The sequence below is a fragment of the Hordeum vulgare genome, chromosome 2H (assembly GCF_904849725.1).
Source record: "Hordeum vulgare subsp. vulgare chromosome 2H, MorexV3_pseudomolecules_assembly, whole genome shotgun sequence".
NCBI classification, from domain to species: Eukaryota; Viridiplantae; Streptophyta; class Magnoliopsida; order Poales; family Poaceae; genus Hordeum; species Hordeum vulgare.
In genome coordinates this window covers 597,425,983-597,498,071 of record NC_058519.1, presented here as the reverse complement: position 1 = coordinate 597,498,071, position 72,089 = coordinate 597,425,983, and the positions used below count along the sequence as shown (strand labels likewise).

Sequence of the window (72,089 nt, the reverse complement as noted above, 5' to 3'; positions counted from 1 at the left end):
AGCCTTTATAGCTTGGAGGCAGTGATTGAAGGATTCTGTCAGTGATAGCTTCTTGCGGGAGTTCAATCCCCAGTTCAGCTAGACGGTTTGAGTACCCAGACATTTTGAGCACATGTTCACTGACAGACGAGTTTTCCTCCATCTTGCAAGCATAGAATTTATCGGAGGTCTCATACCTCTCGATCCGGGCGTTCTTCTGAAAGATAAACTTCAACTCCTGGAACATCTCAAATGCTCCATGACGCTCAAAGCGACGTTGAAGTCCCGGTTCTAAGCCATACAAGACTGCACATTGAACTATTGAGTAGTCCTCCTTACGTGCTAACCAAGCGTTCTTAACATCCTGATCAGCCGTAGCGGGTGGTTCATCTCCTAGCGCAGCATTAAGGACATAATCCTTCTTTCCAGCTTGTCAGATTAGCTTAAGATTACGAGCCCAGTCTACAAAGTTGCTTCCATCATCTTTCAACTTAGCTTTCTCTAGGAACGTATTAAAATTCAGGATGACACTTGCGTGAGCCATGATCTACAACACAAATATATTCAAAGTGGACTTAGACTATGTTCAAGATAATTAGAGTTCAACTTAATCAAATTATATGCTAAACTCCCACTCAAAAAGTACATCTCTCTAGTCATTTGAGTGGTTCATGATCCACTTACACTATCCCAAGTCCGATCATCACGTGAGTTGAGTATAGTTTCAGTGGTAAGCATCCCTATGCTAATCATATCAACTATATGATTCATGATCGACCTTTCGGTCTCATGTGTTCCGAGGCCATGTCTGCACATGCTAGGCTCGTCAAGCTTAACCCGAGTGTTCCGCGTGCGCAACTGTTTTGCACCCGTTGTATGTGAACGTTGAGTCTATCACACCCGATCATCACGTGGTGTCTCGAAATGACGAACTGTAGCAACGGTGCACAGTCGGGGAGAACACAATTTCGTCTTGAAATTTTAGTGAGAGATCACCTTATAATGCTACCGTCGTTCTAAGCAAAATAAGGTGCATAAAAGGATTAACATCACATGCAATTCATAAGTGACATGATATGGCCATCATCACGTGCTTCTTGATCTCCATCACCAAAGCACCGGCACGATCTTCTTGTCACCGGCGCCACACCATGATCATCCATCAACGTGTTGCCATCGTGGTTGTCGTGCTACTTATGCTATTACTACTATAGCTACATCCTAGCAAAATAGTAAACGCATCTGCAAGCACATATGCTAGTATAAAGACAACCCTATGGCTCCTACCGGTTGCCGTACCATCGACGTGCAAGTCGATATTTCTATTACAACATGATCATCTCATACATCCAATATATCATATCACATCGTTGGCCATATCACATCACAATCATACCCTGCAAAAACAAGTTAGACGTCCTCTAATTTTGTTGTTGCAAGTTTTACGTGGTGACCAAGGGTATCTAGTAGGATCGCATCTTACTTACGCAAACACCACAACGGAGATATATGAGTTGCTATTTAACCTTATCCAAGGACCTCCTCGGTCAAATCCGATTCAACTAAAGTTGGAGAAACCGACACTTGCCAGTCATCTTTGAGCAAAGGGGGTTACTCGTAACAATGAAACCAGTCTCTCGTAAGCGTACGAGTAATGTCGGTCCAAGCCGCTTCAATCCAACAATACCGCGGAATCAAGAAAAGACTAAGGAGGGCAGCAAAACGCACATCACCGCCCACAAAACCTTTTGTGTTCTACTCGAGAAGACATCTACGCATGAACCTAGCTCATGATGCCACTGTTGGGGAACGTCGCATGGGAAACAAAAAATTTCCTACGCGCACGAAGACCTATCATGGTGATGTCCATCTACGAGAGGGGATGAGTGATCTACGTACCCTTGTAGATCGTACAGCAGAAGCGTTAGAGAACGCGGTTGATGTAGTGGAACGTCCTCACGTCCCTCGATCCGCCCCGCGAACAATCCCGCGATCAGTCCCACGATCTAGTACCGAACGGACGGCACCTCCGCGTTCAGCACACGTACAGCTCGACGATGATCTCGGCCTTCTTGATCCAGCAAGAGAGACGGAGAGGTAGAAGAGTTCTCCGGCAGTGTGACGGCGCTCCGGAGGTTGGTGATGATCTCATCTCAGCAGGGCTCCGCCCGAGCTCCGCAGAAACGCGATCTAGAGGAAAAACTATGGAGGTATGTGGTCGGGCAGCCGTGAGAAAGTCGTCTCAAATCTGCCCTAAAAGCCCCATATATATAGGAGGAGGGAGGGGAACCTTGCCTTGGGGTCCAAGGGACTCCCAAGGGGTCGGCCGAGCCAAGGGGGGAGGACTCCCCCCCCAAACCGAGTTGGACTTGGTTTGGTGGGAGGAGTCCCCCTCCCTTCCCACTTCTTCCCTCTTTTTTTTTCCTTTTCCTTTGATTTCTTTCTCTTGGCGCATAGGCCCCCTTGGGGCTGTCCCACCAGCCCACTAAGGGCTGGTGTGTCTCCCCAAAGCCTATGGGCTTCCCCGGGGTGGGTTGCCCCCCCCCCCCTGAACTCCCGGAACCCATTCGTCATTCCCGGTACATTCCCGGTAACTCCGAAAACCTTCCGGTAATCAAATGAGGTCATCCTATATATCAATCTTCGTTTCCGGACCATTCCGGAAACCCTCGTGACATCTGTGATCTCATCCGGGACTCCGAACAACATTCGGTAACCAACCATATAACTCAAATACGCATAAAACAACGTCGAACCTTAAGTGTGCAGACCCTGCGGGTTCGAGAACTATGTAGACATGACCCGAGAGACTCCTCAGTCAATATCCAATAGCGGGACCTGGATGCCCATATTGGATCCTACATATTCTACGAAGATCTTATCGATTGAACCTCAGTGCCAAGGATTCGTATAATCCCGTATGTCATTCCCTTTGTCCTTCGGTATGTTACTTGCCCGAGATTCGATCGTCAGTATCCGCATACCTATTTCAATCTCGTTTACCGGCAAGTCTCTTCACTCGTTCCGTAACACAAGATCCCGCAACTTACACTAAGTTACATTGCTTGCAAGGCTTGTGTGTGATGTTGTATTACCGAGTGGGCCCCGAGATACCTCTCCGTCACACGGAGTGACAAATCCCAGTCTTGATCCATACTAACTCAACTAACACCTTCGGAGATACCTGTAGAGCATCTTTATAGTCACCCAGTAACGTTGCGACGTTTGATACACCCAAAGCATTCCTCCGGTGTCAGTGAGTTATATGATCTCATGGTCATAGGAATAAATACTTGACACGCAGAAAACAGTAGCAACAAAATGACACGATCAACATGCTACGTCTATTAGTTTGGGTCTAGTCCATCACGTGATTCTCCCAATGACGTGATCCAGTTATCAAGCAACAACACCTTGTTCATAATCAGAAGACACTGACTATCATCGATCAACTGGCTAGCCAACTAGAGGCATGCTAGGGACGGTGTTTTGTCTATGTATCCACACATGTAAATGAGTCTTCATTCAATACAATTATAGCATGGATAATAAACTATTATCTTGATACAGGAATTATAATAATAACTATACATTTATTATTGCCTCTAGGGCATAATTCCAACATCAGGTGGCTCATCATCTCTTCATTCTCATGTATCTCCATTAATTCTTGGTATCCCCATTCAATTGTGAATTCTTACCGGTGCTTCCTTAATTTTACTTCAAGTGGTGCTTACCTCTCTGTCTCTTCAAGATCATTTCAAGAAGAATAAGTGGTATGGTAAATCCGTTGCTTGTCATCAATTAAACTTGATGAAGGATAAGCTTAATATAATTCTTATTCTTGCTCGTAGTATTTTGAATTCTTCTTCCGGAGTGGCTCATGATATCAATTCCTTTTTCTCAAGTGTTCTTATCTTTTCTTTTTCGGAGTTCCAAGTTTTCTCAAGTATCTCTTTGTGAAGCTTCATCTAAATCATTGCAAGGCCTTTAATATTATTCTTTTCTACCTTCATATCTTTGCATCATTTATTTGTATACGGAGGTCCTTCTTGGTGGTTCATCATCATATCAATCCATTCTTAAGTATTCTTCAAGATTCTTGTTGGAGAACCTCAAGTATCCTTTCTCTTGCATTTATATGTGCAATTGTTCTTCCTTTATCCTTTGAGGTGGTATTATAGCATTCTTGTTAGTGTAGGAGCCTCGAAGAGTTTGCCTTTCAAGAATGAGATAATTAAACCCACCGATTCTATGATCATGAGATATTTTCAACCCATGATTTCTTCATTGAGCTATCTTGGTTGGATTTCACCTAAAGCTTTTCCTATGGATTGTGCTATCATGGTGCTTGTCATTAATCCAAGTTCTCAATGTATCCTCTTGGTGTAAGAAATTGTCCATATCTTGTTTCTCCCAAACAATCCTTGTTCGGTTAGTGGCTGGTTGTCACTTCATTAGTTTGAAAAGGTTTCCATAAGCCCACTATTGTCTTGTTCTTTTCGTTGGTGTTTTCCAAAAACTTTGTTCAATTCTTCTTGCAAGGATGCTTGCCAACTTCATTTGAGGTAGTAGTTGTCATTCTCTCTTCATTCTCTTCTTCCGTATGAGCTAGTTCCTATTCTATTGTTCCGGACGCATTGTGATGTTGCTCTTTTGGGTCAATCATGTTGTTCTATCAAGATCATGGTGTTCCCTTGCTCTAGTTAGTTGTTTGTTATGTATATTGTCTAATTCTCTCTTCTTATCGAATTTTTTGTCCCATTTTTCTACCGAAGTGCTGCCGAAATTTTCCGTGAATTCTTGCTTCTTTCTCTTTTCATTCCTCATCGCCTTGCAACTTTCAAGGATCATTGGTTTCACTCGTTTGTCAAAGAAGCGACTAAGTTTTTACCTCTTGTTCTTTCTCATCCTCTCCCCCTTTCATTCTTGGATCTCGGGGCGAGATCCTCTTGTAGTGTAGGAGAGTTGTGACAGCCCGATGCCGACGTTCCAGAAGATTCCCCCTCCTTTCCGTTTTCGGCGTGTGGTTATTTTCTTTTGTTGCATCATCATCGCATCATTCACATCATCTGCATTGCATCGGCATCTCCGTTGCCGCCAGTTTTCAAAAGTTGCTTCCGTTGTTAGTTGCCGGTTCCCGTCGTTGTCCGTTCTGAGCCCGACCGCACACGCACGCGCCTGCGGCATTGTCGTAACCCTGTTTTAAAAGTGTGCGTAAAACTTTCTATGATCGGGGTGAAACTTGGCATGCGGTCGTAATTTGTTTTAGTTAGGCCGCCTGTCGAATTTCGTCGCGATCGGGGTTCGTCTGGTACCCGAACGGTCGACCGTAGCAGCACCGTATCCGGTCTATCGTCGGACGTTTGTCGGTGTTTTCAAATTCGTTGCCGCGCCGCCCGTTTTCCCTCTCGTATCCGGTAAACCACCCTACACGGCCACTTACCCATTCCTGCGTTCGGAATCGTCCGAATCCGACCCCGCGGTTGGATCCGGAACGCGATTCCGGTTAAACCTAGCCCCTCTTTTCTCTATAAATACCCCTCCATCATATTTTTTAGACAACCCCCTCTCCCCTGCCTCGAAAACCGTGCCAACCCTAGCCTCCCGCACCCTCTCTCTCCTCCCCTCGGTCCCTCAGCCGCCGCCAGGGCCCGCCGAGCCCAGATCGGGCCCGGGTATGCCCGAAACCGCCGCCGCCCGTACTGCTCCCATGCCCGTGCCTCTGGTGGCGAGCCGCCGGGCTGCCCGCGCCGCCCCAGGCTTCCCCCGTGCCCCGCCGCCGGCTGCACTCGCCGGAGAGCCAAGCCCGCGGCTCCTCGCCGCCTTCCTGTCCCGTCCTGCACCATCCTCTGCCTGCAGCGCCGCCCTGAGACAGATCCACGCCGCTGCAGCCCCTCGCGCCGCCGCCTCCCTGTAGCGTCGCCACCTCAGGACGGATCCGGCCAGACCCTGACAGTGGGGGTCCATCCCCTGCCGCGTCCCTCGCCGGAGGCCGCCGGACCTCGCCGTCGAGATGGCCTGCACCGCCTCCAGACCTCCTGGCCGAGGAGGACGACAGCTCGAGCAGCAACACAGCGCCCGCCTGGGCCCCCCTCGCCCGCCTTGGCCTTCCACCGATGCGGCCCAGCCGGCTCAGGCCTCCCGCTGCAGCCGAGGCCCAGCTGGCGAGCAGCTCCCCCGGCCCATGTGCTCCTCCCTCCAACCGGCCCAACGCCTACCCCAAGGTAGCCCCTATTCCCTTGCCCTGAGCGCATTCTTGCTATGTAGCGCCACTGTTCGGCCCATTAGAGCTTTAGGTTGTTTTAGGAATTATCTAAATTCCAGAAATATACGTATATATAAACCCCGTAACTTTTAAACCGTAAATCGGATCAAGGCGTATTTTATACGGTTTTGGTGTAGAACTTCGCGTAGTATCCGTTTTTGCAACTTGCATAAATGTTTGGTGTGGTTTGACCCACTGTTTGCCTAGAAATGTGTGCTGTCTCAATAGGATAGTGCCCGCATTTATTTTTAGCGCGTGTTCGAATAGCCCGAACCCCGTAGATAAAATGCCCATGTTTTAGGAACCATTTTTCCATGCATTTTAGAGCGGTCATTTGTATTTTTGCGTGTAGGGATTTGCCGCTAGTTTATTTTCCCGTGTATAGGTTATTTTCTCACATTTTCGTGTGGCATTATATTGTTGTGCAACCCCACATATTTTATATGTTTTTCTTGCAATTAGTTTTAGCTTTTGAGTAAGTTAGTTCGCGCGATATTTTGTCGTGATGCCCTTTTGTTTAATTTGAAGGATTTATTCCGTGCTTCGTTTGAAGGAGTTGTCAACTAGGGAGTTGTTGTTGGGTGTTTAGACTAGCCCCTGGTATTTTTGGTTGCAATAGAATTGCATGTTTAGGTGTGGTTTGATAGCCCTCAAGTTGCTAGAAATAGTGCTGATTTGGAGGAGCTGAAATATTTCTAAGTCTGGAATCTGTTATATTTTGTTGCTGTCTTGTCTTCCTTGTATCTTTTGTTCTGTAGCTCTTTTGAGGTTGGTCCAATGGAGTAAGTTGTAGTCCTTGTGTTTCTCTAGCATGCTATGAATTTTCTTGCCATTTGGAGCCCTGTAGCTATTTGCTGCTTTCAATATCGCTTCAGATTGAAAACAGCACTTTCATGAGGTGTAATTTTCACTAAGTCTGAAATAGTGTGTGGGATGCCATTTTGTGACTTCTTTTCCTAGTGTTCCTTGCTGCCATGCTAGTTGTTGTTAGTTGTTTGTAGTAGTGCTTCTTGCCCTCTTCCGTGTCATGCCTTTCTTGAGTTTATCGGAGTAGTGTAGCCCATAGTTGTGGGGAGTAGAAGATGCTATGTGGCTGTTTTTGGCAGATTGTAGTGATATCTTGTTTTGCTCGTATTTGTTGAACCGTAGCTCCGATTTGATCGTGTCCTACATGAAACTTGCTTAGAATCTCGTGTAGTTTAATTTTCTCTTGCTGTTTGTTTGTTCTGAAGTGCTCGTAGCCGTCGTTGCACACATATTGCATTCATGCCATCATATCTTGCGGTGCTTGTAACTTTTGACCCGTAGCTCCGTTGGAGATGATCTCGAGGTGTAAATTACTTGTCTTGACGCGTATAATCACGTGAACCTATTTGTTTTGCTGTTTAACAACTAATTAAATGTGTTAATTCAGATCTGGACCGAATTGTAAATTAACATGTGAGGTCGTCTCGGAGATGCTATATGTCATTTCCGACCTCATTTAAAATGTCTAGATAGGTAGTTTACTTTCCGCTTCACCTCTTGCATGTTTGACAACATTAATATTACCGTGTAAATAACCGGGAGTGAACTAAATAATTCATATGTGGAGTTTTGTCAATACGCAACTCGTTGCATATTGAACTTCACTTAATGTGTAGTGTTTGATTGTGTGATTTGCTATGCCGTGACTTGCATGTATACAGCTGCTCATGCATCATTTGTGTTGTGCATCGTGTGGTGAATTTCGTGTGTTGATTTGTGTTTCCGGTTTGCTTCGTCTCGATAGAGTTCCGCAGCGTGTCGGATGTGAGGACCCGTTCGACTACGTCGGTTCGTCTGCTTCACGGAGTCATTCTTCTTCCACGCGGGATCTCAGGCAAGATGACCATTTCCCCACATACCATTACTATCATTGAAATGCTAGTTTTATCGCTTCTATCGATTATGTCTCATTGCCTACCATATGTTAAATATCAGCCTCTCAATAATGCCATGATAACCTTCAACCTGTTCACCTAGCAAACCACTCATTGGCTATGTAACCACTTGCTTAACCCTGTGTAGCGTTGCTAGTTGCAGGTGCTGTTGCTTCCATGTGATTACATGGGTCCCTTGTCATATCACCATATTAAATGCTATTTAATTTAATGCACCTATATACTTGGTAAAAGGTGGAAGGCTCGGCCTTTCTAGCCTGGTGTTTTGTTCCACCTTTGCCCCCTTAGTTTCGGCTACCGGTGTTATGTTCCATAAACGAGCGCTCCTAACACGATCGGGGTTGTTATGGGGACCCCCTTGATAATTCGTTTTAGATTAAAGCTGGTCTGGCAAGGCCCAACTTTGGTTCTACATTTGCCCAACATAATAATTTTGTTAATACTGAAATGCATAGGGAGTTAGCCTACCCGAGGAGTAATTCTACATAATACAGGGAGGGCCAGTGCTGATGGTGCTGGTCCAAAACAGAGCAGCTTACTAACGCTACCCGAGGCAACTCGGCGTTTGGCGTGGTAACCATCGCTCATCCCTCGTGTCCTGAGAACGAGATACGCGGCTCCTATCGGGATCGTCGACACGCCGGGCGGCCTTGCTAGATTAGTTTTACCTTTGACGAGATATCTTGTGCATCGGGATTCCGGTGATGCTTTGGGTATTCTCAGAGTTGAGGTTTTCCACTAAGGAATCCGACGAGATCGCGAGTGTCGTGATCGAGGATTTCTATGCGGCTTGTGGTAATTTGTGATGGACTAGTTGGAGCACCCCTCCAGGGTTAAATATTTCGGAAAGCCGTGCCCGCGGTTATGTGGCAACGTGGAAACTTTGTTTAACACTGGTTCTAGATAACTTGAAGTTAACTTAATTAAAATATGCCAACTGTGTGCGTAACCGTGACTGTCTCTTTCGTGAGTTCCTTCTCCGATCGAGGACACGGTGGGGTTATGTGTGACGTAGGTAGGTGTGGAGGATCATTCATTTGATCATCAGTAGTTCACGTCCATTATGCGTAGACCTTCCCCCTCTTATTTCTTGTACTCGTAAGTTAGCCACCAAATATATGCTTAGTCGCTGCTGCAACCTCACCACTTAACCATGCCTCACCTAATAAGCTTTGCTAGTCTTGATACCTTTCGAAATGAGATTGCTGAGTCCCCTGTGGCTCACAGATTACTACAACACCAGTTGCAGGTACATGTAAAGGTTACTTGACGCGAGCGCGTTGCTTGTTCATTTGGAGTTGCTTCTTCTTCTTCTTCATCGATCTAGGATGGGTTCCAGGCCGGCAGCCTGGGATAGCAAGGATGGACGTAGTTCTTATTTTCTTGTTTGTTTTCGTCCGTAGTCGGACCCTGCTCTTACTCTTGATGAATATGTAATGTACTGATGTGACTCTGATGTAGCTTGTGGCGAGTGTAAGCCAACTCTGTTATATACCTCTTCTTTTCAGTACATGTACTTGTAACGATATCCATTCTTGCGACATGACGAGATGCGCTTCTATCCCTGACGATGCCTTCATGCCAAATTGAGGATAGGGTCGCATCTTGGGCGTGACATCCCCTCACCCCGACAGTTCCAAGTTAGGAGATTAATTAGGCCAGGTGGTCCTCCCCGACGGAGGCCGCCTTAATTAGAAGCCATAACAGTATCATCGTCTGCACCTGCATCAACACCCGCCTCATCACTCTGCCTCCTTATCTTTACTATAGGTACCTTCCCCTGGGTCATAGAGGATGCACTCCCTGTCCCTAAAGAGCTAACATTCTCGAGCAGTAACACCGTGTTTGAGACTTTACCAACTAAGTTAGGGACTGCCTGTCGCCTAACATTCAGTGTGCCATCTGCACCGATGAGCCTCTTACGGATATTCTTCACACCATCACCCCAACTTTCCTCTTGCTGGTTAGATTGAAACAAATGTTCCTTGTGCGCTCCAGCGCCTCGGCCCCCCGAGTCAAATGAATTACCTTCTCTCCCTCCTCTGCCAATACCATCACCTCGCCCAGCCGACCCCCTTCCTGCATCAACACCACCCCCTTCCAGCGTACCGCCATCCACCTCCATGCCCAACCCCAGCGCTGCCCCCATTGGGGTCATTGTTCCATAGCAGATAGTCCCCCCACTCGCATAGTTTGGGATCATGAATCCCATCACCACATTCCTCCACCACATGTGCCATGCATCCACAGTAGTAGCAAAACTCTGGTAGTTTCTCGTAGCTAACCGGGTACCTCTTCCTCTCCTTTAGAGTGATGGGAACAAATCTGACCAAGGTTTATTAACATTAACAAAAACTCTCACCCGAAGGTGATTAGAGGGGCTGATCTTTCCTTCATTGATAATGGTAGTGAATGGGGGCTCTCCTACCTTCTTAGCAACCTTCTCCACAAGCTCCTTCTTCCTCGTCAAACCATCAGGCAAGCCCTTGATTCTGGCCTAGAAAGGGTACATGTCGAGTGCATACTCCTCAACATTTGTGAATCCATCATACTCCACAAGAGCAACTGGGTCACGCCTAAATGGCCATGGGCCTCCCTCCATTACCCTCTTCCAATCCCCTCAGCAATGACATTGTGCTAGGAATTGGTTTGGACCCTTGATGTTGAAGATGACTCCTTGCGAACACGCCCACGCGTTCCTCGTGGAATTTAGAAGAGTCGCGTGGATAAAGGGGCGTAGGGTATGAACCCTAAACAAAGCCAACCAGCGAACCTCCTTGATCAGTCCCTCCACCTCCCTACAGAGATAAAGGCCCTCCTCTTCTTCTCCTTGCAACTTCATCCCTTCAAAAGCATCTTCTAGGGTTGGATCGGGTCTAAAGTGGTCCCAATCGTCCCCATCTTCCTTTGCCATCTCCTCATCCCGCACTTCTGGTAACTCCTTCGCTCTCTTCTCTTGCTGCGATGCTTGAGGAGGCTCCACACCCGCCTCGCCCTGCGAGTATTTTTTCATCGTCGTCTGCACTTCCTTCTCCGCCAACCTCGCTTCCCCACCTGGTCGATATCCAACGTTTACCTCCATGCAGACCCTTGTAGTAGTCGCGCAAACTTAGCTAATGTCGGCCGATCAATTCCCAAAGTGATCGACGGTGAAATCACGTAGACTCCGGCTACGGCGCCGTGGGAGGATGAGAGGACTTTAGGGAAACCCTAAAGGAACATTTTTTTTCTTTTCTAATGTTTGTACAATTACCATTGACCCCCACCGTTCTTCCACAAAATTCTCACTTCGGACTCCTCTTGTTCCAAACCCTAGCTCACTCTCTCTCGCTCCTTCCCCACCTCTCCCTCTCTGAATCCGAATCCATTGACTTCAATGTCGAGCTCTCGTAGCCGCTCTGGATCCGACGACTCGGACGTCGACTCCGAGGAGCTGGCCCTCTGCATCTCCTTGGAGCAGTCCAATGTGGAGACCATCGACGGCTTTGGATATGGAATTAAGCCGCAGCTCCCGCGTCGACGGAGCAGGATGCCGGAGTTGGACCCTCCCGGCCCACGCGCAGCTCTGTCAGGACTGCGCAGTCCGCACCTGCCCCACGCGAAGTACTTTCCCCGTCGGTCGGTCCTCCACGCAGGCAGCGTTGGGTCCTAGTGTCAGCGCCTCCGGCCCGCACGCGCACTCCAAAATTGGAGGCGTGCGCAGCCCACTGTGAGAGGCAGCGGGCAAGGGAGAGGGAAGCGGAGCAGTCTGCGCGCCACCGCCGTGGGATGCTGGTGGAGCCCGGCGAGGACGAACGCCTCCTCGCATGGGTGTACCGTCTCTCCCTCATAATGGCGGAGACGAACGCTCGGCGCCTCCCAGGGAAGAACGCCAAGGCACTTCGGCTTGCTATTGAGCAATCGGAGCGCGAGGAGAAGGAGATAACGGAGGAGAAGGCAGGGCTCGCGAAGATGAAGCAGGAGCGGGATAGGACGGTCCGTCGGATGAATGGTCTCATCGTCCTCTTCGACTTCGACTCTGATGACGGCGACAGCGACACCTCGTCCTCCGACGACCAAGACCCTCCGCCATCCGCAAACGGATACACCGGCGCCAACGACCCAAGGGGCAAAGGCCGGCGAGGAAGTGGTGATCTCTTTCCCCACCCCCATACGCATTGTTTATATAGTTTTCAGTTGTATAAATTTAGGAACTATGTTTGATGAATTGAAGATGATCTTTTGGCTGATGTTTGATATCCGTTTGCAGCCGATCTTGTATTAGTGTGCTTCTAATTTTGTTGTTCGATGTTTTATCGCGTAGAGTAGCTCAAAGTTCCATGTGTAGTATGGATATAGAGCACCGTATATGCGGTACGCGGATCTGAAGAGGGAAATATGAGACGCGCCCGGCAAGTACGTGCGGTTGTAGATGCTCTTATTACATTATTAAGTAGTTATTCTCAATTCTTTTAATATGAAAAGTGTCCACCTCGACGTTCAACTAAGCAATGTATTTAAGTCTTCTCTTTTACTAAGCCTACATGCAAACCATCCATGTCAACATGATGCCACATCAGCGTTTCAGTTTTCCCTACCACTAGTTATCCCAACATGCAACATTCCAAATCACCTACATTCTTAGGAAGTTTGTCCCAATTTTTTCAACATGAAAAGTGTTCACCTTAATGTCTCACAAAGCAATGCATTTAAGTCTTCTCTTTCACTAAGCCTACATGCATACCGTCCACGTCAACATGATGCCACATCAGCGTTTCAGTTTTCACTACCAGTAATTATCAACATTCGACATCACCAAATGTGCATGTCAGCCAAAAGACAGTTAATTAATTTTGCAGTTCCTATTTATGTGGCCACCTTGACTTGATTATTTTTTATTAGTATGCATTGGTTCCTCTTCCCACGGTCATGGTTTCCTCTTCTCTTTTTTCATTCCAATTTACTAACTGTGATTCCATTATTTACTACTGCAAACATTGCTTACTTATATGTTTTTACACTTTCTTTCTTACTTTGTGCCCCTTTCTTCTAAGCTCTCTCTAACATCCCGCCTTAATGCGCGGGGTATTGTCTAGTTTCTCAAATTCTCGAAAGACTCAAAATGTTTTCGCGACACAGGCTCCAGGCGAACGACTAAACCCTAGTCATCACTCCATCACCTTCCCTCTCACCGCTGCCAGGGTAGGCTATTGATCGTGGGGCCTGCTATGGAGGGTTCGGTGGACTGTTGTGGGTCAGCAACGGAGATGTGTGGCCAAGTTGCATTCTTAGCAGGCAATGCTCAACGACGGTGTTGGTGTTGCAGTGCAATGATCTTCAACAAAGACCTGTCCTAGCTAGATTGTCAGAGAAAAGAGCGTCAGTGCGTAGTCCTGGACAGCGGCAATCTCAACATGGATCTTTGACTTGGCATGCAACCATATGGGTGATTATTATTTTGTTATGTTTTAGTAATCGTGTTTGGTTTGGGGCAACGATGCGAGGACTTTGCCCTAGTGTAGGAATAATGTTCTCCCCACCCTTTCCAAGTAATGTTGTTGTGTTTATCGCCGACGAAGAGTGTGTGGAGTACCCGTCCTCCGGGATCCGGTCGGCTTAGCTTTCTGGTGTATCCATGTGAATTCGACCGACTTTAATGGTCTTTGGGGTTTCTATCGATCTTATCGGCATTCTCTTCTTTATGACAGAGATTTTCTTCGCACATTATAGCAGGTCGAGTCTCTACATCGACGACTTCCCGTCCATTGATTCTACAAGTTCCTGAATTTAAAAACTTTTGACCCATCGAGGTGAAGGCCGAGGGGCAATTGCATTGCATATAATACTCGAAAATATAATGCCTTCGAAGTGCCCAAATCTTAAGTCATCGAACAATTGCAAAGCAAACCTGGAGAACAACAAAAGCTTACTCAACATCCTTTCTCACTCGTTTTTGTAAAAAAAAGGTCAATGTTCTCTTGTGTATTGGTAATTGTCTTCGGAAAAAGTGAAACAAGAAGGATATATGCCATCGAGAAGGTAGTATCCCATGTTATATATGTGATAGTCGGAACGTAGTACACGTTTCATTTTGAAGCTTAATTGCATATGTTCATGTTATTTGATGAATTATTTTAAATTTTGAGGACTATCCTGCTACTCCCTCCTCGAAATTACTCGTCGAATAAATGGATATATCTAGACGTATTTTAGTTCTTGATACATCATTTTTTTATGACAAATAATTTCGAAAGGAGGAAGTATTATACTAGAAAAGTGTATATTTGTGAAGTACACTTCAGGAACTTTCTAAAAGAATCCGGAAAAATTCAAGATCGTCTTTCCAAGCAAATCACGAGGGTGTGCAAAAAGAACAGCCCTAGGAGGGGGGGGGGATCCTACCAGGGGGCCCGACTAGGCCGGCCCAGTTTAGTTTTTTTTCTCTGTTACTTTTTTACTTCTTTGTTCTTTGTTTATTTTCTTATTTTGGTTCGTTTTTCCTTTTTTTATTTGAAAAAATATATTTTTTGAATTTGAAGAACAATTTTACAGAAACATGAACAAATCTGGAAGCGCGAACAATTTTTTCAAACAAGAACATTCTTAAAATCTTGAGAACAAAATTTTAAAAAGGAGAACAATTTTGAAAACCATGAAACAAATTGAAAGCGCGAACAAAATTTTAAAACACGAACATTTTTTGAATTTTTAGAATAAATGTTGAAACCGAGAACAACTTTCAAAAAAACGTGAACAAATTTGGAAGCGCGGACATTTTTTGTATATTGATAACAAAATTTTGATAAAGAGAATTTTTTTAAATAACCCCGAACAAATTTGAAATCACGAACAAATTTTTTAAACACGAACATTTTTGATTTTTTTAGAACAAATTTTGAAACCGAGAACAATTTTAAAAAATGAGAACAAATTTGGAAGCGAGAACAGTTTTTTTAATCTTGAGAAAAAATTTTAAAAGGAGAACAATTTCGAAAAACCTCGAATAAATTTGAAAGCGCGAAGAAAATTTTAAAGCAAGAACTTTTTTTGAATTTTGGGAACAAATTTTGAAACCGAGAACAATTTAAAAAAAGGGAACAAATTTGGAAGCACGAGCATTTTTTGAATCTTGAGATTTTTTTTAAAGGAGAACAATTTTTAAAACCACGAAAAAATTTGAAAGCGCGAACATTTTTTCAATTTGATTAAAAAAACTAAACCGAGTACAATTTTCAAAAAATGTTAACAAATTTAGAAGCGTGAACAATTTTTTAAAGCATGAACATTTTTTGAATCTTGGGAACAAAATTATAAAAAGAAAAAAAAATATAAAGCACGAACACGTTTTTGAAGCACGGACATTTTTTGAATTATGAGAACAAATTTTTATATCGAGAACAATTTTGAAAAATTCTAAACAAATTTGGAAGCACGAACATTTTTTGAATCTTAAGAATTGTTTTCGAAACTGAGAACAAATTTGAATCTTAAGGACAAATTTTGAAACCGAGAACAATTTATAGAAAATACAGAACATTTTTCAAAAAATCCAGATTTTTTTTTGAAAATACAGAACATTTTTTGAAATAGAAACAGAAATGAATAAAAATAAACTAAAAAGTGTAAATAAAAATGAAAAAGAAAAAAAATGGTTCAAGGAACCTTCTACAAGTTTCCCAAAACCGGAAAAAACCGACTGGAAACCTCTAGAAGGTTCCAAAACCGGGCACTGCAGCCCCGCTCCCGGGCCAGCCCGATCCCCCTACCGCTTTGTGCGAAGCCTCGACACCGCTTCGCACAGAGCGACAAATAGGGTTTTCCTAGGAGGGGTGCCAGGTTCGACGCACTCTACCACCTAGGGTGAGCGTGGTTCTCGGCCTTCTCACAAGGTGCATGCGTGCATGGTGTTAAATCTAAGAATAGTTTCATATTTTAACCATATTCATGCATGTATCTCTTTAAAAGCCATACTTGAATCATACATGTTTAATGTCATTTTCAGCCTAATCAAAATTGAACCCATTATTTTTTCACCCAAACCAACTTAAACCCAAAACATAACCATGGGTTGAAACTCAATATATAACTATGGGTTTGCTTCAATGTACAAATGATCGCACAAATTGACATGTTAAGATGAAAATGAGATAGAGAAGCCACAAGTGCATCTACAACAGTTTGGAAACAAAGTTATCCTTTAGATACATTCAGCACAAAGCAAGAGGCAAAAGACAATGTCCACGGCTGAAAAGCTCACTCACAAGTGTATTAAAGCCAATTGCTTAGCCAAAGCACAAGCACACACTTCCGATTTGCATGTGTTATTTCCCCATAATACAAAATTGCGTACTGCATCGCAACATGCACGTGGATCAAAGATACTCGTCGTCGGTGCGTCATAGGTTATTGCACATAACCAATGCCCAGAAACTGGTTTGGACCCATAATTTATAGCCGCTAGTGACCAAGTTGTTTAAACCCGTAACCAACTATACCCAAACTAGTTTCTCCACATACCCAAACCAAAAACGAACTAAAAAAGTCTCTGCCCAATAAACCTCAACCAATCAAACCCAAAGTAAGAACCATACTGTTTCATCCTTTTTCTAATAACCATTCTCAGGTTTACATGGTGTGGTTATGACACCCAGGTGCTGCCAGCCAGGACAAAGACGACCACGTCAGTTTCAAGTGCACCAAGTCACCCCACTCCGGCGATGCTAATGCTCTCAGAACAAGGACAGTTTTTTGAGATGTGTGTGGATCTGGTTGACCGAATCAAGATGGGCTCATCAACTTTCATGTCTCCATCTTTACATCAGGTCATGTTCTCTTATAAGAGCATCTCTCGGCGTGCCCCCCAACAGGCCCCCAAGCCTTTTTTTTATCGCCGGTGCTGAAAAATGACCTAGTCGCGTCTCAAGGACGCCGAATTACTTCGGCTCGGCTCATTTTTTGGCCCGGCGATCCCAGGCGGAATACAACGCACTTGGGGCACACGAGGGCTCCGGCGGAAGGAAAAGTGACTCATGGGCCACCACTTATTAGGCGAGAAACGCCTTTTCCCCGTCCAGATTCGACCCACGAGCGGCAGGACGACACTTCCCCTTTCATCGCCATGTCGATCCCGGCGCCACCCACCTGCCCACAACCACTGCTTCGCCGCTAGAAAGGTCATTCCCCCGCCGGAAAGAAAGTGTTTCGCCGCTATCCCGCTCCTGGGCGAGCTCTTCAGGACTCCGACCACGCAGGCATGGATACCAGCGAATGCCCACCCAACACGCCCCGAGGTGTTCGGCGATGGACTCCGACGACAAGGAAGTGTTCGCGGCTATGATGAAGGCGGAAGCCGAGGTCAACACTGATGACGAAGAGCACCTCATGATCCTCGCCGCTTTGGCCGGCCTGTTCACGAAGAATGCAAAGCCGCGGCGAGGTGGCTCAGCGTCAGGCCTCCACAAGAGCAAGCAGAGGCATCGAATGGAGGACTATTGCTTGCTCTATGCCGACTACTTCACCGACGCTCCATTGCATGACGAGAAAGTATTACGGCGCCATTATCGGATGGGCCGAAAGCTCTTACTCAAGATTGTGAATGCCATCCCGGAGTTCGTCAACTATTTCATTTGCAAGAAGGACTATATCGGCATAGTTGGATTCTCCTCACTTTAGAAGTGCACAACAGCTATGAGGATGCTTGGATATGGAGTTCCCGGTGATATACATGAAGACTATGGACGCATGGCTGAGTCCACCACCATTGAGTGTTTGTCCAAATTTTACAGGGCAGTGGTGGCGGCGTTTGGACCACAATACTTGTGTAAGGACGTGGATGTCACCTAGAGGGGGGGTGAATAGGCGCTTTAAAATAATTAAGGTTTAGGCTTGAACAAATGCGGAATAAAACTAACGTTTAATAATTCAAGCACAAAACCTACAAACAACTAGGCTCACCTATGTCCACCAACAACTTATGCTAAGCAAGATAAACAACTAAGTGATAGCAAGATATATTACAATAAACAATATGTCTATCACAAAGTAAAGTGCATAAGTAAAGGGTTCGGGTAAGAGATAACCGAGGCACGGGGAGATGATGATGTATCCCGAAGTTCACACCCTTGCGGATGCTAATCTCCGTTAGAGTGGTGTGGAGGCACAATGCTCCCCAAGATGCCACTAAGGCCACCGTAATCTTCTCACGCCCTCGCACAATGCAAGATGTCGTGATTCCACTAAGGGACCCTTGAGGGCGGTCACCGAACCCGTACAAATGGCAAACCTTGGGGGCGGTCACCGAACCCGTACAAATGGCAAACCTTGGGGGCGGTCACCGAACCCGTACACGTGGCAACCCTTGGGGGCGGTTACCGGTACCCGTACAAATTGCTCAGGGCAATCTCCACAACCTAATTGGAGACCCCGACGCTTGCCCGGAGCTTCACACCACAATGATTGAGCTCCGAGACACCACCAAGCTTCTAGGACGCCAAAGCATCCGCGAAGAACAATATCTAGGGTACTAAGTACCAAAGGTAATAAGCTTCTCAAACTTCACTTCCACGTATCACCGTGGAGAACTCAAACCGATGCAACTAATGCAATGGCAAGAACACACGAAGTGGTCAAGTCCCTCACACTCAAATCCCTCCACAACAACAAAAGCTATGGAGAAATATGAGAGGAAGAGCAAGGAGCTCACAAAGAACTGTTGGGGAATGTCGCATGGGAAACAAAAAATTTCCTACGCGCGCGAAGACCTATCATGGTGATGTCCATCTACGAGAGGGGATGAGTGATCTACGTACCCCTGTAGACCGTACAGCAGAAGCGTTAGAGAACGCGGTTGATGTAGTGGAACGTCCTCACGTCTCTCGATCCGCCCCGCGAACAATCCCGCGATTAGTCCCACGATCTAGTACCGAACGGACGACACCTCCGCGTTCAGCACACGTACAGCTCGACGATGATCTCGGCCTTCTTGATCCAGCAAGAGACACGGAGAGGTAGAAGAGTTCTCCGGCAGCGTGACGGCGCTCCGGAGGCTGGTGATGACCTTGTCTCAGCAGGGCTCCGCCCGAGCTCCGCAGAAACGCGATCTAGAGGAAAAACCGTGGAGGTATGTGGTCGGGCTGCCGTGGAAAAGTCGTCTCAAATCAGCCCTAAAACCTCTGTATATATAGGTGGGAGGGAGGGGGCCTTGCCTTGGGGCTCAAGGAGCCCCAAGGGGGTCGGCCGAGTCCAAGGGGGAGGACTCTCCCCCCCCTCCAAACCGAGTTGGACTAGGTTTGGTGGGAGGGAGTCCCCCTTCCTTCCCACCTCCTCCTTTTTTTTTCTCTCTTGATTTTCTTCTCCTTGGCGCATAGGGCACTTGTGGGCTGTCCCACCAGCCCCCTAAGGGCTGGTGTGTCTCCCCCAAGGCCTATGGGCTTCCCCGGGGTGGGTTGCCCCCCCGGTGAACTCCCGGAACCCATTCGTCATTCCCGGTACATTCCCGGTAACTCCGAAAAACCTTCCGGTAATCAAATGAGGTCATCCTATATATCAATCTTCGTTTCCGGACCATTCCGGAAACCCTCGTGACGTCCGTGATCTCATCTGGGACTCCGAACAACATTCGGTAACCAACCATATAACTCAAATACGCATAAAACAACGTCGAACCTTAAGTGTGCAGACCCTGCGGGTTCGAGAACTATGTAGACATGACCCGAGAGACTCCTCGGTCAATATCCAATAGCGGGACCTGGATGCCCATATTGGATCCTACATATTCTACAATGATCTTATCGTTTGAACCTCAGTGCCAAGGATTCGTATAATCCCGGATGTCATTCCCTTTGTCCTTCGGTATGTTACTTGCCCGAGATTCGATCGTCAGTATCCACATACCTATTTCAATCTCGTTTACCGGCAAGTCTCTTTACTCGTTCCGTAATACAAGATCCCGCAACTTACACTAAGTTACATTGCTTGCAAGGCTTGTGTGTGATGTTGTATTACCGAGTGGGCCCCGAGATACCTCTCCGTCACACGGAGTGACAAATCCCAGTCTTGATCCATACTAACTCAACCAACACCTTCGGAGATACCTGTAGAGCATCTTTATAGTCACCCAGTTACGTTGCGACATTTGATACACACAAAGCATTCCTCCGGTGTCAGTGAGTTATATGATCTCATGGTCATAGGAATAAATACTTGACACGCAGAAAACAGTAGCAACAAAATGACACGATCAACATGCTACGTCTATTAGTTTGGGTCTAGTCCATCACGTGATTCTCCCAATGACGTGATCCAGTTATCAAGCAACAACACCTTGTTCATAATCAGAAGACACTGACTATCATCGATCAACTGGCTAGCCAACTAGAGGCATGCTAGGGATGGTGTTTTGTCTATGTATCCACACATGTAAATGAGTCTTCATTCAATACAATTATAGCATGGATAATAAACTATTATCTTGATACAGGAATTATAATAATAACTATATTTATTATTGCCTCTAGGGCATAATTCCAACAAGAACTCCAAGATCAAGATCCAAGGGGTTCCCCTCACATAGAGGAGAAAGTGATTGGTGGAGATGTGGATCTAGATCTCCTCTCTCTTTTCCCTCAAGAACAAGCAAGAATCATTGGAGGGATTGAGAGTAAGCAAGCTCTAAGAATGTCAACAATGGAGGTAAAACAAGAGCTCAACGGATAGGATAAGACCAAGGGGGAAGAAGACCCCCTTTATATAGTGGGGGAAGGAATCAGACCGTTACCCCCACTTATAGCCCGAGCCCAGCGGTACTACCGCTGGCTGCAGTGGTACTACCGCTGACCCTTCGGTGGTACTATCGCTGGCTGCAGCGGTACTACCGCTGACCCTCCAGCGGTACTACCGCTGGCTGCAGCGGTACTACCGCTGAGCCCATGGTAGCGCAAAGATACTACCGGTCCAACCACCGCCAAGAAAGTCTTCGCAAAAAATTCTGACGCAGTACAACCGCAAAGATGACGGTACTAAGAACTTGGAGCGGTACTACCGCTGGCCAGGGGCGGTACTACCGCTGGGATAGCGGTACTACCGCCAGCTCTAGCGGTACTACCGCTAGGTCCAGCGGTACTACCGCTCGCCACTGAAACAGCCATAACTTTCGCATACGAGCTCCGAATCGAGCAAACCCAAGCTTGTTGGATTCAGGACGACAAGAGCTATCCAAACAGCGATATAGAGATGTGAGTCCTCTATGAATGAAGAACCGGCAAAAACTCTAACATCGAAAACATCATAGTAGATGCATATGGACTCCGTTTTCGATGAACTCGAGCTTGTCACGAAGATGACCATAAGCTCTAAAACTCACAAAGAGAAACACCAAACAAGAACCAAGAAGTATGATGCAAGGATGCAAATGGTTTGAGCTCTCAACGAACGATACGATCAAGCTACTCACTTGAGAGCCCCCCTTGATAGTACAGCAATCTATCCTAAACAGAAAACCTATCAAGGGCAAACCTATACCTTGCACCTCGTCCTCTTGAGCTAGATGATGATGATCTTGGCTTCCTCAAGATGGACCACCTTTCTTGATTGCGTTGACTTGATGAAGACTAGTTGATTGCTCCCCCATACTCACTATGGGTGAGCCACTCTTCAGCATATCTTCACAAGTCCATTGCCACCACAATGGACGGCAAGCTTCAAGCATGATATCTTCGTGCTGATCCACTTGAACTTGCACATTGCAATCTTGATGACGATCACAACTTGACGTCATACTTCATGGGTTGTATGAGATCTTCCCTTTGACGCAAGCCCATGGAAACACACCTAACCCCCACATAGAACTCTCACGAAGACCATGGGTTAGTACACAAACACGTAATGGACAATGCTTACCATACCATGGGATCACTTGATCCCTCTCGGTACATCTTGTACGCTTTGTGTGTTGATCATCTTGATTTACTCTTTGTCTAAGATCTTAATCAACCATGTGTCTCTATGACCATTCTTTGGATAATACCTTGAATACCATCTTGGTCATCATATAAACTCCTTGAACCCAACAGATGGACTTCAAGAAGTGCCTATGGACAAATCCTATAAATGTAACTTAAGGCAACCATTAGTCCATAGGAATTGTCATTAATTACCAAAACCACATATGGAGATATATTCTCTAACAACTTGCGATCACCAAATGCTGAAGACACTGCTCGGATCCTAGCACAGAATGCGGCAAGATGATTTCCTGGGATGCTTAGAAGCATCGGCTGCATGCATTGGACATGGAAAAACTGTCCATTTGCTTGGAAGGGGATGTATAAAGGTGTGAAAGGAACTTGTAGTGTGGTACTTGAGGCATAGGCCACATAGGACCTGTGGATTTGGCACTCCTTCTTTGGTATGTGAGGAACTCACAATGACATCAACATAATGCAGTGCTCGAATGTCTTTCCCAAGGTTCTTGAAGGTCATGCTCCTTCGATGAACTTTGAGGTCAATGAGTGCCACTACAATAAGGGATACTACCTAGCAGACGACATCTATCCAAGATGGTCCATATTTGTGAAGACTATCTCAAACCTTGTGCCAGGAGGCAAGAACTCCTACTTTGCTAGTTGACACAAGGCTTGCAGGAAGGATGTCGAGCGGGCATTTGGTGTGCTCCAATCACAATTTGTTGTTGTCTGGTACCCTGCTCTGACTTGGTTGAAATCTCAAATGTGGGAGGTGATGAATTGCTATGTCATCTTGCACAACATGATCATTGAGAGCGATCACGAGGAGCCAGTGTTTGACACTAAAACATATTTCAGGCAGGGTCCTCTTGCATATGTTGATCACCGTGTACCGACAACATGGGTTGCCCTCCTCAATTTGTGTCGGGAGATCCGAGATCCACAAACGCATCAAGAACTGCAGCACAATCTGGTGGAGCACCTATGGAGGCTCAAGGGCAATGCCTAGTTCAATGTGTTTTAATTGTTGTTTGAATTATCAGCTTGCTTCGTTGAACTGTTTGATTTCTATTGATTTTTGTGATGAACTATGTGATAAAAAATAGTTTTTGTTGAATTTGTGTTGAAGTGTGCCGAATTGGGGCCGAATTTAGGTCAAATTTGACGGCTGGGGGAGAAGTTGGGGGTCGGCTGGGAACCCGAGCCCCTCCCCCCTCCTCATGCCGAATATATCGCTAATTAGCCCCCAAGCGACGCTATTTCAAGACCTGGGGGGACTGGAGATGCTCTAAGGCTCTTTTCGGTTCATCGTCAATATGTAAGGGGAATCTATTCCTTGCCGTCTTCTTCCCCAAGGGATAGGTCTATCGCTTGGAGTGCAAGTATTTCGTCGCCGAAGACTATGGTGAGCTGCACCACTGTGAAGAACCACTCAACAACGTGCTAGGCTTGGCACCCGTCCCACCGCCAATGGTGAGTCTTGAGAGATAATCCCACTCATAGCAAGTATAATAGTGTGCTTATAGCCCACCTACATGGCATTTTTGTCTGTGTAAACGAGAGAGAGAAGAAAAAGTAAGGAGAGTGGGCTCTCATGCAAGAGCCTAGCTATATGCGTACTTCTAGTTAAATGCAACAAATACGAAGAAATAGATAGATATGAGGAGAAAAAAAGTAGTACTTTTATAGCCAACCTTATAGCTAACCTTACTGTATGTGTGGTTATAAATGTTGACTATATGTGACATGGCAACATCATATAGCTAGTAGTTGGCTATATTATTAACCATGCTCTTAGTGACATGCCACTCAACACCTAGGTTGAGAGCCAAGGGTCACCGAGCACGTTGATGACACCACAAACATGTGAATTGGCGCCCCCTCGAAGAGAAGTCTCATTATAGGTACGCATCCTTCACGACCCGCAACACCGACATAGCACGAGCGAATGTCACTTTCTTCACGGGCGCGCCACTGGAGACACACCACGAAGATTCGGGTTAGGGATGCCGTTGACCCGGATGTCCCTCCAGGGGAAGTGCACGAGGCCATGAGTGTCTACCTGGTCTATGACGGCTTCAGCAACCATGAAGATCAAAGTCGCACCAAGCTCACGACATATGATGTTTGTGTGGGGAAAATAGATGCACCTAAGTTCCTGAAGTACTCCGAGTCCCGACCGTTTTTGGGTCGGCCAATCACCCGAGGCAAGTTCTCCAATCGGCAAGTATCTGTTGTTCCTTGACCCCCTAGTTCGGCTCACCAAGGCTTGATGAATTGGGGAAGCAGGTTCAACATCCTCTTTGTCGACACCCTAAGCAGGGTGGAGATCCCTCGCTCTCAATTTCGGCCAATCGATACCTTTGTAGGGGATCTTACTTGGGCCCCATGCCATGTCACTCAGTAAGATTGACCTAGTTGTCAGTTTCAGCACCATCGATACCTATAAGGCTAAAACTCTCGTTCCATGGTCAACGATTTGTCATGTTCCTTCCATGCCTTCCTAGGATGCCCTTAATACGCCAAGTTCATGGAGATGCCTCACTAGGCCTACCTCCAGCTCAAGATGACAGACCCTAGCAAAGTCATCACACTGCAGGGCGATGTTCAACACACGTGTTGGTGCGATCAAGAAAGCATCCAACATGTCGATGTGTTGGTTGTGGCGGCGGAATTTAAAGTCGAAGGGTCACCCAACAAGCACCACCATCAAATAAGACACGAGTTTGTCATCCTTCCAAGCTATGTGGGGCCTAAGAAGATCATGATCGGTCTGGTGAATCCTACTGAGGTCGTGTACATCCACCCTAAACTTCGTCCCGAGCACGAGAAAGCGCTCGTCCTTTTTTCCTTTGGGGAAACCGAGATGTGTTCACATGGATGGTCTCTCGTATTCCAGGGGGCCCTAGAGACGTCATAGAGCACTCCTTACAAGCTTTGGTGAAGACTGACAGAAAGTCGTTGAGGAGATATCGCACTTTTATCGACATGACCTATCATGGAAGTGTACCACCCCAAATGATTAGCTAACTCGATACTCGTCCTCAAGGAAAGAATAGGAAGGGGAAGATGTGGACCGACTACAGTAGTATGAACAAGGCCAGCCTGAAGGATCCTTGTACCCTTTCGCACGTAGACTAGGTGATCGACTCATTCACATGACGTGAGACACTATTTTTGGACGCCTAGTCGGACTATCACCACATCAAGATGAAAGTAGAAGAAGGGATGAAGACACCATTACACCTTTGAACGCCTTATGCTATATATGCATGCCCTTCGGCTTGAGAACGCAGACGTCACGTACCAATGGCGCACTTAAAAGGCAAATAAAGTAGAAGGTGTGTTTGGTTTGAGGACCGAAAGTCATGGAATGTCATGGTTCCATTCCAAAGTCATGGTTCCATTCCAAAGTCATGGGTTGGTTCCATCCTTGTGTTCAGTTGATGATAAAAAAAGTCATGGGTTGGTTCCGTCCCGATGTTTAGTTGGCGAGATGAAATGAGAAGAATTTGATGCCACTCACCTCTTCGATATAAATGGTGAGATTACATATCTGAACAAATAGAGTTATTTGCATTTGACAAGCCTATAATTTAAATTTTCAGCAACATTTTCTTTCTATTTTCAACACATGCAAATAAAAATATATGATCATGAGTACATACCAAATATTTACGACAAATAATCATGAAAATGAAAAAATAACCACGAAAAAAAATCACGAAAACGAGAAAAAATAACACAAAAAAATAACCACGAAAACTTTTGTTCGGATGCGAGGGTGAGCGCGGTGAGAATTGCTTGGTTATTTCTTTTTTTCTTTCCTTTCTCAGACGAATAACGAGTCGATTCCTCCAAATCGATGGAATCACTTGGTGAAGCATCTGGAGGGAATATTCCCTGTATGTGGATGACCCAATTCCGGTTCCTAACCCAACTAAACACGAGAACGGCTACTAGGGATGGAACCAACCCGTTCGTTCCACCTCATCCTGAAACCAAACACACCCTTAGAGCAAGTACAATAAGGTACAGTCAGCAGGCTGTAAGAAATAAAATACTATATTTTTGCTGAGTTTGATGAGAGAGAAGAGGAGAGAAGGGAAGCGGGCACTTCGTGAAGAGCTAGCTCTAGCACGTGCTCCTAGGTGCTTTGTGAGAATGAAAGGTGAGCCATATATGATAAAAATAGTACTCTTTTATAGCTAACTATTGTACAAGCTAGCTATAAGATGAGTTATAAGACTGCTTATAGCCAGCAGTTGGCTGAGTGCGAAGTTTGTGTGACCGAGCACCTCGGTGCTCTATATCTGATACGTTGAGCCATGCGTGTGGATCATGAACTGTCTAGTCGTTGTCCTGTGGTAGGTCGGGCTAGCATTAGGAGCTAGATTGTGTAGGCGTGGCTACTTGGTACAAGTGTTTGACACATTGGTCCATTTACATGAAGTGTTTTCGGAGCATGACGTCCTCTCTTGGAACATGACTTGTGACCGTGTATGTACCAAGCAGACGGAGCGCTTACCTAATCGTCAACCTAAGGGGATCCCATTAGCTCTGCCCACTAGCTCTTCTTCGTCGACCTGGGGCGCAGCTCCGTCCGCTCCCCCAATGGACCAGTCGATGGGAGAGATGCGCCATGGAGCTCCCAGGTAACAAATCCTTCAAGTATTTCTCTAGCATTTGTCGCCGGATCCGGTGCGTCGTGCTTTCCCCCCAATGGGGAAATCTCTGCGGCTAATAAAAAATCTCAGATCTCATGCGTTTTTCCCTGGATCTGCAGCCTTGATCTCAATGCTTCCGGTCCAGTATGTTCTGCTCATCCGGGTGAGTCTCAAGCTTCTATGAGCATAACTGTTGGAGAAGAAATACATGGGAAGGACTTCCTGGACGACGGAACAAGTGTCGAATTCAGTGCAAGATGCACTGAAGCAACCAGCGGCTGGACTAGGAGGTATTGTCCTCGAAGGCGCTCATTTTTCATTTGATCCCAAAGAAATCGATTTCTTACTTGCTTCGAACTGAAATGCTTTGAGCAATTTGATTGTGTCTCAGTTTTGGTGTGCTGGTGGCATATTCTAAGTACTTCCCATATATGCTTTGTCGCACTAGAGTTGTAGTCAATATTTAAGAATATACAATGCTTATGAATATACAAACTAAAAGCTTTCTAATTTTTGATTCGAAGTATGGATTTAGTTTGACGTCAAATTAATTTTGAGCCTGCAAGGCTTTAAGTAACTAATTCGGATGTGGTTGTGACTTGATAAGTGGCCTGGTCTTGTTTGGATTTTATGGAAAACACATCAATAGTCGAGGGGTTGGATTCATAGTTTTAATTTGATGCCTGGTGCTCGATGGATTCGATATGACGTGTGTGTTTGGTTTGATGGCTCTGCCGTTCTGCTTTTTGATCTAATAGAATGCTCTTGTAAATTGAAATTTGATTTGATAGATTTTCCTATTTCGAACTTTGTAAATGTAATTTAGTCGTACATAGATGATACCAAATGAGAAGGTAGTTGCAAATTTTTCAAACTATGTGACTTTGTTGAGTGCTACGTTATATCCTGTATTTTTTTTGTTTTGTGTTTGGATGTAGAATTTTTGTGTTTGGCTGGTCTTAATAACAACAAATCGACTAATGTTTCCTTTGTCTATTTTATATGCCTGACATTTTTCTTTAATTGTATATACAAGGGTTAGGATTGGCAAGGCACGCGTCGAAAGGGAAATGAGTGCAGCGAGGAAGAGTGCTTTGGAATTATCAGTGAGAGATTACATAACCAAGCGCGATGGGAATGTTGCCAACCCTGTTATTGGAACCTCGTTCGACTCCATAGATGAGGCTTACAATTTCTATAATTTATATTCATGGGAGGTTGGTTTTGGTATTAGGCTATCAAAAAGCCGACTCAATGTTAATCGGTCAAGATGCATGCAAGAGATTGTGTGCGGCTGTGCGGTTAGTCTTTGTTTCGCTGTCTTGCTAGTTATTCCGTTGCATTGGATACCACGGAATTTATTGGTTTGTATAATTATCTGATTTTTCAGGGGAAGCCAGTGAAAGATAACACTAGATCATCCAGGTGTGGGTGCAATGCTATGATCAGGCTATTAAGGTCGGAAGACAATGGGTGGTACATATGTGAGCATCGCTCTTCACACAACCACCCTCTCTCGATGACGTGTGGCGAAAAAATGCACTCGCAATCTCACAGACACATTGACCGTTACACTAAAGATTTGGTTACACAACTAAGGCAAAACAATGTTAGTCTTGGAAAGGTCTTTAGTATAGTTGGAAGTTTTTTTGGTTGTATCGAAAATGTTCCATTCACCAAGAGGGCGTTAAAGACACTGTGTGGCAAGATTAATAAGGAGCATAGTGATTCTGATGCCAGGAAAACAATGGACATTCTGTCTGAGATGAAAGCAAATGACCCGGCGTTCAATTATACTGTGCAGGTTGACGAGGAGAGCAGGATAAAGACACTTATGTGGGTGAATGGTAATAGCATCGACCAATACATGTGTTTTGGAGATGCTATAACGTTTGACACAACATATCGGACAAACTTATACGATATGCCATTTGGATTATTTGTTGGTGTGAACAACCATTTCCAGAGTATAATTTTTGGTGGAGCGATGCTTAGGGATGAGAAAGAGGATACATTCAGATGGGTCTTTCGTGAGTTCATTAGAATGGTTGGTGGGAAGCATCCACAGACGATACTTACTGGTATGTCTTGTGTTGGATTGTCTTTCTTAACACAAGCTCGTCATTTTTAAAATGTCTCTTTTGTGAATGCTTACATCTCACATCTTGCTAATGGATGTTATTTCAGATCAGGCTCGTTCTATGGAATTAGCGATTGAGGCAGAGCTGCCAAATACAGTGCACAGGTGGTGTAAGTGGCACGTGTTGAAGAAAGCGAAAGAATCAATGGGCGCATTGTGGGGGAAGAATAGTGATTTCAAGACTGAGTTTCACAAGTTGGTCCATCACATGGTGAACGAAGAAGAGTTTGAAGGTGGATGGGCTGCAATGCTGGAGAAGTACTCGTTGAAGAAACATCCATTCCTGACACAAATCTACGAGGTGCGTCACAAATGGGCGAAGCCGTATTTTAGGGGAGTGTTCTGTGCAAAAATGACAAACACGCAACGGAGTGAGAGTGCAAATCACATGCTGAAGGGGTATGTTCCGCCTGGCTGCCCTATGCATCTATTCCTACACCAATATGAAAAACTACAATTTGACAGAGATTCTGAAGAAAGCTTCCAGGAGAAGCGCACCTCACTGGTTAGTTAGCGTTACCGCGTAGTGTGGTCGGTCATCTGGTATCAACTTTAGTTTTCCCCCTTGGTAGAAGAGATCTAACAAAATATATTACATGTATGCAGAGTGGAGTATCATTAAGATTTAACCTGCCAATTGAGAGACATGCAAGCAAAATTTACACGAGGGCTATGTTTGAGCAGTTTGGGGAAGCTCTCTACAAGGCTGGTGCCTATGTAGTTGATGTAGTCCAGCCTATGGCAATTTATAAGCTAACACATGTTGATGCAGCAACGCGTGCGAGATGGAGCAAAGTTGAGTTCATAGTTAAAGTGAACGACGACAAATCATTTTTTATCTGTGAATGCGGGTCATTTGAGCACTCTGGCATGGTCTGTTGCCATTCGTTAATAGTAAGTTTCATGACATACGTGGAACAAAGATAGGTTTACGGTTTATATGAAAAAGACGTGATTGTGCTCGGAACTAATATCGTTTTGAACTGTGACAGGTCATGATTGAGTTGCGGCTTAGCAGAATACCAACAAAGCATATATTGAAGCGATGGACGAGGGATGCACGAGATATCTTGCCTGAGCGACTTGTCTGGTACCAAAGAGACAGTGGTCCTCCTGCTAGCAATACATACAGGCATCATACTATGTACATTCAAGCTTTGGATTGCGTACGGCTCGGTGACAGCAATGTGAAATGTTTTGAAGTTTTCACGGCGATGATGAAGGAAGTTTATAAAACCCTACTGCCTCTAAGCCAGGATAAGGATGGTATGGGACTTGAAGATTGCGAGACAGCTGTTGATGGCAACAATATGGTTGATCGTGTGCCGGAACTATCAAACTGTTCAGGAATTGCTCCCGCAAAGTCTAAACGGTCAGCGGGGAGGCCGTCTTCAAGCAGAGAGAAGGCTCCATATGAAGAGAAGCTGAAGAGGTCTAGATTTTGCACCATATGTCGGGGTGAGGGTCACAAAAGTACAACTTGCCCTGATCGAGGTGATATACCCAAAGCCCCCAGGAGGTTGCCGAAGTGTGGAAAATGTGGAGTGATTGGTCACCGAAAGACTGCTTGCGGCAAAGTTGTTGATCTGTTCGAGCCGAATTTCCTTTAGGCACGTCGAATTTTCAAAAAAAAAATATGGCAGGTGCGCACAAACTATTTCTGTTTGTTTCGTATTAAGGCAGTGTGCCAGAATATTTGATAGCAAACATGACGTTGCTATGATTTATGTAATTGCGAATTTTGTACTTAAATTGGTTCTGAGAATTTTTATGCTACTATTGTGACATGAGTCCTCGATAAATCCTATAACGTTGAATGCGTGTACTTATATTGGAAAAAATAGGAAGTTCATATTTTTATGGAAACTGCTATATGTACATGTTTCATGCTCTGTTTTTATCGTTGTTGAAAAAAACATGCATTGTTGACCTGGAATTGAAGCATACACCAATCCTGTTTTGCATCGATTTCAAAACAAAACATTCCCTGATGTGTGCCCGTAGGGGGTAACATTTTTCGCACAAGGTTTATGGGAGAAAAATATACAAATGTTGATGTGTGGCAGGGTGCCGATTAGTGGACAACATGCATTCTGGGAGGGGATCACTTGGTAGATGGATCGGATGGTTCGAGGCTTGCCCTACAAGACAGACATGGGTCCGGTTGATGGCGATAATGGTGAGTGGACTGGTCATACCAGTGCCATGCGCTTGGCACTGTTGGCACACTGTGCGAAGCGATACTTGGTACACTGGTGAAAAGATCTCCTATTAATGCACCAGATCAACCCCTGTGCGCGCGCGACAGGCAAGCGTGCTTGATTTCTACCGAGGTCGGGTCGGGGATCTGTACCGAGTGATTGATTGGAAAGCAACTATTATTAGAGAGCACAGACAGAGAGGAGAACACCCGGGCGTGGTCTGCGCCGCTGCCGCTGCCGCAACCCCTTCTCATTTGACTTTTTTTCCTTGATTAATTACAACTACGGCGTGTACAGACAGCAGAGGAGAACACATGGGCGGGTTGGCGTGTACATGCAAATGGCTATGCATTTACTACATCTGTACTACGATGTGATGTGCATGCGACACACCGGTGTACTGTGTATAGGTACAGATTGTGAATAAAAAATACCTTCTCTAGTTGTTGTTACCGAGGATTCAAACTTTCACCTTTGAGAGCGTTTGGGATTTGAAATACAAAACTATAGAATTGGAGGGAAACTGAAAAATTTTCTGTTTCTATTTAAGGAGGTGGCGGGGTTGGCCGAAAACCTCAGCCAAAACGAATTTCATGGCGCCCAGCAGCAACACCAGCATGCCGTCTGGCTTGACGATTTTGTCTGCTTCGACCTGGGTGGCAAGCTCGCTCGTAGTGAGTTATAGGACAGTTTTGCTAGTTAGTAAATAGTGCAGACAAAATATACCACGTGTATCTTAACAGACTTAATTTTCTTGGCGTACAGCTTGATGGTGGTGGTAATGTACTGCCGGTCCCACATGAAGCTTCCCATTCTTCTTCGCTAGCTACCGCCATTGATGAGGTTTTTAAACTACATCCTTGAAAGAAAAAATTCTGCTTATTTTCTGGGTTTAACTAAAAAAATCTGCTATTATCTAAAGGCTAGTGTGCTAGGACAAGGTCCGATAGCAAGGTGTGCGGTGGATGATAGCCGAGATGGTACACAGGTTAACTATAAAGCTTCTCTACTAAAACTTATATGCGGTTCAAAAAAATATATAGGCTCATCGTTTTCTTATTGCTAACCATGTTGTTGTGGGGCCAGATTGCAGCTCGTGAAGAGCATGTGTACATCGAGGAGGGCACAGGGGACTTCGATCCGATGGTTGCAGGGGTGTGCTGTGCGGAAGAGTTGGTTCTGGATGATGGCGATAATGCGTCATGCGTTGGAGCTGTGGATGACAAAGCAGATGAAGACGACGCAGAGAGCCGTCCAACGAAGCGCGCCAAGCTCTAGTTTGCGCAAAATAAATATGGTGATGGAATCTACGAAGTTCACGTCTGTGTGATCAAAAATGATGTAACTTGTAGTGCATCTGAACTTAATGGGAAGAGGATTAACTGTTAAGATGAACCTCCTGATGTTGGTTTGGCATCGTCGTAATTACTTCTTTTATGCGAGAAATGGTTTTGCATGCATGCATGGGTCGGTGCTTTGCATTGACGGGTGGGGTGAGCATTGAGTAATCATACATTGAATAAGTAAAAAAATTGAATGACTAGGATAACTGGTCTCACCTACCCATGTGCCATCAGCCTGCTTGGCCACTAGTTCTATTTAAAGCATGCCCTGGACCGGCCCATGCTTATCCCCACAAGAACAACAAGAATATCCGCAGGTTCAGGTGGGGGGTCTGCACCAAGAACATCAGCAAGAAAGAGAAGGTTGGTGATCTTAATCTCCTCGTGTTAACTGCATCTCATTGAAGCTGGCTTGCCATCTAATAGTGTTTCTTGTTTCGATGCTCTTGTTCCAAAAAACAACGTTCCATTCGGAGACGAGCATGGCGCGTGGTCCTCCAAAGGGGAGCTCACCGGCGACATTGAGGCAAGGAGTAGCCGTCGCATCGGGGACGGCTAGGAGTGTTAGGACTGTGCAAACTAGCTTCACCTCCATGGCCTTGCAATCCATCGCAGGTGAATGGAACCCTCTGGTCCGAGAAGTATTCGCTGAAGTAGGAATGTCAGAGCTTTGCAAGATTAGAGTCTTAGGAAACACAAATAGGATCTTCTCCATGTGTTTGATTTCTAGGATAGATCCGGATACCATGATGATGGACATGGGGGATGGTGTTTTTCTAGAGTTGAATGCTAGAGAGGTTGCCAAAGCTACTGGCCTACCTCTGGGTGGTAGGAAAGTAGACATCCGAGCTGGGCAGTGCCTTGCTGACCGTGAGGTTTTGCTAGCAAAGGTTCATGCTATCCTTGGCACTGACATGCCTCGTTCAAACAGCATCCCAGTTTATAAGGTGAAAAAAATAGTACAATCTGCTAGCAAAGATGCCATACAGGGTGATGAGCGGACTGCGATGAAGGCGGCTGTAACACTTTTAGCTAGTTCGACCTTTCTTGTTCCGAGAGGTGCGACAGCCAAGATAGCAAATGAGCTACTGCCGGTTGTAGCTGAGCCCGATAACATCGCAGAGTTCGATTTCTGTGACTATGTTGTTGAGGGGTTGAGGGTGGCGGCAAGAAAACTTAGAGAGGACCTATCAATGGATGCTGCAAATGTAAAACTGGAGGGATGCCTTATAGTGCCACAGGTTAGTTTTGTCGTGCTTGTATATTTTTTGTTGTGGTGTAAACTTCTCTCAATAGCATCGCTTGTGGCAGATCATGTGGCTGGACTACCATGAACATGGCCTGCATGGGAGAGAGACTCTTCAGTTGCCAAGAATCGGGCGTTACTCGGACACAAAACTGAAGGACCTCATCAGAAAGCATGCCACCGCGCGGGGGATTGAATGTGGCCTGGAAGTAGAATTATTCATACATTGCATTTAATTCAATGTTCTTTCTGTTTTCACCATTCCTTCCGGTTCGTTCCTTTTTGCTGCTCAAGGTTTGTTTGCGTTTTTATCTGGTTCTTGTTTTGTGGTCCATGCATTTCATGTGTTACTATTGTTCGTTTTTCAGTTAGGCGATGTTCCCCGATCACCAGCGATTAGTGTACTTGGGTCATGCTCATAGGCGGCGCGTGCACAAGCAGTTGCCGTGCAGATGGTGGGGCATGCTAGTGGGTCACGCAACGCAGCTGGCCCGGTTGATATGGATAACTTACCACTGCTGCCAACAAAGGTTTGGCGATGGATTAATTTTCATGAAAAATTGTTTCTCTTTGAAACGCGTATTTAGTAAAATGCATACTAAAAAAAGTTTGGTTGTCTTTTTTTAGGTTGTTGAAGCTTTCAAAGCTACCATGGAGTTCCATTACAAGAGATGTGAGGTGGAGATGATGAAGGTGGTGGACAACATGAGGGACAAAATCGCAGTAGAAATTAGAGCCGCGTCGTCAGCAAAAAGGCAACGGGATGCTGAGGAAGCTTTGGATTTCTTTATTGGGCAAGTGAAGAAGCAAGCTTCTCTGGCTGTGGCTTCCCAAGCTCGTGTTCCTCATCAAGCTTCTGGTTCCGCGGCTCCAAAAGTTCATGTTACTCATGGGGCGAGTGCTTCTACATCTGCAGGTTGGCATAGCATCCCTTGCTAGTTTCTTGTACACGCGTGCTACCGTTTGCTACATTTGCATGCTAGTAGTTGTGTTGTTGATCATCTGCAATTATGCACCTAATTAAGTATAGCTCTTGGTGCAGTTGCTCGTGATTTGGCGGCAATTTCAAGAGAAGCAGCAAAGTCGATGATGGAACTAGACGTTTGTGCTCAACATTCTGCCGATGCAGGTAATACGCCTAATGCTCATGAGTTACATCATAATAAAAACTATCTCCTCATTGATTACCATCAATTTCGTTGTGAGCCAGGTGCTAGTTGTAGTCATGGATTACCAGATGCTTCTACTAAAGGGCAGCCATGTATTATGGAAGGGAGTTATTCGGCTGCACATGATCGGCCTGGAGGTACGCAAACAAAACGTTGCTGAGTAGTTTCACTGTTGCCATGCATGGGAGAGTAAGGACAAATTGTTAATGACCTCCAACATTTCATATAGGAGAGCTGCTGGCCAATTTGGGTAGCGAACCGCATGACAAATGCATGGTTGTGGATCTGAAGTGCAAAGGAATAGCTACAGGTTTGCTCGATCAGTATAATCCTGTTGTTGTTTTACTTTGGTACTGATTGCTCCACTCGATGCATGTGTGTCAGGTGTCCCAAGGCCCACCCGTCAGCAAACCATGCATGAACTTCTCCCACCCGCGCCTAACGTAGAGGCCGCCGCTCCAAATGCATACCATGAGCCTATGATCGACACCTCATTTCTTTATCTCATGACTGAGGGTATGAATTATTAAGTCTCACTATTTTGCAAATATATGTGCCATACATCCACGGAACAAATTTTGCGGCACCGTACCTAAAAAATCTATTATTTTCTTAGACACGTTACCGCATCAAATTGTTGGGCATAGCTCTTCGGGGTTGGTTAGTCCAACTACTAGTTCGATTGCAACTTGCACGCCGATAAGTAACAAGAGGATATGTATTGCATCCGTTGACACAACTTCGCCGCTCGGTACTAAAGTTTATTCAATGTCTACACTTCCAAATGATGTTTAGGGTTGCATCCCGATATTCATGTGCACGTGATCGCGCAGCTGTTATCCCTGCTGAGGAGTACTTTGCACAAGAAGAAGAATACGGTTTCTCACCGTTTGAACTTGAGTTGTATCACGCCGACCTGTACCGCGATCATGTCTGCCAAAACTTTTACGAGGACTTCATTTACCTTTCTTGTGCGAAGAGTCTAAGTAGGTCAGCTCTGTTAGCCGCCAAAAAATGTGTTGATCTTTTATGTCGGTGTATCTCTTGTGCTAATGATTTACATTGTTTTATGGGCAGCACCTGGTACAAGAGTTCTTCCCCAACAATTTTGGTGATGGATGGGCATAAGCTGAAGTATCAGTTCAGCCTGGGTGGTGCGATGTTCCACAACGGCATGGAAGCTTGGGTGCGTGGGTTCAACGAGAGGGAGAAGAAGATGTTTGATAGGGTTGGATTGCCAGTTTCCAAGGGTCTCCTCTCACCAGATGTACCTGTAAGTTAAACAAATGGTTTATTTGCATGTCTGTTATGGTTTGATGCGCTTGTGAACATTTGTTTTGTGTTTTTATTGTATTTCAGCTACATATGGAGAACAAGTGGAACAGAGAGGCTCCATCCATGTTGAGGAGCTTGATGTCAACAAGTAGCCTTGGTTATGCACTCAGGCTTTGCAGGATGGTATGTACCATGCACATGTTAATTCATTGGATAAAGCGTGATGTCTAATTTATTTGTGTTTTATTTGCAGATCATGGTTCCAATAGCATTTGACAGGGATTGGTGTTTGTATGTGTTTGACAAGCTTCTCAAGCGCTTGAGTGTGCTTGACCCCATCTTTACAGGGATGGCAAAGGAGGATTACAGAGATAAGCATGGCGTAACTATTGACTACATGCTTAAAGGTATGAAGTACGTGGGGGAAATGCTAGATGACGGCTGGTCCATGCATATACCAGATTGGGGTGTGAAGTACAACATCAACATGCATCTTGTGTGTCTCAGGTACATTATTCCCGACTGTACAAAACTTGATTTAAGATTAAGTTATTTCCATATTTTGAACAGTTTGTTCGTTACTATTTTCCGGCGGTGAATCTCCTGGTTACATTGCTTACTACGCTGACAACTTCAATGGGACTAGACTAGTGGAGGACATACCTCGGGTAATTTGCAAAACATGGTTATGAGTATTCCTATAAAAAAAATTACATTTGCGCGATCTTTTGCTAACCCTCAAATGTGTTGTGTTTGGTTCTGCAGGCTGGATTGGCGTCTAGGAGGAAGAGGATGTTGTACGAAACTTTGGCGGCCCAGTGCAACACTGCTCCTCGCGCTCGCTTCACGGTCCAGGTGGCAGAAGAAATTTAGGTTAACATGCGGATGAAGGAGTTTCATCCCGTGTCGGTCAAGCGCATGTGCGTTGGCTTGGTTTAGTAGCGTAATGGTTAAGCTTGCTGTGTTGGCGATCCTTTTGTGAACCTATCAGTGACTATGGTGCTTTTGTGAACCATGTATTATTATGTTGTAATATTACTTATTGCCGAGACATCCTAATCACTACACCAGCTTGTGTGCTAGCCGTTGGTATGTGCCTAGCCGTTTTCAATATGCTTGCATGGTGCTTTCGCGTAACGTCTCTACGTGTTTTGAATTGGCAAGTAGCCGTTGGGATTGGACATGGGGGGTCTATAAAAACGACCCAGCTTTCCTTGGCCAGCCTCATCCTCGTCCCACAACTTAGAATACACACAAAATGGCGTCTTCCGGCTCTTCGTCCTCAGCAGCTCGGTCTTCTTTGCATAGAGGGTTTGGGGCCCCCATGAGGTCTCCCGTGAGGTACCGCCATGGGCCTCTAGACTACGAGCCAGCTGATGCGTGTGACCGCAAAGAAAAAGCAGCCATGTGGATATCGTGGAGCGATGATAATCCAGGGAGGAGGTACTTTAATTGTATGCGTTTCAAGGTGAGCAGATGCAGAAACTTGCTCTTCGTTATTCTGTCGAATCTTTTCTGGTTTTTATATTTCAGACCAAACACATTGCTCTTTCCCCTTTGATCAGCGAGGCGGGTGTGATTATTTTTCATGGCGCGATGACCCTATCAAGGACCCGTTCCTAAAGCAACTAATAGTTGATCTAAGGGACAGGGTCTGGATGCTTGAGAGGATGAACGAACATCTACATTGTGTTGCAAGGACCGATGAGGAGGAAATCGCCAATGAGACTCGTCAGCTGAGAGACAGACTTGAAGCAATGAACGAAGGTGCCCTGGCTGCTGAACGAGCTGCGAGAGCTGTCAAGGGTACAAATCAAATGAGGATTGCTTTGCTCATTCTGGTGTTTGCTGTGCTTTTGTACCTGACGGCGACACGTTAGGTTTTTAGTATGCTTCCAATCCACGTAGCTACTTTTACATGTGTTCCCCTATGGAGTTTCATTTCGGTTTGTCCCCCATCTACTAGCTTAGTTAGTTGGTGGCAAGTTGTATCCAGCTAGATTATGATTTGGTTGGTAGTCATTTGTATCAAGATAATTGCTGAGTATGTTGGTTGTTTGCAAAAAAAAAGGTAAGTGTCAAACCACTGGACAAAGATGGAGGAAATACCATCCTGATTCCATTCGATTATGTGATGTGCATTAATGTGATACATGAAGAAGGAACGCATGAAAACATTCGCCATCTTGGTCTATTTGAGAAAAAATATAAAAACCACAAATGTTTGGTGTTCGTTAAAGGAATTGAGACATGGTGATCTTCATAGAGCTAGGAATGATCCCTTGATGGCTTCAATGGCGTCCGACGGGATCATTGACTCGTTACCATCCGTGCGCATCACCTCATAAAGCAACCAGTTCTTGTGTCTCTCCAGATTGTCCTAGTTTCAAAATCAAAAGTGTATCGAGTGTTAATACATGAACCCATACAAAAACAGGAGCTAGCTTCCATGTTAAAAATGGTAGGTACTAACTTTCGTCACTGGGATTTGGAACTTCTCCCCGTCGAAATTTCATGCAAGGAATGTAGTCCCTGCACCATAATTATATCTGTGGCAAAAATACGATGAAGCAGGTTTGTAATTCAACTTCAATCTATATTAAAACAAAATAATCTTTAGGGTGTTAAGGTTATAGAAACATACTTTTCCATATTCTCAATCATCGGGACTGGAAAAGACCTAGTCCATTCTCCGCAGCTGCAATGCCAGTTCTCAAACATAATTTGCAAACATCTAAAAAGTGCACTATGAAGTTTGTCTGAGACGTATGTGTGCATGTTCACTTGGCGATTGCTGAAGCCAAAAGGTCCTACTGCAGGGTCAAGTACTACGATCCTTCTTTTCAGCATGTCAAATGAGTAAAGTGCCCAACCATCAGGTAGAATTGCTGGGATATGCCACTGTGAGAAAAATTATTCAATTTTATCAAAATATGGTCTTATTCCGTTGTTGAGATGTATCAAAAAATAAAAAACTTACAAGCCTGCTTGATGCTGGGTTCAAATCAGCCACTCCGTCCGTGAAGCTTGTCCGAATAGATTGGATGGTCAATGGGTCAGCGTTAGACAATACCGCGGTCTGTTGCAATGATAGTAGTGTTTAACATTTACAATGAAAAGAAAAGTATTTTGTCGCTGTATATGAGTTGCGATGATCTTACAGCGAAATCAGGCTCCAGGAATTTCCTCCATATCATTGTTGTTGTGTCCTTGTTGTAGAACTTATCCATTTGGTCGAATCGCCTGAAGATGATAGCGCCCACCTCGTGGCTGAGTTCGTCAATACCGGCTAGTTGTTGATGCAGTTCAATGCCATCTATACATATGAGCCTTGGCTTTGGGTGGGCAATCCATTGTCTATGCATTGGTAATAAATAGTTAGCGCGTATGCCGCGAACTAGCAAAATATGAGACTTTGGTAGAAAGGTGAGTTGATCACGCAAAATGTTTGTTTCGAAAAGATGAGTTGATTACCATACAAGAAAAGAATATGGCTTACCTTTCTAGTGTTAATCGTGAAGCTGCTAGGAACCAATCCTTGATAGTTCTCAGAACATTTTGGCTTGGGGGGAGTGGTACTGATCCAACTGACCATGGATCACGTGCCAATTTACATTTTGGTAATCGTATCTTACTCGGCACAACATCGTTTGTAGTTACGAAAGTGACGTAATTAGATGATGGTTTTAACTCGGCGTAGTAGCTGACAATACATGCAGTTAGATCATCAAAAAAGGAATATACAATGTCGGCAACTTGATTGCGTGCACCGTCCTTTGCAGATATAGATGAGTTGTTCAGAATATCGATGCCAGATGGCGTTCGAACTTGGATTGGTTCATTTGGTGAAACACATATCTTCTTTTGTGACTCGGTTGCATTGCTGCTGCCCATCACAAAATTCCTCTTACGGGCATTTGAACTATTCACAGAATAACTACCTGCCGCGTAACAATTAAAGTTAGACACACAAAATAATAGACTGTGTGTGTATGAAATAGCAATGCATGACAATTTGGAAAACAAAACGATTAAGCGTTAACAAAACGGACCTTCGTTAGCAAAAATGCCTTCTAGTCTAGTGTTTATCTTATTGGATATCGGGGTCAAAAAAACAGTTCCTTCATTGTTAGGAGCTGGTGCATTTTCCGCATCGATGTCATCTTCGTTTTTCAGCCTGCATTCTTTCCTACCAAACGCCTTGCAGCATGTGCAATTGTCAGCAATGCATGATACTAACTTGTCTACAAAGTTGAACATTGTTGACTGGAACGACCGTCTCATTTCTGAAATATGAGCCAATCCCCGTGCATTGTGTTCGTTGAGAATCATACCATGCTTTTCTCCCGACTGCATTAAATGGTAATTTCATAAAAAAATATGAGAGACGTTTTAGTCGTCTAAACAGAGTTACGGTTGGGCATCAAAGGGGCATGGACTTACTATTGTCGGGTATTTTGTGCGTATATGATTAGCAAATTCTAGTGGACCAGTCTTGATGTAGCTTGCTCGTTTGGCGGGAGCAGATGTAAACTGTGCCCGTTTCGGTATCGGTGTAGGCCGAGGAAAATTGTTTGCAGGATCGTCGACAAACACGAGTTCCTTGCTGACATTTTGTTCCCTGCGAACCTGGTGCGTTGAACAAAAGAGTTTGGAGCGTCAGATAAAAATAGTGTGATTGGGTATTATAGAGAATGTGATTCTGGGACTAACCGAGGAACGGTGGTAAGATATTTCTCCTCCTCCCATGTTTACAGATATGGCGTCAACCATCTTTTTCATGGAATCATAATCAAAAAGTGCAAATCTTGGGTAGACGCCCTGCGGTTTGCTGTTGACGTCGAGATCTAGACTATCTAGAACAAGAACCTGCACATGTGTTTGGTGGGGTTAACAACATAAATTACCTGTGCGTGTGCCATGCTGTGAATAAAAATTGGTTTCGTGTACCTGCAGGAAAAGATGGCACCCAACAATGTGTATGGTTGGGGGTCGCCTCAATACATCTGACTTGAACTTCCTCACAGCTTGGAATAGGTGAGATAGCAGGTAACGACACCAATTCCATTCTTTGATTTTGGTAACATCGTTTAAGGCTGACCAGAAATCAATTTTGATGTAGTCGTGTTTGGCAGATGGCGCAAGGGCATGCCCCACTACAAAGATTACAAAAGCAATTTTGAAACAGTCCTTATCTATATTCCTGGAGTCAGCTGTGATGTCGCGGTTAAGGTATTCCTCTGATGCCTTCAGACTATGAGTACCTTTGTCGCTAATGCCTGCTGCAACCCGTGTAAATTCAACGCAAGCATCTGATGGCTCCACACCTTCAGAAAGAATTGTGTGCTCACCGATTGGGATGCCAAACACATAATGTACTTGGTTGTCTGTGAGCTCGAGCATCCCCTGGCTTTCTAGATTGATGATACTGTTCTCCACATCAACTCTATCCATCAAGTAAGCGTTGTACTTTAGATTTATCTTCTGCCAAGACTTGATATGCAGCAATCCATCAAACCCAGTTTCTCGGACCAACTCCTTCTTGAAATCCGAGAACTTTGAAATCACGGCGCCTATTTTCAGCAATGACAACCTAGATGTTATTGCTGGGGTTCCAGGAGGCCCGGGGGATCCTCCTGAACCGTCGCCGTCGCTGTCAAAACAGTCTGGTGATGCTTCGTTCATTGTTTCTTGATTTACAACTACTGGTGCTTCTTCCATGCTAAAAAAGATTATCCAACGCTTGTTTTTCCCTAATATTTACATACAGACGTTTCTCTATCAATCTCGTGGATGCCATTAAAAACCTATTTTAGATCTACGCAGTCGATGCATGGAACGGTGTCGAAGTGTTGGGGGAACTCATAACATACCTTTCAGGGAGACCCTCGGCTAGCCTCTGAGCACCTCTCCCGCACGCGCATCCTTGTCCGTGTTCTTCAGGGGCGTGGACGAGCTGGTAGGATGAACGAAGCAGGCGATATGTATCAGGCGGGGGGTGGACGAAGATGTGGTAAATGTCCTCCCTGCCGCCAGGGCTAAGAAACAATAAAGAAGTACTTCTGATTTGACTTGAGCATGCTGCTGAATTGATCACAAAGTTTCTACTTTTCACATGCATGTACAGTGCTTGGCCCTGTATTTGCAGGGCTGCCATGTACCAACACTGTTTATTTGACCTTCTGTTTCGGACTGCATGCGCTAGCTGGCCTCGCCCCGGCTTGTGTTAGTGTTAACTGTGACCTTGGTTTTAGGATATTAAGCTCAATTAGATAGTACTGGTACTAGAGAACGTTGTATCACCACGAACAATTAACGAGAAAAAGATCACAAAAAAGGTGAGTTCATGGTCCCTCCATGTCCAAATTAACAAACTTCATATTAAAATCGGAACACCGCATGGATTTTAATCTTATCCTACTAATTGCTGATTAATTCCAATTGATTATATAATTAACGAAGGCAAGCTTGCGTTGGAATCTAACCCTCACAACTATTGGAACATCACGCGCCGTGTGCTGCTGGTTCACTACCAGTCGATGATACGCCCTGGTACAAGTCTGAAACAAGACGTACAATGGATGTCGACTGACTAACCCATGAATGTGCCAAGTATCATCTACCGGTCCACTGCATGGCGATAAAACATGGACCAGAATCCCTCCACTCTAACCCGTAATACAAGGGAAGCTGCCTCCTATACGGGGGACAGGGCAAAACAATACGATGACGGCGCGGATCCCTATGGGGTGTGTATGGACAGGATGCCGAGCACCGAGGTGCTCGTCCTCAAATCCGAATTTTCGACAGTTGGCTATACTATTAACCATGCTCTTACATGTCCACGTGGATGACGTGCTAATCAGGACCCCCACCCCCACCCAAAAAAATGAGAATACGTCGGCACTGACGAAGACGTTCGCTTAGAAATTTGATCGTGAAGAGTACGTACGTCTTCAGAGTTTCTGTTGAAAACAAAATTCATTTACATAGCCTCAGGAAGTGCATCGTGATTGGATGCGCCACGGGGGAAACTCCCAAGTCCCAGGTGGAACCAGCTTTGGTGTCTGGCTGGTCAAATCCATCCTATTCCCATCCTCTTCCCGCTGGGAGTGGGACCCACGAGCCCGACGTAGCCCGCCCGTCCCGTCCCGTGCGCGCGCCTCTGTTGTCTTGTCTCTGAGCCGTCGTGACCCCCCACTATCCATCACCGAGCAACACCCGAAGCCTCTCCCACCCACAGAACAACCCAGCTGCATCCATGACAACGCGGACCCACCCTCCAACAGCCCCACACCACGGCCGCGCATCGGCGTCAGCAGCGCGTAACGGAGCCATTAACAATGGTTAAGGCTTAAGACCATCGAGAGACAGGAGGGCGTGGTACTACTAGCATCCCAGATAATCCTCGACGCTAACCACGCTTTCCCTTCCCTTCACTTCCCTTCCCTTCCCCCTCTCCGAGCCCGAACCCAAGCGAAATCGAACCGAAGCGGACCAAATTCCGGCTCCGCATGGGCTTCCCCGGGCGCTGATCCGGCGGGCGGACGCTAATGCGGCGCCGCTAGAGGGATCTGCTGCGCCCGCGGGGTCCGCATGGCGGCGCAGGACGGCGGCGGCGGCGCGGCGGTGGTCCTCAACGTGTACGACCTCACGCCCATAAACGACTACCTCTACTGGTTCGGCCTCGGCGTCTTCCACTCCGGGATCGAAGGTTTCTGACTCTCTCTGCCCCATCTCCCTCTCTTGCTACTCGCTGGAGCTTGATTTGGCTCGTAACTTCGTGCTGGGAGGGATGCTGTACATGTACTAGTGGTAGCTGCTTTGTTGAGCTTGTAAGGATACTTGCTACCATAAGAAGTCAACAAGCTATGGGTGGTTACAGATTTGAGGGGTGATGGACTGATCGTGGTCTGAATTTCTGATGGACAGTAATTAGTAAACGAGCAGCTTAAACTAGCTGTCAGGGCAAATTAGTTTTCAGTTGTATATAGGATGCAGGGCAAAACTAAAAATTGAAGAACGGTGGTGAATTATAATGATGTATGGGTGTATCTATTGACAGGATTGGCGGCAAATCCCTCAACAGAGTTTGTGTGTGATGTTGCGGTCATTTTCTTGTTCGAAGAACAGGTGGATATTGAGCACAGTTAAAAAGACACGTGCTAGGCTCTAGGAGATAAAATGCCTAGCGCTTAATGTGCGCATAATTGTGCTCAAGTGTGTGCTTCAGAAAAGCGCAAGGCGGATGGCAAAACACATAATTAATGCCTAGCGCTTTTAGTTGTGATATATTGAGCTAGCATAAGATAACTGAATGTTTTCACCTGATGAAAATGGTAGAGTCCTAGTCATACATGATATGTTAATTGCTAAGTCTACATTCTATGGACTGAGGTTGCTATTTATGTCAAAATATTTATTGTGCATTGGGTTAATGGCTGATGCTTTTATGTGTAGCAGTTTTCTTTTTCCAGACATGCATTTTGTGGGCTCTCTGTGCTAGATGTGTGAACTTTAACTCATTGTTTTTTTGTTACTGAAATCTACAGTTCATGGTTTGGAATATGCTTTTGGAGCCCATGATCTCTCAATCAGTGGGGTTTTTGAGGTTGAGCCAAAATGCTGCCCTGGCTATGTCTATAGAAGGTCTGTATGGATGGGCACAACTGAGATGTCTAGGGCAGAGTTCCGCTCGTTCATTGAAACTCTTGCAGGAAAGTACAATGGGAATACATATCATTTGATTTCAAAGAACTGCAACCATTTTACAGATGATGTCTGTAAGAACATAACCAAAAAACCAGCCCCTGGATGGGTAAATCGGCTAGCAAGAGTGGGTCAGTATTACTAGTTTTATGTCTTCTCTTTCTAACTTGCTCGGAATGATAGATGACTGATTTTATTTTGTGGAATTCTTAGGTTACTTTTTCAACCGCCTCCTACCAAAAAGCATTCAAGTCTCTACTCTTAGTCACGGAGCAACTCATCCTGCAATCTCTGGTGAGTCTGCTTCTAGTGCCTACATTTTACATGTTATTTGTGAATATAGCTGCCTATCATAATTTGGAGTAAATTGCATGCAGTTGTTAGCTACAGCCTGTTGTGTATTTGTAGTTCACATTCCAAATGACCTGTATACTTCAAACCGTTAACAGCCATTTGAGTGTTATTATTTGTTGTATTTTTTTGAATAACGCATGCCTCAGAAATCTCTTACAAAGAAATAATAAGAGGACATTCCGGTCATGTGCAATGCCATCTCCACAATAAATCTGTATGGCTTTGGGATGTACGTTGTATCATCTGCCCTCCAATTTTCCATAAAAGAAACACCCCCTTGTCCATTTGGTGGGCTTTATCCTTCATAGCATACTGATCATATTTACATATTCATTGTGGAAAGAGAATTAGTCGTGGTGTTTCACTTGTTGGGGAAACTTAGATAATGTGGAGGGAACAACATGAGCGATTCTTGATTTCTATGGACTCAGTACTATACTTTCTTTGAGCCTCTTCACATTTTCACCGACCTCTGACATTTGTAAAGAAAGCAAGAGGGGTTAGACATTGTGTCACTAGTTCTAATTGCTAAAAAAAATGTTCTGAACACATGTACTCCCTCCGTTCCTAAATATAAGACCTTTTAGAAAATGCACTATAAACTGCATACAGATGTATATAGACATATTTTAGAGTGTAGATTCACTCATTTTGCTCCGTATGCAATCTTCTAGTGAAATCTCTAAAAGGTCTTATATTTAGGAATGGAGGGAGTATTAGCTAGTTACTTGCATTCTTCCTCTTTCTTTTTTTAAAACTACTGATTTCGCTGTTTTTTATTATCTACTAGATGATGATGTGGAGTCAACATGTTCATCCCTTAGTGGGGACAGTGATGTGGATGACCTGGACCAGCACCTGCTACCAGCAGCAGGCATCGACCTCCAATCTGTAAACGTGTCACCAAAGCTATCCAAAGATCTCGTTTGAATTATCCTGCCATTTGGGTTCCCTGATGCAATTTAACGGTTGTACTTCTCCAGGCTGCGTGATATCCAAGTATAGTCGAATGTATTTTTTGAACGACAAGCATAGTTGAATGTTGATTCTTTTCGGCTCTTTTTTGCTGTCTGCGCACATAGGAATTCTCCAGTGGAAAGGTCACTCTGTAAATCTTTGTTGTTTGCTAGTTGTCGCATGATTGTTCGGGTATTAGTATCATGTGTTCTCGAATGTTGCTAGGTCCAGGCAAATGATGCCATCCTTCGCTACAACGGCCTTGATGTTGTTATGACAGCCTGAATTGGCACCGAGCTGTTGTGGTCATGGTAGTGCAAATTTGAAACCCTGGCCTAGAGCAGTGCTTGTATAGCCAGAGAATATGCTATAACCAAATGATACAGTGTAGCCTTAAGTCAATGTATTGTAATATAACAGGTTGATTTTTCCTGTGATATTTCAGTGGGATTGATGGTTATATCAATTTCCTTAGTTGTAGAAGTTTATTTATGGATCCACCACTTCGCTCATATGTACTTCCTCTGTAAACTAATATAAGACCCTTTAGATCACTATAGCAGTGATCTAAAAGGTCCTATATTAGTTAATAGAGGGAAAACTATGTAAGATATAACTTTGTAATCGACAAGTTCGTGGAGTCTTTTGTACTAGTAGAAGTGAACTTAATAATTGTTGCGTTCTATGCCTCCGTAGTCGGTATACCATAATACCTGATTTGTACTACTAATTTGTGTGGTTGCAAGAATTTAGTTCACTCCATCTTCAGATTTATGTAAAGAGGCATCTCAGAATGTCATGTTAATCTTATTTCATTTCTATTAACTCATTGGGCATTTGTGCTCCTTGTAGCAATCTGCTGACAAATTCATATCCGTGAAAAGCTTGTATAAAACACTTGTTCCATTATATATGAAGGTCATTCGCCATCATTTAAAGAACTAAATTGCTCTGCGTACGATGCTTTCTCGTCCGATCAGAGAGCAAATCATCTCCAAATGCTATGGCCCAAAAACTGAATTACCTATGATTGTCTCTAATCGTACGAGTGCTGGACAGGAATCCACGGTACGCATAGCTTCTTTCAAGAACGTATGGTAAATTAACTGATGATCATTTAAAAATTACAGCAACTACAAAAGTTTAGCTATAAAACACCAAGACCCGTGATCCACTGAATATGTATTTTCCCCACGAAATGCAGTGACTCATTTCTCATGTATTAATTTGTTCAGCCCAGCCGCATTATCACCATTGATTACTGCCAACGTGGCCACCGATGCTATGAATTGAAATTGTAGATCAGCACATGCTTTACAGTATCTATTACCACTAATTGGACATGTTTCACTTTTTTTGTTTGCAAAAAAGTGCTCTTTTATTGAAGGATCAAGCTGATACAAATAGTGAATGACAAACCATCGAGGATGCATATACACACACCAATACAAACAGAAAAGCCAAGAAGAAGAACGTACACAACATAAGCCTTCAAGAGAACTCCACCTAGCGCCTATTTGCTTCATGGCAATGCACACTCCATAACAAACAGGTTCTTTGCTACCCACAAAGAGGTAAGGGTCCAAAAATCCGAAACGACCCCATCAAAGCTGGCTGGAGAAGGAACAAGTGGAAGCACTACCAAGACCTCAAAATGACGCCTCCAAGAAGGTGAATGATGCCCATCCATCTTTTAATGCTCAACAAATTCAGTAGCCTTCACAGGATGCTGCATCCATCTTTCAATGCCCTAAATTTGAATAGTGAATAGGTTGGTGTAAATTGTTTTCTGCAACAATTGTCCATTATACCAGACGGTGTTCTTAACAGTTGTAGTACGTCGAGAATCTTTATAATCCCCAACTAATGTTTCCCTGTCTTGAATCTTTTCTATTATCTCACTTGGCATTTCATAAAGCTCCAGGTTGTCGAGCTCTATAAGATTCTCGATGCCTTGGGGTATTTCAGTTAGCTCATCACAACGGCCTAGGATTAATACATTTAGATGTAGAAGACTCCCTTTTTGAAACTCAATGTGAGAAAGGTTAGGCAACTCATGTAAGCTCAGCTTCTTAAGAACTGGAAAACTGCCTTCTGGAAAGGATAAACTCTTGTCGGTGTATGCATTCTTTAGGGTAAGATGTAACAGCCTGGGAAGTGATGAGAGCAATCCAATTGAATCTCCTCTGAGCTCAGATGAACACAAACGCAACTGCATGAGGTTATCAAGGTGCCCAAACCATGAAGGCAACTTACCTCTGGCTAACATCCCTGTCAATGAAAGTCTCTGAAGCTTTAGTGGGGGTGGATAAAATGGCTCCAGGTCCAATATGACATTAGCATCCCGACTGACAATCCCCAAGCACAGAAGGCCGCTCATTGTGGAGATGGATGAGGGCAAATGAATAAGATTACTCTCATGCACACCGGATAGCTCTAAGCTCTTCATATGCTTTAAGCTTTTTAAGGATTTGACCATCTTCTCATCAGCCTCGATGTACTTTAGAGTCTGCAGGCAGGTAAGATTTTGTAGCCCGTCTGGAAATTCAATTGCTGTACCAGGGAACGCAAACCTGAAGTCTGCAGATCGGCGCCTAAACACTATCAGGTGGCGCAGGTTATTGAGCTTTCTTATACTAGGTGGTAGTCTCTGGACCCTGGACCACTTTGTATCTAAAGTTTGCAACTTATGTAACTGTCCCAAATCCTGTGGAAGCTCTTCAATGAGAGTGGAACGGATCCCAAGATACCGCAGATTAAGAAGATTGCTCAGTGAGCTAGGCAGTTTATCTATCTGGACAAACCATAAGTTTAATACGGTCAATAACCTAAAGCCAGACAAGACTGAAGAATCTATATCTGACTTAAATGAGTTGAAGGAGCGAAGCAATGTCATCTTTAGAACTGGTCGATGATCACTTACCCATCGGTCAAGTATAAGATGACGGATTTTTTTGCTTGGCCCCAATGTTGGCTGACATTTCGAGAATACGGTAAACCCTTCCTTTATTGACCTTTGCAGAATCAAATCCCTGATCAGGTCATGAATGCAGAGCCGTTTTGCTCGTCCAAACTCATTCTTTAACGTGACCTGCAACAGGCTACGTTGCACTAGCTGGTGCAGGTAATCATCCGCAATCTCCTCCATTGTGCCCTGGCCCTTTTCCTCAATATAGCCTTCTGCAATCCACAACCTGATCAGAATTTTCCTTTTGATCAAGAAATCTTCAGGGTATATACTGCAATACAGTAAACATCTCTTCAGGTGATAAGGCAGATCATCAATGCTCAGATTGAGTATGCTTGACACTTGCCCAATTCCACGAACACTGCTTCCATCCCAGTCAAGGCTGTCATGGACATTCTTCCAAGCAAATTCCGTTCTACTCTTCAATGCAAGGAGGTTGCCAACTGATACAATTGCTAATGGTAGACCACAACATCTGTCCAATATCTTGAAAGCCCACTGCTCCAGATGATGTGGGCACTCCTGATTGGCATCTTCCCTGAATGTGGTGTTACAAAACAAGGACCATGCTTCTTGCTTGGGGAGCGGTTCCAACATGATGATCCTGGTGGATGCTGCCAGAGAGGCAACATTTTGACTGCGTGTTGTGATGATTATCTTGCTCCCTTGTCCATCATCAACCAACGCATTGCGGATTTCATACCATGCATCGGCATCCCAGACATCGTCCAGCAATAACAAGTACCTCTTCTTGGCGAGATGCCCACGCAAAGCTTCCACCAGCGACCGGTAGTCCATCTCATCAATGTCCGGCATGCCGGCACGGACGTCCCTGTGCAGTTCTTTGGCAATTTTCCTTAGGAGGTCATCCGTCGTGAAGTTCTTGGAGACGGACACCCACGCAGCGCAGTCGAAGTGGCGGCTTGCGGCGACTTCCTTGTACACGCTGGTGACTAGAGTGGTCTTGCCAACGCCGCCCATCCCGCACACAGCAACCAGAGACCGCCGGGAGTCGATGTCCTCCGTGAGCCATTTCATCAGTGACCTTCTGTGCGCCGCAAAACCGACGATTTCCCCATCTTCCAAGAAATGCGCTGCTTCCGCTAGCTTCCGACCAACGACGGGCCCGGTGCCGCCGTCGGGAGCGGAACTTGAAGCGGTGGCCTCGGCCGGCCGGATGCCGTACCGCTCCTTGGCATCCGACAGGTCGCGGAGCCTCACCCGCGCCTTGCCTAGCCGTCTGGCCAGAGCGAGCCACGCGCCGAAGTTAGCGCAGGCGCGGACGAAGCCGCCGCCGGAGAGGAAGGCGTACTCGTCCGCGACGTCCTCCAGCTCGAATCCGACGTCCCGGATCTGGTCCACCCAGGCGGAGGCGAGCGCGTCCTCGCCGCGGCGGGAGTCGGCGAACCGGAGGAACGCGCGGAGGAGCTCCAGGTCCCGCGCCGCGGCGGCGATGCCCGAGCGGACGGCCACGAGAGAGGAGAAGTCGGCGGCCGCACTGCCTGACAGTGTTGCGGCGACCTTCGCCGAGAGCGATATCGCGATCATCTCCGCCATTACCTCACCGTAGAGGCGTAGGCGAGCTGCGTGGTGTGGTATGGTCCAGAAAGTCAGTGAGTCTGTTTGACTGAGGGCAGCGATTCGATTCTCTCTCGGTGTATTTGGTAGCCTGCGTGAGAGCATCTCTAGTAGAGCTGGTGTAAATTTGGTAGTCTATATTTTTATATAGACAATGGTTTAATTTTAAAAAAATTTAGACAACCTTTGTTTTCTAGCTGATTGTTTAAATTTGGTAGTCTATATTTCCAGCAATATAGATACAGATAGGAACAAATTCAAAGCCGGCGGCAAATACAGAGCCGGCAGCCGCTCGGTTGCTCGCAGCACGCGCTGGCGCACGCTCGCTCGTGCTCGCCGCTGCCACTCACAGCAACCACCACGACACGCGCACACAGCCGCCGCTGCCGCTCGCCCTCGCAGCCGGCGCTCGTGCCTCACCTGCAGCCGCCGCTCGGTCGCTCGCGCTCGTCGCCGTCACTCGCAATCGTCGCCGCTCGCGCACGCGCACGCAGCCACCGCCTCTCGCGCCCTCCCCTGCAGCCGCCGCATCTCGCGCCCTCCTCTCGCAGCCGCCGCCGCTCGCGTCAGATCCGCCGCCGTCGCTCGCGCTCTCCCATCATTCTCTCTCTCTCTGGTCACTCTGCTCTCTGCGAAACTGAATAAACGGGAGCGGAAGAGAGCTCGGGGCAGGCAGTTGTGGTTTGCTCGTCGTCGCTCGGTTGTCCAAATATGGACAACTGGTAGCAATTTTGATGGATGTGTAAAATTTAGACTACCTCATACACCAGCCGTTGGAGGCGTTTTTTCACCTCTCGTAGTCTATATTTGGTTTAGACTACCACATACCCTAGCCACTAGAGATGCTTTAAGGTGCAGGAGACTAAAAAGTTCCTTCTTTGATGGGCGTTTCGGCACCCGGGTGCATCTGCACTCGGGCTCACCAAAAAAAATACTAGAAAAATTCAAAAACTTACAATTTTTTTATGTAGTAGATAATTTGATGCGTGAGGTCCGCTTTAAATTCCATCTTATTTAGACATCTGAGCAGCTCTCGGTAAAAAAGATAAAATTTGGGTCTGTGAAAAAGGTTGATTGTTCACAATTTTTTTGATCCGATTTGTCTTTTTTGCTGAGAGCAGCTCGGATGTTCAAATGAGATGAAATTTGGAGCAGACCTCACGCATCAAATTGTCTACCATACAAAAAAAATAGATTTTTTTATTTTTGTGTTATTTTTTTTAATTTTTTCTGAGCAGGAGCATCTGAGCCCGTGCTCACAAGAGGATTACCGCTTCTCTGACTCATTTTTAGATGTTTGATAGGGTGGATGGACTTTCACGAGAATAGTCCGACAAATACAAAAAAAACCAGAACTATGGTGAAGGGAGCTCGCCCATACGAACGAGCTGGGCTCAGCTACGCTTACATCAACCCCGCAAAAATCCCTCCCCGACCCACTCTCCTCGCTCGGCCTCCCCTCATGCCCCCGCGCTCGTGACCTACCGCGCGGCCCCGCCGTCCCGCGGTCGCATCCCCGCCGCCAGGACCAGCCCGCCGTCCGGCCAAGAGGTAGACTCCTCCCCCTCCGCCCTCTCCCCATGTCCGTTCCTTTACCTCCCCCTCGCATCCCCCCGCGAGGACCAGCCCGTCGTCCCGTCGTCGCGTCTTCGGTAGCCACTCTGCCTCCTCCCCCTCCGTCCTCTTCCCCCTTCCTTCACCTCCCCCCTCCGCCATCTTCCCCATTTCCTTCACCTCCCCCCTCCTTGCTGCGTCGGACATGGCTGCCTCGACACAGACATAACTCTTCCCTCTCCCCCTCCTCCTCCCTCATATTTATTTTTGTTCATTGCTTGTGATGTTGGAATAAATCTGTTGTGTTAAGTTTCATTTTTTGCATATTTTTCTGCTAAGATTGGATTTGTTTGTATTGTAATAGATGGATGAATTGGCAAGAAAATGAAGGCAGCTAATTTTGAGAGGAACAGGTCTAGTGTCTGGGTTGTATGCTTACATGATGGTCATGTTTAGAAGGGCTAGACAACAAACACCGCGGATAACCGTGGTCAGCATGGCCAATCGTGCCATAGCTAGAGAGTCAAATTTGAGATATATTTTTCACTCTAGTGACATAAATTGTTCAAATCAATCTTTTTCCGTTTGTGTGCTATATTTAGAGAGAGAGTTGTTGTTGGATAGCATCCATACTTCTATTGAGGAACAAATTGCCATGTTTCTTCTAGTAGTTGGCCATAACCAAAGGTACATAAAACTACAATCAATCTTTAGAAGATCTATCGAAGTAATTAGTAGGTATTTTAAGGCGGTGCTTTATGCTATTGGAGAGTTGGGAGACGAGATGATTCGGCCTCCCTCCATAGAAGCATGAATGTCAAGGTTAAAAGCATGAATGTCTCGGAATCCCATATCTCCTTTACATTTTGGTATACACATTCTCCACCATGCAAACCAATGCATCCTCTTTTGTTTCTCAGTGTCTCCCCACTAGAAGCTCGACGTGGCATCATTTATTTATTGACATATCTTTTGGGAATTTTAAACACAACCATAACAAATATTATTATTGATTGGTTAATAGCCTTCAACAAAATTTCCTTACGTGCATGGACAAGAACTTCTCCTTACACCCTTTAAGGTGATTGATAATTCTCTCCACTAAATATTCAAATATGTCATTTCTATCAAGACCAATCATAGATGGAAGTCCAAGATATTTTATCTAAAATGGTCTGAGTCATAATATTCAACCCCTTGCATACTTGGGCTTTTAACTCGATATCCACATTTGGACCAAAAAAGATATTGCTTTTCCCTTCACTCACCAGTTGTCAAGAGCTTGAACAATATTCATCCAATACGTGTCTCAACGAGGTTGCATTAACCGGATCCGCTCTTACAAGGATAAGGGAATCATCATCAAATAATAAATGTGGAACTGATGGTGCATTTCTGCACATCGAACACCTTCAATGCCATGAACCTCCCGTTGTTGAGCCAAAGCACTAGACAAACCTTGTACACATATCAACAATAAATATGGAGAAAGCCCCTCCGTCGTAGTTCCCTAGTAGGGATGAACCCTTTAGTCCCTTGATCGTTAAATACCACCTTATACTTTGCTGAAGTAACACATGTCATGAGTAAATCAACAATACTCTCATGTAAATCCAATTGTATCATGATATATTCCAAAAAAATCCATTACACACGGTCATAGGCATTATGCATGTCCAGTTTCATCGCACAATATCCAAACTTTCCTTGCTTTTTACTCTTTATAGTATGTCAATTTTCATAAGCTAACAAAATGTTATCCGTGATTAACCTCATAGGCACAAAGGCACTTTACACCGGAGAAATTATATCACCAAGAAAAGTTTTAGCCTCAAAGCTATCATTTTGGATATAACTTTATACAAGACATGACAATGGCTAAATAGATTGTATTGACTTATCTTTTCCGGATCATCAACCTTTGGAATAAGAACAATGACCGTGTCAGTCCAACCTTCAGGATTAACATTAGTTTTTATAGCATTAAGCACCTCCATGTAGTTAACATGTCGCCAAGTATATGCCAACATTTTTTTAAAGAACACTACATGAAGACCATTAGTACCTAGTGCTTTCATATTTTGAGTAGAGAAAAGCGCTTTCTTCATCTCTCCAGCTATGTAAGGCTTCATCATCTCATCGTTCATTAACAAAGAAACCCGAGGTAGCACCTTAGCAATCAAATTTAGGTTAGGGTAATATATCTTTGTAGAGAAAATACATGCAAAGTAATATAGTTATGTGCCCTTCGTGTTGATGCAAAGTTTTCAAAATAGGAAGTATTTTTATCACCAAGTTAAGCTAGTCAATTTTTCTTATTTGAGCATGGTAGATTTCTTCATGTTGCAGTAACTTTTCAACCTCGTGAGCCAACTGCTTCCATCGAGTCCCATTTTCAGGTGTGAGTGCTTCACGTGCTACAATTTGAAGCTCTTTCTGAACTCGTTTCAATTTCTTTGAGGAGTTTTTCAGAACCGTTTTATCCTAGTGGTGAAGAGACTTGTGGACATGCGCCAGTCTACTCGCGAAACCATTCATTTGAACATGCGTACCACTAGGTTGCCAGGCCTCCTCCACTATCTCCTTAATTTGGGCCTCTTTCAGCCAACAAGCTTCGAAATGAAGCACTTTCGACCCCGTGCCTTCCTAGGTTGTATCTACTTTTAGCGACACTGGTAGAGGCCGATGGTTAGACCTGTTATAGTCTAAGTGATCAACATGTGCAACAGGAAACATATCGTTCTACTTATCATTGGAGATTGCTATCTAACATCTATCTATTCAGCCCTCAACGTCAAGTAAACATGTCTCTAGTATACCCAAGATCACACATGTTGCACTCCATAGCATCCCGAAAAGCAAACACAAAATAATACAACGTGGGATTACCACCCTCCTTTTCAAAAGAGTACATGGTTCTTATTTAAGTCTCCAATTACAATCCATGTCATATCACATACAAAGTATAAATCCTTCAAACACTGTCATGAGAGATGTTTATTCTTCCACTTAGGTTCATCATAGTATCATACACTCCAATCACGCGTCAGGAGTTATCTAATCCACAACCAATAAACACATCACTCAAATTTCCCATTTGGACCAAAAAAAGATATTGCTTTTCCCTTCACTCACCAGTTGTCAAGAGCTTGCACAATATTCATCCAATACGTGTCTCAACGAGGTTGCATTAACCGGATCCGCTCTTACAAGGATAAGGGAATCATCATCAAATAATAAATGTGGAACTGATGGTGCATTTCTGCACATCGAACACCTTCAATGCCATGAACCTCCCGTTGTTGAGCCAAAGCACTAGACAAACCTTGTACACATATCAACAATAAATATGGAGAAAGCCCCTCCGTCGTAGTTCCCTAGTAGGGATGAACCCTTTAGTCCCTTGATCGTTAAATACCACCTTATACTTTGCTGAAGTAACACATGTCATGAGTAAATCAACAATACTCTCATGTAAATCCAATTGTATCATGATATATTCCAAAAAAATCCATTACACACGGTCATAGGCATTATGCATGTCCAGTTTCATCGCACAATATCCAAACTTTCCTTGCTTTTTACTCTTTATAGTATGTCAATTTTCATAAGCTAACAAAATGTTATCCGTGATTAACCTCATAGGCACAAAGGCACTTTACACCGGAGAAATTATATCACCAAGAAAAGTTTTAGCCTCAAAGCTATCATTTTGGATATAACTTTATACAAGACATGACAATGGCTAAATAGATTGTATTGACTTATCTTTTCCGGATCATCAACCTTTGGAATAAGAACAATGACCGTGTCAGTCCAACCTTCAGGATTAACATTAGTTTTTATAGCATTAAGCACCTCCATGTAGTTAACATGTCGCCAAGTATATGCCAACATTTTTTTAAAGAACACTACATGAAGACCATTAGTACCTAGTGCTTTCATATTTTGAGTAGAGAAAAGCGCTTTCTTCATCTCTCCAGCTATGTAAGGCTTCATCATCTCATCGTTCATTAACAAAGAAACCCGAGGTAGCACCTTAGCAATCAAATTTAGGTTAGGGTAATATATCTTTGTAGAGAAAATACATGCAAAGTAATATAGTTATGTGCCCTTCGTGTTGATGCAAAGTTTTCAAAATAGGAAGTATTTTTATCACCAAGTTAAGCTAGTCAATTTTTCTTATTTGAGCATGGTAGATTTCTTCATGTTGCAGTAACTTTTCAACCTCGTGAGCCAACTGCTTCCATCGAGTCCCATTTTCAGGTGTGAGTGCTTCACGTGCTACAATTTGAAGCTCTTTCTGAACTCGTTTCAATTTCTTTGAGGAGTTTTTCAGAACCGTTTTATCCTAGTGGTGAAGAGACTTGTGGACATGCGCCAGTCTACTCGCGAAACCATTCATTTGAACATGCGTACCACTAGGTTGCCAGGCCTCCTCCACTATCTCCTTAATTTGGGCCTCTTTCAGCCAACAAGCTTCGAAATGAAGCACTTTCGACCCCGTGCCTTCCTAGGTTGTATCTACTTTTAGCGACACTGGTAGAGGCCGATGGTTAGACCTGTTATAGTCTAAGTGATCAACATGTGCAACAGGAAACATATCGTTCTACTTATCATTGGAGATTGCTATCTAACATCTATCTATTCAGCCCTCAACGTCAAGTAAACATGTCTCTAGTATACCCAAGATCACACATGTTGCACTCCATAGCATCCCGAAAAGCAAACACAAAATAATACAACGTGGGATTACCACCCTCCTTTTCAAAAGAGTACATGGTTCTTATTTAAGTCTCCAATTACAATCCATGTCATATCACATACAAAGTATAAATCCTTCAAACACTGTCATGAGAGATGTTTATTCTTCCACTTAGGTTCATCATAGTATCATACACTCCAATCACGCGTCAGGAGTTATCTAATCCACAACCAATAAACACATCACTCAAATTTCCCATTTGGACCAAAAAAAGATATTGCTTTTCCCTTCACTCACCAGTTGTCAAGAGCTTGCACAATATTCATCCAATACGTGTCTCAACGAGGTTGCATTAACCGGATCCGCTCTTACAAGGATAAGGGAATCATCATCAAATAATAAATGTGGAACTGATGGTGCATTTCTGCACATCGAACACCTTCAATGCCATGAACCTCCCGTTGTTGAGCCAAAGCACTAGACAAACCTTGTACACATATCAACAATAAATATGGAGAAAGCCCCTCCGTCGTAGTTCCCTAGTAGGGATGAACCCTTTAGTCCCTTGATCGTTAAATACCACCTTATACTTTGCTGAAGTAACACATGTCATGAGTAAATCAACAATACTCTCATGTAAATCCAATTGTATCATGATATATTCCAAAAAAATCCATTACACACGGTCATAGGCATTATGCATGTCCAGTTTCATCGCACAATATCCAAACTTTCCTTGCTTTTTACTCTTTATAGCATGTCAATTTTCATAAGCTAACAAAATGTTATCCGTGATTAACCTCATAGGCACAAAGGCACTTTACACCGGAGAAATTATATCACCAAGAAAAGTTTTAGCCTCAAAGCTATCATTTTGGATATAACTTTATACAAGACATGACAATGGCTAAATAGATTGTATTGACTTATCTTTTCCGGATCATCAACCTTTGGAATAAGAACAATGACCGTGTCAGTCCAACCTTCAGGATTAACATTAGTTTTTATAGCATTAAGCACCTCCATGTAGTTAACATGTCGCCAAGTATATGCCAACATTTTTTTAAAGAACACTACATGAAGACCATTAGTACCTAGTGCTTTCATATTTTGAGTAGAGAAAAGCGCTTTCTTCATCTCTCCAGCTATGTAAGGCTTCATCATCTCATCGTTCATTAACAAAGAAACCCGAGGTAGCACCTTAGCAATCAAATTTAGGTTAGGGTAATATATCTTTGTAGAGAAAATACATGCAAAGTAATATAGTTATGTGCCCTTCGTGTTGATGCAAAGTTTTCAAAATAGGAAGTATTTTTATCACCAAGTTAAGCTAGTCAATTTTTCTTATTTGAGCATGGTAGATTTCTTCATGTTGCAGTAACTTTTCAACCTCGTGAGCCAACTGCTTCCATCGAGTCCCATTTTCAGGTGTGAGTGCTTCACGTGCTACAATTTGAAGCTCTTTCTGAACTCGTTTCAATTTCTTTGAGGAGTTTTTCAGAACCGTTTTATCCTAGTGGTGAAGAGACTTGTGGACATGCGCCAGTCTACTCGCGAAACCATTCATTTGAACATGCGTACCACTAGGTTGCCAGGCCTCCTCCACTATCTCCTTAATTTGGGCCTCTTTCAGCCAACAAGCTTCGAAATGAAGCACTTTCGACCCCGTGCCTTCCTAGGTTGTATCTACTTTTAGCGACACTGGTAGAGGCCGATGGTTAGACCTGTTATAGTCTAAGTGATCAACATGTGCAACAGGAAACATATCGTTCTACTTATCATTGGAGATTGCTATCTAACATCTATCTATTCAGCCCTCAACGTCAAGTAAACATGTCTCTAGTATACCCAAGATCACACATGTTGCACTCCATAGCATCCCGAAAAGCAAACACAAAATAATACAACGTGGGATTACCACCCTCCTTTTCAAAAGAGTACATGGTTCTTATTTAAGTCTCCAATTACAATCCATGTCATATCACATACAAAGTATAAATCCTTCAAACACTGTCATGAGAGATGTTTATTCTTCCACTTAGGTTCATCATAGTATCATACACTCCAATCACGCGTCAGGAGTTATCTAATCCACAACCAATAAACACATCACTCAAATTTCCCATTTGGACCAAAAAAAGATATTGCTTTTCCCTTCACTCACCAGTTGTCAAGAGCTTGCACAATATTCATCCAATACGTGTCTCAACGAGGTTGCATTAACCGGATCCGCTCTTACAAGGATAAGGGAATCATCATCAAATAATAAATGTGGAACTGATGGTGCATTTCTGCACATCGAACACCTTCAATGCCATGAACCTCCCGTTGTTGAGCCAAAGCACTAGACAAACCTTGTACACATATCAACAATAAATATGGAGAAAGCCCCTCCGTCGTAGTTCCCTAGTAGGGATGAACCCTTTAGTCCCTTGATCGTTAAATACCACCTTATACTTTGCTGAAGTAACACATGTCATGAGTAAATCAACAATACTCTCATGTAAATCCAATTGTATCATGATATATTCCAAAAAAATCCATTACACACGGTCATAGGCATTATGCATGTCCAGTTTCATCGCACAATATCCAAACTTTCCTTGCTTTTTACTCTTTATAGCATGTCAATTTTCATAAGCTAACAAAATGTTATCCGTGATTAACCTCATAGGCACAAAGGCACTTTACACCGGAGAAATTATATCACCAAGAAAAGTTTTAGCCTCAAAGCTATCATTTTGGATATAACTTTATACAAGACATGACAATGGCTAAATAGATTGTATTGACTTATCTTTTCCGGATCATCAACCTTTGGAATAAGAACAATGACCGTGTCAGTCCAACCTTCAGGATTAACATTAGTTTTTATAGCATTAAGCACCTCCATGTAGTTAACATGTCGCCAAGTATATGCCAACATTTTTTTAAAGAACACTACATGAAGACCATTAGTACCTAGTGCTTTCATATTTTGAGTAGAGAAAAGCGCTTTCTTCATCTCTCCAGCTATGTAAGGCTTCATCATCTCATCGTTCATTAACAAAGAAACCCGAGGTAGCACCTTAGCAATCAAATTTAGGTTAGGGTAATATATCTTTGTAGAGAAAATACATGCAAAGTAATATAGTTATGTGCCCTTCGTGTTGATGCAAAGTTTTCAAAATAGGAAGTATTTTTATCACCAAGTTAAGCTAGTCAATTTTTCTTATTTGAGCATGGTAGATTTCTTCATGTTGCAGTAACTTTTCAACCTCGTGAGCCAACTGCTTCCATCGAGTCCCATTTTCAGGTGTGAGTGCTTCACGTGCTACAATTTGAAGCTCTTTCTGAACTCGTTTCAATTTCTTTGAGGAGTTTTTCAGAACCGTTTTATCCTAGTGGTGAAGAGACTTGTGGACATGCGCCAGTCTACTCGCGAAACCATTCATTTGAACATGCGTACCACTAGGTTGCCAGGCCTCCTCCACTATCTCCTTAATTTGGGCCTCTTTCAGCCAACAAGCTTCGAAATGAAGCACTTTCGACCCCGTGCCTTCCTAGGTTGTATCTACTTTTAGCGACACTGGTAGAGGCCGATGGTTAGACCTGTTATAGTCTAAGTGATCAACATGTGCAACAGGAAACATATCGTTCTACTTATCATTGGAGATTGCTATCTAACATCTATCTATTCAGCCCTCAACGTCAAGTAAACATGTCTCTAGTATACCCAAGATCACACATGTTGCACTCCATAGCATCCCGAAAAGCAAACACAAAATAATACAACGTGGGATTACCACCCTCCTTTTCAAAAGAGTACATGGTTCTTATTTAAGTCTCCAATTACAATCCATGTCATATCACATACAAAGTATAAATCCTTCAAACACTGTCATGAGAGATGTTTATTCTTCCACTTAGGTTCATCATAGTATCATACACTCCAATCACGCGTCAGGAGTTATCTAATCCACAACCAATAAACACATCACTCAAATTTCCCATTTGGACCAAAAAAAGATATTGCTTTTCCCTTCACTCACCAGTTGTCAAGAGCTTGCACAATATTCATCCAATACGTGTCTCAACGAGGTTGCATTAACCGGATCCGCTCTTACAAGGATAAGGGAATCATCATCAAATAATAAATGTGGAACTGATGGTGCATTTCTGCACATCGAACACCTTCAATGCCATGAACCTCCCGTTGTTGAGCCAAAGCACTAGACAAACCTTGTACACATATCAACAATAAATATGGAGAAAGCCCCTCCGTCGTAGTTCCCTAGTAGGGATGAACCCTTTAGTCCCTTGATCGTTAAATACCACCTTATACTTTGCTGAAGTAACACATGTCATGAGTAAATCAACAATACTCTCATGTAAATCCAATTGTATCATGATATATTCCAAAAAAATCCATTACACACGGTCATAGGCATTATGCATGTCCAGTTTCATCGCACAATATCCAAACTTTCCTTGCTTTTTACTCTTTATAGCATGTCAATTTTCATAAGCTAACAAAATGTTATCCGTGATTAACCTCATAGGCACAAAGGCACTTTACACCGGAGAAATTATATCACCAAGAAAAGTTTTAGCCTCAAAGCTATCATTTTGGATATAACTTTATACAAGACATGACAATGGCTAAATAGATTGTATTGACTTATCTTTTCCGGATCATCAACCTTTGGAATAAGAACAATGACCGTGTCAGTCCAACCTTCAGGATTAACATTAGTTTTTATAGCATTAAGCACCTCCATGTAGTTAACATGTCGCCAAGTATATGCCAACATTTTTTTAAAGAACACTACATGAAGACCATTAGTACCTAGTGCTTTCATATTTTGAGTAGAGAAAAGCGCTTTCTTCATCTCTCCAGCTATGTAAGGCTTCATCATCTCATCGTTCATTAACAAAGAAACCCGAGGTAGCACCTTAGCAATCAAATTTAGGTTAGGGTAATATATCTTTGTAGAGAAAATACATGCAAAGTAATATAGTTATGTGCCCTTCGTGTTGATGCAAAGTTTTCAAAATAGGAAGTATTTTTATCACCAAGTTAAGCTAGTCAATTTTTCTTATTTGAGCATGGTAGATTTCTTCATGTTGCAGTAACTTTTCAACCTCGTGAGCCAACTGCTTCCATCGAGTCCCATTTTCAGGTGTGAGTGCTTCACGTGCTACAATTTGAAGCTCTTTCTGAACTCGTTTCAATTTCTTTGAGGAGTTTTTCAGAACCGTTTTATCCTAGTGGTGAAGAGACTTGTGGACATGCGCCAGTCTACTCGCGAAACCATTCATTTGAACATGCGTACCACTAGGTTGCCAGGCCTCCTCCACTATCTCCTTAATTTGGGCCTCTTTCAGCCAACAAGCTTCGAAATGAAGCACTTTCGACCCCGTGCCTTCCTAGGTTGTATCTACTTTTAGCGACACTGGTAGAGGCCGATGGTTAGACCTGTTATAGTCTAAGTGATCAACATGTGCAACAGGAAACATATCGTTCTACTTATCATTGGAGATTGCTATCTAACATCTATCTATTCAGCCCTCAACGTCAAGTAAACATGTCTCTAGTATACCCAAGATCACACATGTTGCACTCCATAGCATCCCGAAAAGCAAACACAAAATAATACAACGTGGGATTACCACCCTCCTTTTCAAAAGAGTACATGGTTCTTATTTAAGTCTCCAATTACAATCCATGTCATATCACATACAAAGTATAAATCCTTCAAACACTGTCATGAGAGATGTTTATTCTTCCACTTAGGTTCATCATAGTATCATACACTCCAATCACGCGTCAGGAGTTATCTAATCCACAACCAATAAACACATCACTCAAATTTCCCATTTGGACCAAAAAAAGATATTGCTTTTCCCTTCACTCACCAGTTGTCAAGAGCTTGCACAATATTCATCCAATACGTGTCTCAACGAGGTTGCATTAACCGGATCCGCTCTTACAAGGATAAGGGAATCATCATCAAATAATAAATGTGGAACTGATGGTGCATTTCTGCACATCGAACACCTTCAATGCCATGAACCTCCCGTTGTTGAGCCAAAGCACTAGACAAACCTTGTACACATATCAACAATAAATATGGAGAAAGCCCCTCCGTCGTAGTTCCCTAGTAGGGATGAACCCTTTAGTCCCTTGATCGTTAAATACCACCTTATACTTTGCTGAAGTAACACATGTCATGAGTAAATCAACAATACTCTCATGTAAATCCAATTGTATCATGATATATTCCAAAAAAATCCATTACACACGGTCATAGGCATTATGCATGTCCAGTTTCATCGCACAATATCCAAACTTTCCTTGCTTTTTACTCTTTATAGCATGTCAATTTTCATAAGCTAACAAAATGTTATCCGTGATTAACCTCATAGGCACAAAGGCACTTTACACCGGAGAAATTATATCACCAAGAAAAGTTTTAGCCTCAAAGCTATCATTTTGGATATAACTTTATACAAGACATGACAATGGCTAAATAGATTGTATTGACTTATCTTTTCCGGATCATCAACCTTTGGAATAAGAACAATGACCGTGTCAGTCCAACCTTCAGGATTAACATTAGTTTTTATAGCATTAAGCACCTCCATGTAGTTAACATGTCGCCAAGTATATGCCAACATTTTTTTAAAGAACACTACATGAAGACCATTAGTACCTAGTGCTTTCATATTTTGAGTAGAGAAAAGCGCTTTCTTCATCTCTCCAGCTATGTAAGGCTTCATCATCTCATCGTTCATTAACAAAGAAACCCGAGGTAGCACCTTAGCAATCAAATTTAGGTTAGGGTAATATATCTTTGTAGAGAAAATACATGCAAAGTAATATAGTTATGTGCCCTTCGTGTTGATGCAAAGTTTTCAAAATAGGAAGTATTTTTATCACCAAGTTAAGCTAGTCAATTTTTCTTATTTGAGCATGGTAGATTTCTTCATGTTGCAGTAACTTTTCAACCTCGTGAGCCAACTGCTTCCATCGAGTCCCATTTTCAGGTGTGAGTGCTTCACGTGCTACAATTTGAAGCTCTTTCTGAACTCGTTTCAATTTCTTTGAGGAGTTTTTCAGAACCGTTTTATCCTAGTGGTGAAGAGACTTGTGGACATGCGCCAGTCTACTCGCGAAACCATTCATTTGAACATGCGTACCACTAGGTTGCCAGGCCTCCTCCACTATCTCCTTAATTTGGGCCTCTTTCAGCCAACAAGCTTCGAAATGAAGCACTTTCGACCCCGTGCCTTCCTAGGTTGTATCTACTTTTAGCGACACTGGTAGAGGCCGATGGTTAGACCTGTTATAGTCTAAGTGATCAACATGTGCAACAGGAAACATATCGTTCTACTTATCATTGGAGATTGCTATCTAACATCTATCTATTCAGCCCTCAACGTCAAGTAAACATGTCTCTAGTATACCCAAGATCACACATGTTGCACTCCATAGCATCCCGAAAAGCAAACACAAAATAATACAACGTGGGATTACCACCCTCCTTTTCAAAAGAGTACATGGTTCTTATTTAAGTCTCCAATTACAATCCATGTCATATCACATACAAAGTATAAATCCTTCAAACACTGTCATGAGAGATGTTTATTCTTCCACTTAGGTTCATCATAGTATCATACACTCCAATCACGCGTCAGGAGTTATCTAATCCACAACCAATAAACACATCACTCAAATTTCCCATTTGGACCAAAAAAAGATATTGCTTTTCCCTTCACTCACCAGTTGTCAAGAGCTTGCACAATATTCATCCAATACGTGTCTCAACGAGGTTGCATTAACCGGATCCGCTCTTACAAGGATAAGGGAATCATCATCAAATAATAAATGTGGAACTGATGGTGCATTTCTGCACATCGAACACCTTCAATGCCATGAACCTCCCGTTGTTGAGCCAAAGCACTAGACAAACCTTGTACACATATCAACAATAAATATGGAGAAAGCCCCTCCGTCGTAGTTCCCTAGTAGGGATGAACCCTTTAGTCCCTTGATCGTTAAATACCACCTTATACTTTGCTGAAGTAACACATGTCATGAGTAAATCAACAATACTCTCATGTAAATCCAATTGTATCATGATATATTCCAAAAAAATCCATTACACACGGTCATAGGCATTATGCATGTCCAGTTTCATCGCACAATATCCAAACTTTCCTTGCTTTTTACTCTTTATAGCATGTCAATTTTCATAAGCTAACAAAATGTTATCCGTGATTAACCTCATAGGCACAAAGGCACTTTACACCGGAGAAATTATATCACCAAGAAAAGTTTTAGCCTCAAAGCTATCATTTTGGATATAACTTTATACAAGACATGACAATGGCTAAATAGATTGTATTGACTTATCTTTTCCGGATCATCAACCTTTGGAATAAGAACAATGACCGTGTCAGTCCAACCTTCAGGATTAACATTAGTTTTTATAGCATTAAGCACCTCCATGTAGTTAACATGTCGCCAAGTATATGCCAACATTTTTTTAAAGAACACTACATGAAGACCATTAGTACCTAGTGCTTTCATATTTTGAGTAGAGAAAAGCGCTTTCTTCATCTCTCCAGCTATGTAAGGCTTCATCATCTCATCGTTCATTAACAAAGAAACCCGAGGTAGCACCTTAGCAATCAAATTTAGGTTAGGGTAATATATCTTTGTAGAGAAAATACATGCAAAGTAATATAGTTATGTGCCCTTCGTGTTGATGCAAAGTTTTCAAAATAGGAAGTATTTTTATCACCAAGTTAAGCTAGTCAATTTTTCTTATTTGAGCATGGTAGATTTCTTCATGTTGCAGTAACTTTTCAACCTCGTGAGCCAACTGCTTCCATCGAGTCCCATTTTCAGGTGTGAGTGCTTCACGTGCTACAATTTGAAGCTCTTTCTGAACTCGTTTCAATTTCTTTGAGGAGTTTTTCAGAACCGTTTTATCCTAGTGGTGAAGAGACTTGTGGACATGCGCCAGTCTACTCGCGAAACCATTCATTTGAACATGCGTACCACTAGGTTGCCAGGCCTCCTCCACTATCTCCTTAATTTGGGCCTCTTTCAGCCAACAAGCTTCGAAATGAAGCACTTTCGACCCCGTGCCTTCCTAGGTTGTATCTACTTTTAGCGACACTGGTAGAGGCCGATGGTTAGACCTGTTATAGTCTAAGTGATCAACATGTGCAACAGGAAACATATCGTTCTACTTATCATTGGAGATTGCTATCTAACATCTATCTATTCAGCCCTCAACGTCAAGTAAACATGTCTCTAGTATACCCAAGATCACACATGTTGCACTCCATAGCATCCCGAAAAGCAAACACAAAATAATACAACGTGGGATTACCACCCTCCTTTTCAAAAGAGTACATGGTTCTTATTTAAGTCTCCAATTACAATCCATGTCATATCACATACAAAGTATAAATCCTTCAAACACTGTCATGAGAGATGTTTATTCTTCCACTTAGGTTCATCATAGTATCATACACTCCAATCACGCGTCAGGAGTTATCTAATCCACAACCAATAAACACATCACTCAAATTTCCCATTTGGACCAAAAAAAGATATTGCTTTTCCCTTCACTCACCAGTTGTCAAGAGCTTGCACAATATTCATCCAATACGTGTCTCAACGAGGTTGCATTAACCGGATCCGCTCTTACAAGGATAAGGGAATCATCATCAAATAATAAATGTGGAACTGATGGTGCATTTCTGCACATCGAACACCTTCAATGCCATGAACCTCCCGTTGTTGAGCCAAAGCACTAGACAAACCTTGTACACATATCAACAATAAATATGGAGAAAGCCCCTCCGTCGTAGTTCCCTAGTAGGGATGAACCCTTTAGTCCCTTGATCGTTAAATACCACCTTATACTTTGCTGAAGTAACACATGTCATGAGTAAATCAACAATACTCTCATGTAAATCCAATTGTATCATGATATATTCCAAAAAAATCCATTACACACGGTCATAGGCATTATGCATGTCCAGTTTCATCGCACAATATCCAAACTTTCCTTGCTTTTTACTCTTTATAGCATGTCAATTTTCATAAGCTAACAAAATGTTATCCGTGATTAACCTCATAGGCACAAAGGCACTTTACACCGGAGAAATTATATCACCAAGAAAAGTTTTAGCCTCAAAGCTATCATTTTGGATATAACTTTATACAAGACATGACAATGGCTAAATAGATTGTATTGACTTATCTTTTCCGGATCATCAACCTTTGGAATAAGAACAATGACCGTGTCAGTCCAACCTTCAGGATTAACATTAGTTTTTATAGCATTAAGCACCTCCATGTAGTTAACATGTCGCCAAGTATATGCCAACATTTTTTTAAAGAACACTACATGAAGACCATTAGTACCTAGTGCTTTCATATTTTGAGTAGAGAAAAGCGCTTTCTTCATCTCTCCAGCTATGTAAGGCTTCATCATCTCATCGTTCATTAACAAAGAAACCCGAGGTAGCACCTTAGCAATCAAATTTAGGTTAGGGTAATATATCTTTGTAGAGAAAATACATGCAAAGTAATATAGTTATGTGCCCTTCGTGTTGATGCAAAGTTTTCAAAATAGGAAGTATTTTTATCACCAAGTTAAGCTAGTCAATTTTTCTTATTTGAGCATGGTAGATTTCTTCATGTTGCAGTAACTTTTCAACCTCGTGAGCCAACTGCTTCCATCGAGTCCCATTTTCAGGTGTGAGTGCTTCACGTGCTACAATTTGAAGCTCTTTCTGAACTCGTTTCAATTTCTTTGAGGAGTTTTTCAGAACCGTTTTATCCTAGTGGTGAAGAGACTTGTGGACATGCGCCAGTCTACTCGCGAAACCATCCATTTGAACATGCGTACCACTAGGTTGCCAGGCCTCCTCCACTATCTCCTTAATTTGGGCCTCTTTCAGCCAACAAGCTTCGAAATGAAGCACTTTCGACCCCGTGCCTTCCTAGGTTGTATCTACTTTTAGCGACACTGGTAGAGGCCGATGGTTAGACCTGTTATAGTCTAAGTGATCAACATGTGCAACAGGAAACATATCGTTCTACTTATCATTGGAGATTGCTATCTAACATCTATCTATTCAGCCCTCAACGTCAAGTAAACATGTCTCTAGTATACCCAAGATCACACATGTTGCACTCCATAGCATCCCGAAAAGCAAACACAAAATAATACAACGTGGGATTACCACCCTCCTTTTCAAAAGAGTACATGGTTCTTATTTAAGTCTCCAATTACAATCCATGTCATATCACATACAAAGTATAAATCCTTCAAACACTGTCATGAGAGATGTTTATTCTTCCACTTAGGTTCATCATAGTATCATACACTCCAATCACGCGTCAGGAGTTATCTAATCCACAACCAATAAACACATCACTCAAATTTCCCATTTGGACCAAAAAAAGATATTGCTTTTCCCTTCACTCACCAGTTGTCAAGAGCTTGCACAATATTCATCCAATACGTGTCTCAACGAGGTTGCATTAACCGGATCCGCTCTTACAAGGATAAGGGAATCATCATCAAATAATAAATGTGGAACTGATGGTGCATTTCTGCACATCGAACACCTTCAATGCCATGAACCTCCCGTTGTTGAGCCAAAGCACTAGACAAACCTTGTACACATATCAACAATAAATATGGAGAAAGCCCCTCCGTCGTAGTTCCCTAGTAGGGATGAACCCTTTAGTCCCTTGATCGTTAAATACCACCTTATACTTTGCTGAAGTAACACATGTCATGAGTAAATCAACAATACTCTCATGTAAATCCAATTGTATCATGATATATTCCAAAAAAATCCATTACACACGGTCATAGGCATTATGCATGTCCAGTTTCATCGCACAATATCCAAACTTTCCTTGCTTTTTACTCTTTATAGCATGTCAATTTTCATAAGCTAACAAAATGTTATCCGTGATTAACCTCATAGGCACAAAGGCACTTTACACCGGAGAAATTATATCACCAAGAAAAGTTTTAGCCTCAAAGCTATCATTTTGGATATAACTTTATACAAGACATGACAATGGCTAAATAGATTGTATTGACTTATCTTTTCCGGATCATCAACCTTTGGAATAAGAACAATGACCGTGTCAGTCCAACCTTCAGGATTAACATTAGTTTTTATAGCATTAAGCACCTCCATGTAGTTAACATGTCGCCAAGTATATGCCAACATTTTTTTAAAGAACACTACATGAAGACCATTAGTACCTAGTGCTTTCATATTTTGAGTAGAGAAAAGCGCTTTCTTCATCTCTCCAGCTATGTAAGGCTTCATCATCTCATCGTTCATTAACAAAGAAACCCGAGGTAGCACCTTAGCAATCAAATTTAGGTTAGGGTAATATATCTTTGTAGAGAAAATACATGCAAAGTAATATAGTTATGTGCCCTTCGTGTTGATGCAAAGTTTTCAAAATAGGAAGTATTTTTATCACCAAGTTAAGCTAGTCAATTTTTCTTATTTGAGCATGGTAGATTTCTTCATGTTGCAGTAACTTTTCAACCTCGTGAGCCAACTGCTTCCATCGAGTCCCATTTTCAGGTGTGAGTGCTTCACGTGCTACAATTTGAAGCTCTTTCTGAACTCGTTTCAATTTCTTTGAGGAGTTTTTCAGAACCGTTTTATCCTAGTGGTGAAGAGACTTGTGGACATGCGCCAGTCTACTCGCGAAACCATCCATTTGAACATGCGTACCACTAGGTTGCCAGGCCTCCTCCACTATCTCCTTAATTTGGGCCTCTTTCAGCCAACAAGCTTCGAAATGAAGCACTTTCGACCCCGTGCCTTCCTAGGTTGTATCTACTTTTAGCGACACTGGTAGAGGCCGATGGTTAGACCTGTTATAGTCTAAGTGATCAACATGTGCAACAGGAAACATATCGTTCTACTTATCATTGGAGATTGCTATCTAACATCTATCTATTCAGCCCTCAACGTCAAGTAAACATGTCTCTAGTATACCCAAGATCACACATGTTGCACTCCATAGCATCCCGAAAAGCAAACACAAAATAATACAACGTGGGATTACCACCCTCCTTTTCAAAAGAGTACATGGTTCTTATTTAAGTCTCCAATTACAATCCATGTCATATCACATACAAAGTATAAATCCTTCAAACACTGTCATGAGAGATGTTTATTCTTCCACTTAGGTTCATCATAGTATCATACACTCCAATCACGCGTCAGGAGTTATCTAATCCACAACCAATAAACACATCACTCAAATTTCCCCTTTTGTGCCTAACGGAAACAAACACCTCCTTCTTCGAGTACATAACCAAACCGCCACTCCGCCCACCCCATCGTTTTTCTTTTTGAGTTGAATCGTGTGGGAACAGTTTTTTTTTTTTGTGTGTCTCGGAACAGTTTTTTTTTTTTGAGACATAGTCTGGGAATAGCAAATCGGGCCTCGTGGACGGAACTGAGATGGGCTTCCTCCGTGTCCCGGCCCATGACCTTCTCGCTTTGGGCACCACCACAAAACCGACCGCTTCCTTGTTGAGTGCTGCGTACATCCCTCCTCCCCTCCCCTCCCACCGCGCAGGGTTTTATTAGGGTTTAGCGGCGGCGGCGACCGCGACGCCACCCCCATACCGCAGGCGATGTCTTCGATCGCGTCGCAGCTGCAGGCCATCAAGTCGGCCCTCGGCTCCGCGCCGGAGTCGGCTCGCCGGCCCATCACCCGGCCGTCCGTGCTCTTCGACGCCAAGGAGGCCGCCGACATCGACCTCCGCGCCATCCTCCCCATCGCCATCTCTGGTGCCCACCCCCCTCAGCCGACGAACACCTCTATCGATCTAAGCATACTGTTCCTTTGATACCATGTTTCCTTGGCTCCCTGCTCCCTTGAACAACACTGCTTGGTATATCTGTTCGCTAGCTCAAGCGCGTATTACCGACCATTTTTCAATTTGGTAGTTACGCTCTCTGGTTATTCCAAATAATTGCGCCCGTGGTTACCCCAGCCCCTTGGAATTTATCTGTGATTTGTTAGCTGATAAGAGTATACAGCACTCTGTACATCAGAGCTACTCTTGTCAATTTCCAGCGCTCTTTTAACTTCTCAGTTTATGTTCCCCTTGCAATAATTGACTTGAATTGTGATATGTAGGTTTGGAGCATCTTACTGGTGTGGACGAGAGGTTTGCGGGGTACAGTAGCACGCTATTCAGCCAAACTAGCCTTGAGCTCAACCGTGAGCAGCAAACTCAAAAGGAAAATGACAAGTTAAACAAGTCCATCTCCTCCTACCTTCGCATTCTAGCTGGCTATCTGCAGCTTCCAGCTGCCCTCAAGACGCTCGAATACCTTATCCGCCGATACCTGTATGAACCAACCTTTAGCTACATTCATCCCTCCCCGGGAGCTCTAGCCCCGTTCTTTTTGTATCTGACGGAAATGTTCATGCAGGGTGCATGTGTACAACGTGGATGAGTTGCTGCTGTGTGCATTGCCGTACCATGATACACATGCGTTTGTTCGGATTGTGCAGTTGGTCAACTTAGGGTGAGTGTCAGAGGTCCTGGTTTATGCTTGGTTTGTTCCCTTTATCTTTATTCTTTCCAATTCATTCAGTGCTTGCTTGATTTTGTGCATTCAGGAATAGTAAGTGGACATTTCTTGATGGTGTGAAATCCTCGGGTGCACCCCCGCCCAGGAGTGTTCTAGTACAGCAGTGCATCCGTGATACTTCTTTGCTGGAGACCCTCTCCAACTATGTAAGTTGGGCTGCCTTATTTTTTGTTGTAGGATTATCCCTTGCTTTTGAAGGTTTGTGCTTGATGTTTTTATCCATTGCCAGGCGGCACCAAAAAAAGGTTTCCTTCATTCAAGGACAGTGGTGTGCTTTTGCACTGCAGTAACTGTGGAGTGCTTGGGAGCTGTTCCCAAGCTTGATTCAAATATAGTGCAGAGGGTGGTGGGATATGTGTTTGACTCCCTTAATCCTAATATTGGGGCAGACCGAGATTATAAGGTTGGCTTGAAGGATGTGTAACTTACGTTATCCATTTATGCAAA

General features: G+C 43.8%; 4 protein-coding genes across 5 annotated transcripts in view; 3 read left to right on the top strand and 1 right to left on the bottom strand.

Moving 5' to 3' along the window:
- The first annotated feature begins 26,723 nt into the window (after positions 1–26,723).
- LOC123428700 (protein FAR1-RELATED SEQUENCE 11-like) lies at positions 26,724–32,395 on the top strand. Its single transcript, XM_045112880.1, has 11 exons — positions 26,724–26,764; positions 26,896–27,066; positions 27,813–28,095; positions 28,167–28,857; positions 28,964–29,421; positions 29,523–29,810; positions 29,909–30,348; positions 31,415–31,490; positions 31,883–31,960; positions 32,040–32,105; positions 32,204–32,395. Exons 1-11 carry the CDS (start codon positions 26,724–26,726, stop codon positions 32,393–32,395), a joined length of 2,784 nt encoding a protein of 927 aa, XP_044968815.1.
- Positions 32,396–43,521: 11,126 nt separating this feature from the next.
- Positions 43,522–46,658, top strand: LOC123427580 (deSI-like protein At4g17486). Its single transcript, XM_045111661.1, has 4 exons — positions 43,522–43,864; positions 44,703–44,990; positions 45,073–45,153; positions 46,004–46,658. Exons 1-4 carry the CDS (start codon positions 43,747–43,749, stop codon positions 46,141–46,143), a joined length of 627 nt encoding a protein of 208 aa, XP_044967596.1. The 5' UTR covers positions 43,522–43,746; the 3' UTR covers positions 46,144–46,658.
- A 797-nt stretch (positions 46,659–47,455) lies between these two features.
- On the bottom strand, positions 47,456–50,794 carry LOC123427579 (disease resistance protein RPM1-like). Of its 2 annotated transcripts, XM_045111660.1 has the most exons (2): positions 49,094–50,794; positions 47,456–48,964 (listed from the first exon to the last, which is right to left on the bottom strand). In XM_045111660.1, the coding sequence occupies exons 1-2, from the start codon at positions 50,693–50,695 to the stop codon at positions 47,921–47,923; spliced, it is 2,646 nt and encodes an 881-aa protein (XP_044967595.1). In that variant the 5' UTR covers positions 50,696–50,794; the 3' UTR covers positions 47,456–47,920. The 2 variants fall into 2 exon arrangements, with proteins under 2 accessions (XP_044967595.1, XP_044967594.1); XM_045111659.1 differs by having other exon boundaries at positions 47,456–50,794.
- A 19,798-nt stretch (positions 50,795–70,592) lies between these two features.
- Positions 70,593–72,089, top strand: part of LOC123427577 (uncharacterized protein At3g06530) — a 19,904-nt gene continuing 18,407 nt past the window's right edge. Inside the window, exons 1-5 of the mRNA XM_045111657.1 lie at positions 70,593–70,829; positions 71,182–71,395; positions 71,481–71,576; positions 71,671–71,788; positions 71,872–72,045. Coding sequence (XP_044967592.1) covers positions 70,673–70,829; positions 71,182–71,395; positions 71,481–71,576; positions 71,671–71,788; positions 71,872–72,045 — 759 coding nt within the window. The 5' untranslated portion in view covers positions 70,593–70,672. The remainder of the gene's footprint in view (positions 70,830–71,181; positions 71,396–71,480; positions 71,577–71,670; positions 71,789–71,871; positions 72,046–72,089) is intronic.

Coding starts and splice junctions, on each gene's coding strand:
- LOC123427579 (XM_045111659.1), bottom strand. CDS start 50,695: ATGGCGGAGATGATCGCGATATCGCTCTCGGCGAAGGTCGCCGCAACA.
- LOC123428700 (XM_045112880.1), top strand. CDS start 26,724: ATGGACCAGTCGATGGGAGAGATGCGCCATGGAGCTCCCAG. Junction 29,811..29,908: donor TCTGTTGCCATTCGTTAATA/GTAAGTTTCATG, acceptor GAACTGTGACAG/GTCATGATTGAGTTGCGGCT. Junction 31,491..31,882: donor TACTACATCTGTACTACGAT/GTGATGTGCATG, acceptor CTTGGCGTACAG/CTTGATGGTGGTGGTAATGT.
- LOC123427580 (XM_045111661.1), top strand. CDS start 43,747: ATGGCGGCGCAGGACGGCGGCGGCGGCGCGGCGGTGGTCCTCAACGTG. Junction 43,865..44,702: donor CTTCCACTCCGGGATCGAAG/GTTTCTGACTCT, acceptor TGAAATCTACAG/TTCATGGTTTGGAATATGCT. Junction 44,991..45,072: donor AAATCGGCTAGCAAGAGTGG/GTCAGTATTACT, acceptor TGGAATTCTTAG/GTTACTTTTTCAACCGCCTC.